This window comes from Asterias rubens, chromosome 11, assembly GCF_902459465.1.
Source record: "Asterias rubens chromosome 11, eAstRub1.3, whole genome shotgun sequence".
NCBI lineage: Eukaryota > Metazoa > Echinodermata > Asteroidea > Forcipulatida > Asteriidae > Asterias > Asterias rubens.
In genome coordinates, this window is record NC_047072.1 from 17,112,715 (window position 1) to 17,173,662 (window position 60,948).

The window sequence follows — 60,948 nt, forward strand, 5'->3', positions numbered from 1 at the left end:
TTTCATCAGATGAAAGGAAAGAGTTTTTACATATTAATGACGACAATGATGTATTTAAATGCACTGGACACCTTTGTCAAAGACCAGTATTCTCACTTGAAGTATCCCAACATAAGCATAAAACAACAAATCTGTGAAAATGTTAACTTAGTTTGTCATCTCAGTTGCAATAGTACAACAGTACCCCGTTGCTCGTTACCGAGTAAGTTAATATGTTATAGTAAGTTAATAATGGTTTATTATAAACATGACTGGCAGTTAAAAACTGAATTGCACATGTGAACAGGGATTAAAATTTTTTAAACATTAACTCATGAAAGTTAACATAAAACTAAAACAAAAATATAGAATACAAGAGTATATCTACCTTTTTTATACATGCCTCTGAAATAGGTCCGGTTTGGATCGAAAGCTAAGGCCACCTACCCTATTCATTATACCTTTTTTATATACATGCACAATTTACTCTTTACATTTACAAAGTGAAGCAATGTCTTTAAACATTCTATATATACATGTATAACAATAATAATTTATTGCATTTTTGTGCGCCATCTCAATCGGAGGAAGAATTACACAAAGTAATTATAATAATAATAGAGTCTTTAGGGTTGAATTTAAAATGGAAATGAACTTGACAAACCTCATCTTTGCTATTTCCTTCTCTGTTTCTCTTGTGACCTCTGTTCTCTTTCTTTCCAGTCTCCTCCAACGTCTTATCTCCCTTCTCAGCTGCTCCTCTTTCAGCATCACCTTCGTGTGCTCCATCAGGTTTCTTAGAGCTGTTCGTGCTCCGAGACGACTTCCTCTTGGCAACAGGATCTTCACCGACTTTTCTTGGACTCTTGGCTTTTTGGGTGGCGGCTCTGGTTTGCACAGCTGTTTTGGACTTTGGTTCGGTCTGCAGGGTCACCACAACGGTTTCAGTCGCCGTGTTGGCTTGCTTCCGAGGTGTTCTGGATTTCCGCTTGCTGCTTTTTGTATCCTTTTGGGATTCCTGAGTCGATGCTTCCAGTTCCGGCCGTTTGAGACGTCCGCTGTTTGGCGATAACCCGATCTCTTTCCGTAGCTCCATCACCCAGTCTCTGGAAGGACTTGTCGCAGGGGAGCTGTTGGAGGTCATACTACGCAGTCTCTGCTGTCTGTACGGGGACTGACGTAATGAAGGCGGACTGTTGGAGAGACAGACCAACATCTGTGCTGCAATATTCACCTCTGTCGACATGTCATCGGGCACCTCAACAGAGGCTGCTCCACGATGCGCGACAGCATCAGGCACTTGTTTATTATGCTCAACAACGGTTGATTTTGACAATCCTGAGGAAAAGGGCTTTTTCTTTTGCAATGAATCAGTGTAGGTGTTCTTTCCTCTGGACTTACTCTCCGACGTGCTGATATTTCCTCCAGCATTATCATTGACGTTTCCTTTATGAGGTTGTCTTGTTCTTGACTGGACTTCAGGTGTCCAGCCAACGTCCAGCGTGCGAGTCAACCCTTTGAACTGAATCTGTTTGCGAGGTTTTGAAGCAACTCCTGGCGGTGATTTTGTTGTTGGGACACTGGCTTCCGAAGCCATCATGCCAGCCTGTTGGACAAGCGACATCCCTGCAGGTCCAGGGTTCACAACCGCTGTGTTGCTAATACTGGAAAAGATGTTTCGATTCCCCTCTGCAGTTTGATTCGGTTGACCTGGAGCAGGTAAAATCGTTCTCTGCTTAGCTCTCTGACCTACTCCATTACCATCTGGAAGTCTGTTCTGCTTAGCATTCTGAGATGCGTCAACGCTATTTTCAGGGAAACAAGTTTTCTTTTGCTTAGCTATCTCATGAGAGGTTTGCGTCAACGTCAGTGGGGAATTACTTCTAGAGAACGATCTTTCTGGTGAGGTGGTGGCAAATAAAGAGCCGACATCGGAATCAACCATTGTGGCAAGTAGCTGTACGACCTCAGTCTGATCTTGGACATTCTGCGCCCCGTTTACTTGAGTCATCAAGGAGGGGGTTGGTGCTGTGGGCAGGTTTGTGTTACCAGTCGCTGGCGGTGCATTGAGATTTTCCATCCTGCCGTGAACCGGGCAAGATGGGTCGGCATTGCTTTGTTGGTGGGTGCTTCCTTGTCCTGAAGATTTATTCTGAGCTAAGCTACCAGGCAAAAGTTGTTGTCCACTCTGTATCGCCACGCTCGGGGAGCCTACAACTCTCCCATCCGGCGTCACTAACAGCGTACCTCCTTGGAACCCTACTGGGGAGTTGACAACAAGGTTCTGGGGGCTGGGCACTGCCTGTTGCATGATCTGATACTGTCCTGAGGCGTTAAGAAAGACCGGGAGAGTTACGACTTGGTCAGTGGACGGAATAATCGCTGATGGGTTGAGGTTTAGTTGGTGATGGGTACCAGTGGAAGCACTAGTGACTGGCGGTTGAATACTTAAGCTGGTAAATGGACCTGAGAGATTAGAAGAGCACTAGATAAGACTCAACAGAAAAAATGAACAGACTCGATACTTCACGGAGGCAATGAAGGCGATTACTTCCATGCCCCCTGGTCGCTGCCTGCATGCACTTGAAATGCTTCAGTAGTAATTTACAATTTCTCATAGGGTGACCTTTACCAAGGAGAACATGCCTTGGTGCCCTTGCCCTTTCAAAAACCAAGCATACAGGTCTGAAATAAAAAAGTAGCAATTTGACAATACTTAATTGAGAATGGTTTTACATACCCGTATTTGCTGTCGTTAACATTGTAGAACCGGCTACCACTTGTGGGTTCTGATTGGCTAGTGAATAGGTCACCTGACCAGTACCCTGATCAGAGATATAATGTGATTGGTTGGAGAGCGGCGTCGATTGCAGTGATTGGCCGGTTATGTTGGGAACATTATTGGGTTGGGTCATTGTGGCATTACTGGTCGTAGTTAAGTCGACCACTGTGGGTTCGTGGTGGGTTGGTGCATCTTCAAGGTTCTCCTGGAAAGACTGATCAACAGAGAGAAGGAAGTTCAGGTGAAATTTGGGCTATTGGTAGACTGCAATTTTTAAAATTTCTTTCAGAAACATTCTCCACTGCCGCTGTTCATGTCATTGTTACAAATGCTTCAATATAAATTATTTATATATTATATAAGTCTCAATTTTACCACTCACCCGGTTGTACTGTTCTCTGTCGATGTTGAAGAGTGAGAACAAAGACTCGAACGCTGGATCAGCACTGGTACTCTGCACGATCTCATGAACCGTGTCGTCGGTCATTTGAAGATTCAGCAGCTCCTCTATGGACGTTGAGGACGTACTGAGTGTGTGAGCGGAAGTGTTTGCCTCTCCGACTGGTTCAGACCGATTCTCCCTGTAAATAAAAACATTTTAAGTCTTGACTAAATGAACAAAAATAGTCCCGATTCAAAGAAAAAAGGTTAAGATTGCTTAAATTTTCTGGAAGTAAATTATGCAGATAATCAAAATAATGAGTGAACTCACACAGGTAGTTTCTTGTTGATGTTGCCGGCTAGTTTCTCCTGGAACTCTGTGTTGTTGATGAGGGACTCGAGAACCTGCGGAAGATCGGGAAACTCCTCCTCCATTTGGGAAGAAGAAACATTGTCAGTTGAACGAGGAGAAATACTGGCTGCTGTGGAAGCGGGTAATCTACGCGGAGGAACGCTGACGAAAAAAAAAATCAACAAAAAATTGAAAATGTTTAACTTGGTAATAGTAGCATATTTCACACTAATAGTCTCAATGCACTGTTCATTTATAGAGCTCTGGTCATTGGGCCAAAATAACATTCCTTTAATCTTTCTCAGCTCTCTGGGGAGTATGCAACCTGGGCAACCGTAGCACTCCAAAGGCTTTTTCATACATAATATATCAACCTCTACCCCTGGGTAGAGAGAAGCAATTACAGTAAAGCATCTTGCTCAAGGACACAAGTGCCACGACAGGGGCCCGAACCCACACTCAAATGACTTAACCACCAGAACTTGAATTCGACGCACTAATAACCACGCGGCCTTGACACCTTAAAATCAATGCCTCAAATCCCATATAATATGTACCTTTTTCTCTTTGGTGATTTGCCGATGGGAGTGTGCACCTGAGTGCCAGTTACGCTGTAGCCCTTGGTGGGGGTTCTGAACTCAGGAATGGCTGTCGTTTCTGTGTAGGAGTAGAAAAAAGTTGAGGTTTCCTTGTCATAAATTGCTTTCCTCAGAATCCTGTTTAAAATAATTAGGAATAAATTGAGTAATAAACCACAAAGGAAGCCGACTTGGCACATTGTAATTCAATTTTGGGGTGAAACAAATTGTCTCTAATCACCTGCCCCCCAAAAAGAGAAAATCATATACAATTTTCCCTTCGACTAATAAACAGGGGTGAAAGTCATTGCCAACAAAAAATGGCTGAAACCAGGGTCAAAATTTTAGAAAATATGTTGAAATGATGGCTTTTCCACTTTTTGCATTCCATTAGCAATCCCCTACTCAGACTCACCTAGATCCTGCCCTCTATGATCAGCGACCTCCATCTCGACCTCTGACCCCTGATTAGTTGACCCCATGACCCGGTGGTCATTTGCTGTATGACCCTGGCGACCCGCAATCATAATACTATTGGTGAGAGCGTCGAGGGGGCTGGTGGCTACAGATACGCTACCAGACACAGCGTTTGTGGCTGTTGTTGTTGTTGTTGTTTTTGACGGAAGCTGCGACGCCATCTTTCGCTGAAGCTCTTGTTGTTTTCTTAGAGCTGACATTCTGTAGCGTGTCAGGGCTGAACAGTAAAGAGAACGTCATAATTTGTTTTCATTTTTTATTTTTTATTTTGTTATACAAGTCGCCAGACACACAAGGCCTGAGAGCCACTTCAAGGTGTGGGCTACAAATCAACTATTTTTCCAGGGGTCGTTGCCAACTACTCCTGGGGGCTGAAATAGGGTTACCCCCTTTCAATCCATACGGATGTAGGCTTGGGTATCATCCATCAGAAGCCTGGCTGGTAGAGCAGAAAGCACTACCTCCCCAACTTTAAGAAGCGACCTGGTTTAGTGTCCTACTTAATACGACACAAGTGTCTTCACGATTTTTGTTCTTATCAATTCTGTAATGTTCCTTAGACTTGGACTTCTGACTGTGTGATTTTTATACTCACTTCTTTGGTCTACTTTCCGCGGTTCTGGGTGTGTTTGGGTGTGTAACAGTCCAGCATTACCCGTGTATTGGAACCTGTAAACAAATTCAACCACAGAATAATGATGTTCCTTTATTTTTTTACTCCAAATAAATGTAGATGCTACGTATTAAAAGCTCAAATTAGTTTTTCATAATATTTTGCAATTTTTTTTGAGTTTTCTCTTTTTTTCCATTCTTTTTTTCTTTTCATTTTGTGTTCAAATTGTGGTTACCACAATGGGTGCAAACATTTAAAAGTAAGTTCACATGAATGACAGTGGACTTACCTCAGTTGACCTATGACCTCACTATGCATTTTCCATAGTGAGGCAATGACCTGGTTGCAGTTCTTCCTGTCCTTAACTACACAGAGGGCAAGACAGGAATAAAAAGGAAAATAGTTTACAAAAAGAACATAACAGGCCATGTAAAAAATATGTGAGGGTAGGAGGAGTTTACACATGCAAATCAGAGAATTACAGATAAAGTTACAATAGTCCTGGTTTGTTTAAGACAAATACTTACTGGCATTGATGAGCTTGGAATATTCACTCAGTATTTCAGGTAAACCTTTCTCGAACGGGACCTATAAAACGATGACATTATAGAGAAGTCAATCGGTTATTTTACTTGTAAAAAAATTCTTGGTCAGTGTGATCTTTAAACTTAGAAAACCATATGGTCCGATTTTGTCATTTTCCGATCTTTCCTGTTTAAAGATATTGCATTGTAGAAAAGATCCAATCTTTTTCTTTCCATCCATTGTAAGCTTAAGGATCCTTTGATCTCATTACTAGTAAGATGGTAAAAGTAATTTAAAAGAAGTAATTTTTGCTTACTGATGGTTCGACATTTGGGTGTCTTCTCAGTTCCTCTAAGTGGGGACTCTCAGTGAAGAACTCTTTGTATGACCTCAGCAACCCTTCATCTTTTAGATAACCTACAGAATAATTTCAAATTAAAACCAAAAATCAAAAGATTTAACACTTTTTTTTTTTTCAGTACAGTAGTATAAGAAAGAATTCACCCCAAAATGTACCTCTATTTGGGTTCAACAAAGAAGAACTTTCTAGAGTGGCGTGTCGTGGCCAAGAGGATAAGAACCCCGACTCAAGCTCTGGTGTTTCTGATCAGCAGTGTGGGTTCGAGTCCAGGTCGTGACACTTATTGCTGCATCAAAAAGGAGAAGAGGTTCGCCCCACCTAGGAACCTAGTGTTCCTGGTTTGATTGGCTGCATACTGCGCCAAAGCACCATGTGAAGTTATACACTGTGCTACGTAAAGGAAAACATGTAGGTCTCAAACATGTACAGGCCTGTGCGCTTCATTTTTGTAAGGGCAAGGGCACCAAGGCATTTTCTTCTTGATATAAAAGGGGCACCCTATGACTTTATGAGGAAATTATACATTTCTAAAGGAGTATTTGAAGGGCACCAAGGCAATGACCGAGGGCATGGAGGCAATCGCCTTCATCGCTCCAGGAAGTACAGGCCTGCATGTACTTAAAAACAAAGCTCCGTAGTTTGAGGTCCTGTCCAACAATTATTCCTGTTTTATTTTTTATTTTTTTTATTTTTTTTGGGGGGGGGAGAGGGGGTTGCAGTGGTAGTAGGGTAGCTTTCTTACCTAGGACTAGTCGAGCTACATCTGAGGGAAGCATTATGATTGTTTTCTCCTTATGGGGACCTCACAGACAAACATCTATCCAGGTCAGTACTCTGCAAATCATAAACTGATCTTAGTCAAAATGTTAAATTGACAACAAAAAACATATTAAATCAAATTTTCTTCACCGCTTTCAATTTGATATTCAAACAAAATGTTCCCATCCCCATGGTGGTGGTTGTGTCGTGTGGAAGAGCAGTTTAACGCACTAAATTAAACTCTATATATATCGTAGGAGGTCCTGTTTTCGAGGTGTCCCTAAAATCGTGGAAAACCTTTTACGATGTAAACAGTCCCTAGATAAAAAATTTGTGGTTTTATTTGCCAAGCAAAGAGTCTCCTCTCCCTTGACCAAAACTTAGAAACATGCAAGGCTCCACTAGTTATTTGCACTTGTAAATGCAAAAAGTTTGGTATTTTAGGCATTTCTACAAGGTACAAAAACATGTCATAATGTTGAGGCTATATAAAAATGTTTGCCCACCCAAAAAGTTTCATCAAACACTATTTCAATTCACAATTCATGATGATCAAATCATGTGACTGAATATTTTGCTGAGCATTCTGAAAAAAAAAATACAGAGGCTTAAAGAAGCCATGTGCCTTATATCATTTTCTAATATTTTTCGAGATTTCTTTTTTTTAACCCTCATATCAATATTATTATTAATATTAAAATTTAAACATCAGCTTGTTGATTCAATTATCACTGTTTATTTAGGCCTATACGCTTTTTATTATAAGTTTTAAGAAAAAAAGGGAAAAAAACTGAATAAAAAATCAGATTTGAAAGCCAATAATTATTCACACTTTTTATTAAACTATATATTTTTGTTATTTTTTACAAATTACCATGGTAATTTTTTTAATTTCATTTCAAAATATTTTGAATAAAACGAAGACAACTTTGTTTGCCGTGAAAACAGGAAAAACTCAAAACAAATGGGGCCAGTCATGCCAGTTGAAGTCATCGAAGATCGGTGTGTAGTGTGAACATTTCAATGTCCATCAAGTTTTAATATATGTTTGCATACTTCATATTATCAAATGAAGATATTTAGGGCATCGGTTGATGTATGGCATCATTTTTTTTCCCAATTCAAAGAAAAAGGCATAATAGCGTGAAAACTGGTAAGGGGAGGATATATCTGATCAGCACAGCAGGGTTTGGGTTCGAGTCCAAGACCAGTTGTGTCCGATCTTCTCTTGATTTAAATAACATGAAATTGAATTTACTACATACAACAAGCAAGGGAAAAGTTTCCGTATGGCGCCACCACTTTTTCATTCGATATGAAATAATATAGTATCTAATTTACCCCAATGAGATATCCCTTTTTGTAAAAAAGAGTGAAAAAGTGGTGGAGCCATACGGAAAGCATGGTTATAAACTTCTGCTTTTTGTGTATAAATCACTCACCAACAATGCCCCTGCATATATTGATGATCTACTCAAACCATACAATCCTCCTCGCAAACTCCGGTCTTACAATTCTAGTCTCCTTATTGAGCCCATATATCCAATCATTCATGGGGAGACCGATCTTTCTCACATGCTGCCCCACGCCTATGGAACAAATTGCCAGCACTAGTAAAATCATCTGTTTCTTTAACACAATTTAAGAAAAACCTTAAGACACATCTTTTCAACCAAGTATTTGAGAAAATAGTTTGATTTCTACCCTTCGATGTTTTCTTTGATATTGCATTTGTATTGTATTTCTCCTCAACATGTTCTGGATTTCTTCTTAGCTTAGGCTTACGTTTCAATTTTGGTTATTGTACATGTAATTCTTTGTATTAAGCGCCATGAGCACTTTGATGGATTTGTGCGCTTTATAAGTTCTCATTATTATTATTATTTTTTATTATTAATATTATCCCAAACAAGACACTAAACCTTGCTCCGTCATTCGGATGGGACAGAACTTAAGCTGTAGGTCCAGTGTGTCGTTATTCCTAAAATCTATCAACCACACATAAAAGACTTGATAAAGTGGGGACAGAGGGTCCCCCATCCTAAAGTACACAGAAGTACCCCCATTTACACCCCCCCCCCCCCCCCCCCCCCCGCAAAAATCCAGAAAAGCTAAATTAAAAACTACCGGTTCTGTATCTGTATTAAAAATCAAGCAATTCAACTAAGACATTTGAAACAATTCCAACCATGTTTTACTTACACATTTGTCTTGGCGAATTTCACTTGTTGAAATTCATTGTTGACAGTGTATGTAAAGTTACAGACCCAGTTCAGTCCTCTCGACCTCTCACAAGTCTGCTGTCATGCTGCACTGTGTAATAACAACCTTGTCCCCGAGCTTTGAGTCGTTTTTTATTACCGTTGTATAGGCGGGTGAGATTGATTCGTTTGAGAACGACTTACTTTAGCGCACTGGAGAAACTAAACCGTATCTACTGAAAAGATGGCAAGCTCTTTTTCTTATAAAGTCCGCTCCGGACACTTTTGCATATGCATGCAATCGTGTCCGGGGCTATGCAAATCCGTCCGGTGGACATGTACATGACTGTACGTGTATGGGCGCGCGTAAGCGAGTGTGCATGCAATGAACTACGTATATGCATGGACTTCCTCAATGGTATATGAATATAGTCACGTATTAATTTATGATTGCAGCGGGCGAATAGCCAACGGCCGAACATTTCCCATGTCATTCATGACATGCACCTTGTAAAATATGGCGAACGTGTTCCGTCGACCAAGGGCGCCTTCAATTTACTGCAAGGACGGTTTTGCACGGGGGCGGACACAACTGCATAAGCAAATGTGTCCGGGCGGACACGATTGCATGCAAAGCCGTATTGCATAGAGGACATAATTGCATGCGACACCGGCCTCCTGTAAGCGAAATAAAAAGTCAAGCTATTGCTTGAATCTTGACCATTATTTTTCCCCTTTTCTAGTTTATGAAACTATCTGATTATACGACAGAGGGACTTTCAGACTTTCAGGATCATACTTTATTGGTCAGAAGTTGTTTGTAGTTACCTTGTTAGTCTTGGTGCAAGACGTTTCTCGTTTCCTTTTCACGCACACCGCGGCCAATTCACCGACAGCGCGCGCACCGACTCACCTGACTGATAGTCCACTCACCGCCCGGAGAAACGTCTTGCACCAAGACTATTACCTTGTGTGAAGCTTCCGAATGTGACCCAGAGGCCAAAGAGATATTGGTCATGAGATACTAGTACCAAAAGAGTAAGACTCTGACGAGGCATCATTTTTTTGCGGCCGACAGTTACAAGATGCACGCGCTGAAAATTCACTAAGAGCTGATCTCAATAATCTTATGATAGGGAGTGTCTAACGAATAAATCAAGACCAAAATATTCCATCCCTCTGCCCCCCCCCCCCCCCCCAGCGTCCAGTCTATACTTTGGTTAAAGCAAGGCGCTGGGGACGAGCGAACCCCCCCCCCCCCCCCCCCCGGTATAGTGTCCTCCATTCTCATTCTCGGCATGGTTTGAGCATAACTAAATTTATTATAAAAAAAAAACCTCAACATAACCGTAAAGCTTTTAATACAAAAGAGCATGCCGATGATGAATATTCATGCAGAGTACATATAATGCTTAAAAAGAAATATATTTTGTGTGTCACGATCTGAGAACTTTGCAATTCAACGTCTCCCCCTGTGTCGTCACCACATCAATCGGTCTCTATCTCAAAGGTGAGCAATTTCAGGCAAGATTAAATCTCATCATGCACCTGTTTCAACACTGGAGTGGACTATCGGCCTGGGCCCAATTTCATAAAGCTATTAAGCAGAACTTGGCACACAGGCATGGGTGCTAGTGCCCCCCCCCCCCCCACCCCACACATGTTGTTCGCCTACGCCTCCCTATCGATGACACACTATCGATGCTCGCGAGATGAGTCAGAAATTCTTGATTCATCATCCCCCGTCATCCCCCTTAAGTGGTTATTATTGTCGGCAAGGACGGTCGTGCACGTAATACTCTGCCTCACAATCACAGTCAATGTTCAGAAGTTTCTCGCAGAACCTAAGGAAAAGCGTTTATAGGTCCGCCGCACCATCCAAAGCAAGACTCCCAGTTTTAACCGGTGTTTTCTGCTCAGTGTGAATGACCTCCCCATCCCCACAGTGTGAATGCGTGAGAAAAACTGACAGGGTTACGACGTCAACCTCATTTCTATAACTACTCTTTAGTAAAACACATGCGTCGTCTGGATACAGAGAGCTCACACACACGTCTGAGTGGTTTTTAGCCGCTGTTTATCACATTTTGGTAAGTATCTACATTGTTTTTTTCTTTCAGTTATGCATCGAGTGCGTCATTAACGATGTGTTGCGTTGAACTAGTTGAGTCCGTGTTTACTTCTGTAAAATTTGGCGTTTGTTTATAATACTAAAAATTACTTCACACGTCAAATGAAAATCTGACTGCGGAAAAGTTTCCGTATGGCGCCACCACTTTTTCATTCGATATAAAATAATATAGGAACTTATTTACCTGATTGACTGCTCTTGCCAAATCAATGGTGTATTGATAGGGCGCCCTCTTTGTCTTATATAACGACTTTCAATGTCTGCGAATGCGTCACCTTCTGACCAATAATTATTAATTAATGATTACTTAACTTTGTATTGCCAGTCTTGAACTTCTGAAAACCAGAGAGCCCTTTGCCTGTTTAATGATTTACAATCGTTTTTTTTCTTGTCGTGAGACTTGACCACTCTCTTCCCATAATAACTAAACAAAATCAAAACACCCAGCAGTTTCACAAAACACAAGAAGTGACAAGATAGATCTGGATGGATCTTGTTCTTTTTATTTTCTCAACACTTTTTATTTATTTAGTCTTACATCCTGTAAAAATTGTAAATTTGGATTATATGATCTAGCTAGAGTCAAATAGAAAGAGTAGAGTAAGTGGTTCAAACTAGTTAGTATGCCTATCACTCAGGTAACACTGTCTGTCTGCTGCTCATTGCCGAGTGCCAGCAGGCCAGGCAGTTGTCAGGTTTTTTTTTACTGTTACTTAGTGTTAGTCCAAACTTCACCCGTCCTGGGATGTGATTGTGTATGCCATGATGAATTGAATGTATTTTGAAGCAGACAGAGTAAGACATGATTGTTAAAATCTAGCTGGGACCCAGTATCTCACTGGCTGGGGCTCTGCACTCATTTAAAAGAAGAATGATTTACTAATTTTTAATATGCAATTTTATATATATATATATTTCTTCTCAATAGCTGGTGTGGCCTCCAGGGTAGAGTGTGTATGGCACATTATAACCCTTGATTGGCTTTACACATACATGTAGCAGTTGACATTCTTTGTGCTTCGGGTAACAAGTACTACAAAATCCTCCTCATCACTTTCACAAAACTCAACAGATTGGTATAAGACATCGTGATGCCAGCCAATAAGCTCTCCAAAACTCCGTTTGGTATGTAGGCCTATGCTCCATCTCAAATTAAGAGTATCATTATAAACCACAAATTAAGAATGTGTAAATTTTTATATAGTTGGTACTGGTCCCAACTTGAGTGCAACTTGAGTGCCACGGCTGGGACGGCCAAACTAAAGCTGGGATTCAGAGAGCTTCCATTTTGCCAGGGGGGGGGGGGGGGTTCCACCAGAACCAGATTGTGTAGGGTGGTTGCAAAAGGCTGGGTGTCCCAGGGTACACGGATCGCTGAGAGGAGGGGGTTTGTCCAGGTGTTTCTTGCAGTTGCTGCTGAATGTATAGCTCAGTTTGGTAGAGTGCTGGCTTGTTTTTGGAGGTCTTTGGTTTGAGTCCACATCTTGCATATTTTTTTTGTTTAAAGGGAAGGTACACGTTTTGTAATTACTCAAAACAAATATTAGCTTAAAAACTGACTTGGTAACGAGCATTTGAGAGCTGTTGATAGTATAAAACATTGTGGGAAACGACTCCCTCTGAAGTAACGTAGTTTTTGAGAAAGAGGTAATTTCTCACTAAAATATTAAAAGACTTCTAGCAACAAGTCTTTTATTCCTAGCTGAAAGCACACAAATTCGTCCAACAAGGGTGTTTTTTCTTTCATCACTTTCTCGCAACTATGGTGACCAATTGAGCCCAAATTTTCACAGGCTTGTTATTTTATGCTTATGATGGGATAGACCAAGTGAGAACAGCGGTCTTTGACAATTACTAAACGTAAACAGTGCCTTTAACCCAAACTATTAAAAAGAAAATACAAATACAAAAAATTGTCAAAGATTGTTTAGAAACTGTTTGGTGCACTGTACCACTCTATTATTATTTGTTCGCCCTTTTTATTTTGTTTGTTTTTTCCCTTCATTAGTTTCCTTCTCTTGGGATGAGTATCTTAAAGGCAAGGATGCCAACCCAGCTCCCAAGTCATGCTTCAAACAGGTAAGTTATTGTATACTGTGAATTACCCTCTCTCTTCCACAAAGAAGGTAACTTTTACTAACATATTCCGTATGTCCTGAATTATCAGCCTGATTGGTTGAGAATTGTTTATTTTTATCCTTGGATGACATTCTATGTGAAAAAAAATGGAAATTGACGGCTCCGTTAGACACGCCTTGCACTGACGCCCGACGTATACCAGTGCTAGCTCAGGCTAGACTTTTACTTTACTTTTTTTGTTTTACTAACCACAGGCACCGGTCCCTCCACCGAACGAGTTCACACTCCACGCCAAACTGGAGGCCCTGGATCCCCGAAACTTCACCTCAACATGTATTGCAACCATCGTTGGTATACAAGGGCCGAGGTTAAGACTTCGGCTCGATGGAAGCGACGACAAAATGATTTTTGGAGTCTGGTAGATTCGGCTGACATAAAACCCATCGGCTGGTGTGAGAAACATGGCGGAATGTTGCAACCCCCATTAGGTAAAGGGTTTATTACAAGAATTTATTATTTAAGTTCAAACCTTTAAACTTCCGATGTATGGATTGTTGAATTCTGTTTCATTTTCCATCCAGGATTTCGTATGAATGCGTCGTCCTGGCCAATGTTCTTACTACGGACACTGAACAACGCTAAGCTTGCCCCGGCATCAGCATTCAAAGAGGTATGGTGAAACTTAGGCGCAAGTGTTTTTTGTGGGAAGTTTTCTCAGTCACTTTTCCCTTGTGGTTAATCACTTGATATTATAAATAGAATGTCGCAACCCTAGGCATGATACTTCATTAGGGCAATGAAGGCGATTGCCTCAGTGCTCCCTGGCGATTGCCTTGGTGCCCTTAATACACTCTAGTAGAAATGTACACTTTCCTCATTTTACCAAGAAGAAAAGGCCTTGGTGCCCTTGTCCTTTCAAAAATGAAGTATACAGGCTTTCTAACCTCTTTCCTACCTCACCAACAGGAGCCCCCAACACCACCAAAGAACCTCTTCAAAGTCGGCATGAAGCTCGAGGCGGTCGACCGGAAGAACTCCCATCTCATTTGTCCGGCCACCATCGGGGGCATCAAGGCCAATATGATATTCATATCCTTCGATGGATGGAGGGGAGCGTTTGATTACTGGTGCGATTCAGACTCCAGGGATATATTTCCTGTGGGGTGGGCGGCCAGCACTGGTCACTACCTACAGTCACCCGGCAACAATGGTTAGTTTTAAACAATAGATGTGTATCTTCAGTTTTTAACCGGAAATCTTTTTCAATTTTTATTTTTTTTTTTAATTTTTCCTATAATTTGTTACTAAGATCAAACTCCTAAAGAAATGAAAAGAAAACCTTATACAGAGTAGGGCTTTTAAAATAAATAAGGGAATCCATGTGTGGTGGAGAGGTTTTCAACTAGTGGTTTAATCCCAACGAGGCCTGGTTCTTGATAATTTTACCGAGACGGAAGTCGAGGTCAATTATAAAGAACCAGGCCTCGGCGGGTTTAAACCACTAGTTGAAAACCGATTCAACACACTTTCATTCCCATTCGTAAATACCTTTTCGGTCAAAAACATCATCACTTTTTGGTAAAAAATTAAAATAAATGCAAAAATTATAATTGTTAAATGATTTCTTTCAACACAACACCCCTCCAGCTATGAAATGGTAAAGCCCTCCGCCGCCCTCGGGTAAACAACTCCTTTTAAGGGAATATTGTGCGCGTCGCGCGTATCGTTTGATGTAGCACAACTGTTTCAGCCGTTGCTCTCGACCAATAGGAATGAAGAAACTGTCTTATAAGAACAGGTGCAAGGTCGCGTGTCACGCCCATGAATTAACACTTTTTGTCGGTCATAAACAAAGGTTTATACACCCCCACATGACACGCTCTCCACCAATAGGAATAGCGAAACTGTCTGAGGTATTTATGAATGTATTTTTGAGCAGGCTTTGCACTCTTTCAAAGAGAAGTTTACCCCACTCTGTGACTATCTTTTGGCCATGTATAATAATGTGTGAATCTGTGAATGAATGTATGTTGTCAATCTTACCAATGTGGTGCACACATTTGATTGAATCTAGGTGTCTCGTCCAAAGGGCGTAAGTGTAGCTGGGCGTCCACGATTGCCCTCGCCCCCATTGCCCGGCCAGCAGCTACAGTCTCCACACCACCACAGTCTCCTGTGACTGTGGACACTAGGCCAAAGTCACCGATATACGACAATGAGCCAGATACAAGTAGCCCAATGTCCACCAGCCAAGTCAGTAAGTTACCCCTCCTACTGTTTGACCATTTAATATCATCCACTGTTTCAACCAAATTTCACAAGTTTCTAAGATCTGAATAATAGTACTATTAGTAGTAATAATAGAACAAAAGAATCATAAATTTAGAGACAGGTTTTCAGTTCTGTTAAATTTAAGACCAGTGTATTTAGCACCTTATAAGGGTTTGCAAGGTATTATCCCCGGTAAAACCGTGCAAACCTGTTTCTTAGTTATAAGTGTAACTGGGTTCTTTTGCGTGCAATACACAGGACAAAGATAGATAGCTCAGTTGGAGCGCCGGCACTTTAATCCGGAGTTCGTTGGTTCGAGTCCCACTCTAGTGAATTTGTCTTTGTTCAACCCAAAATCAAAACTAAATTATGAAAAGAGAATCGACCATTCCAAAAGCCAATATGAAACCATCCTTTTATCTCCCACTTGATGTATCTTTCCGCAGCCGTCACACTTTTCATCAACAATACCTGCGTCTGTGGACCGTATCTCAGCCCTCACAAGGTGCTCCAGATGCCTGCCCTGATTGGCCCCGCCCCCATCAATAAGGTCATGACGGACACCTTCCAGATGTGTGTAAGCTCGGCCGTTCAGCAGAAGGCGGTCTTTGCATTCCTGAAGAGGGAGAAAGGGGCAAATGTCACTGTAACAGGCGAGTTCTACAGCTCTGTTCTTGATTAGTTTTTATCAACGTAATGCCTATTTATAGGCAAGCTTACCTGACCTCTTAAAGCTGTTAAAGCACAACAAATTATCAGTCCCAAAAACTTTTGCGAACCAAACTTAGGTTTCCAGCCAAAACACCATGTCATGTTGTATCCTGCTCATTTTGGCTCAGCAGAAATTTGATGAGCAATATTTTCTGCCGAGGCAGCTCTCTCATATAGGGCCGAGGGAGTTGAAATCAATTCTAGAAAATCTCTCTTAACTCCATTAGGGCGTCCGCCATCCTGTGGTGGTCCGAGAAACAAACTCTCTCCAAGCCTCCCTGTCCAGAGCTGTTATCGTTAGCTCATGTACGCTACTTATTTTCAGTGCACCAGTGTTGTCAGTCCATCTGGCTTTCAGTCTTCCTCTTTCAGCGCAACCAGTAACATGCCTTCCATGCACTACTCCTCAAGATAGAGTAGACACGCGACAAATACAATTGAATCTTCGGTCAAATTCCATGCTTCTCCTCATTGAACCCAAGTCTCGACAATCATGGGGTGACAGGTGTTTTTCTTTGGCTGCATCACGCATCTGGAACTCTCTACCACTTAATCTTAGATCTTGTCTTTGTACCACAAAATTCAAATTTCTTCTCAAAACTTATCTTATATCACAGTTTTCAAGGACTAATTTTATTGTGGCTGTTTTCTTTGTTTTGTTTTTGGTTTAACTGCGCCTTGAACACTCAGCAAGGTGGTATGTAAGCTTTACAAGTCTTATTATTATTATTTGACTTTGTTTACGTTTACTCAGCTCAATACAGCGGGTCCACACATTCCGTGCAGTTACACGCTCCAGAGACACCTGAGGCCTTCTGGACCATGATGGATAGGCTATGTGAAGACCTCTTGTGCTGTGGTAACTTCTTCACCAATAAACCACTTCAAGGTCCCTGCAATAACTGCGCCAAACAGGGTAAGCAGCGGTTAATAATAAAAAGTATTTATTAAGCGCCTTTTTGTCTGGTTATTGAGAAAATTGTTTCCAAATACATTTGGTGCTCCGTCTTTCATCAGGCTGGACAAATTTCCCAGTTGTGGCACTTGTTTCCTTGGGTGAGACACTTTACCATATTTCTTTGTTCTTTGGAACCATACAAGGAATGGTAGAGCCGTGGGGTAAATTTCACAAAGATAATCCTAACTTAAGACTAGTCCTTAAGACAAGTAACTTGTCCTAACTCGAGGTAAGACTAGTCTTTACCCTTTGTGAAATCCACCCCAGGAACACTTATCGTGGAAGATTAGGAGTTTACCCCGACATCCGTTGTTTTATTACCAGAAATAAATAAATAATAATAATATTAACTCTAATTTTTTTTGATTCTCTGTTCCAGAGGAGAGCAGTCACCGGGTGAGGCATCGTAGTCACAGCGGGAACACCAACCAGACAGGCCCAGGCAACCATCCCCCGAAGCCCTCGGCCACCACCAAGAGAAGCCATTCCACCGACTCAGCAGCATCAGACAGGATTGATCCTAAGCTACCCAGGAGAATACGCACAGAAGGTGGGTCAGGTCAAAGGTTAAGAGGTCAAACATAGACATTGGTTTGACAAAATAGAGTTGAGTTACCTGTTAGGGTACTTTTTGTACGAAACAAACCAAAATGTTCATAGATTGAAATTAAACTTTGTTTTATAGATAAAAGGGGTAAATGGGTACCTACCTGTGAGGGCAGAGATGGTTCTTGTGATTGATTTAGTTTAGTGCATGTTTGTTGCACAGGCTGTCATCCCCAGGGAGCTGAGGTGGTTCAAGGAATGAACTAAATCCCAGTGACAAGGGGTAGTAATGTTGGAAGCGTTTTGAGACGCCCTTCAGGTGTGTAAAGTGCTAGATAAAGACTGGTCATTATTATTATTAATATGAATAAGATCCACTATTTTATTATTTTTATTCACAACAGCCGCAAGTTCCACAACAAGCGTGGCAGAGGTCAGGGAGCCAAAAATTGAGGTCAAACCCCAGCTGAGCACCCCGACGGGGGACCCAACTAACTGGTCAGTAGAAGAAGTCGTCAAGTATGTGACTGATGCAGATGTTTCCATGGCAACTCATGTGGACACCTTCAAGAAACATGTAAGTCTTTTTTTGTCTCCTCTGATTTCCTTTTTGAAACGGCATACATTCTTGATCAGCTGAAATCAAACTGTGTGATTAGGTTCATCCAATGTTTGTATTTGTTCTAAGTTAACACTTCTAGCTTTAATAATAATATTATTAATAACACAGCATTTGTAAAGGCGCACTTTAACCTGAAAGAAAACCATTCAAAGGCGCCGGTCAAGATGGAAAAGAGGTATTTCTCAAGTGGTAGGGAAAGCAAGTGTGAACAGGTGTGTCTTCAGTTGCTGCTAAAAGAGGGAGATGTTGTGTATTTCCCTGAGGTTTTCAGGAAGATAATTCCAGAGCCTGGGTGCTATGCTTTCTTTACGACTTCTTGAATTGTTATATGATTATAATGTTGTTACCCTCCCCAGGGTTATGGGGTTTGTTCCAGTTTCGGAATAAAATAAAATACAATACAATTATTTAATAGATGTTAAATTTGCAAATTTAACATCTTGCTGGTCTAGTTTGTAAGACAATGCTCTGGAGTTGAAACGGTCACAAATGTAACATCTTGCTGGTCTAGTTTGTAAGACAATGCTCTAGAGTTGAAACGGTCACAAATGTAACATCTTGCTGGTCTAGTTTGTAAGACAATGCTCTGGAGTTGAAACGGTCACAAATGTAACATCTTGCTGGTCTAGTTTGTAAGACTATGCTCTAGAGTTGCAACGGTCACAAATGTAACATCTTGCTGGTCTAGTTTGTAAGACAATGCTCTAGAGTTGCAACGGTCACAAATGTAACATCTTGCTGGTCTAGTTTGTAAGACAATGCTCTAGAGTTGCAACGGTCACAAATGTAACATCTCGATGGTCTAGTTTGTAAGACACTGCTCTAGAACTTCAAAGGTCTTGGAATCAAATCCCATCTGAGTAATATTCAGCCACCTATCTCCCGGTCGTTGAGACATGATCATCACCTAAAATCTGGCATGCCCTCGTGTCTCCCTGGACTGCTACAATTATTCATTCTACCTCCATCAGGACCATCAGGATCTGGAATAGATTATCTCCTACTGTCGTCAGTGCACCCTCCATCTAAGCATTTAGGCTTGCAGCCCTTCCAGAGTTCCTGGTAATGGGCCTGCAAGTGTCCGACAGATTCCTCTAGTTTCTCCCTCCAATGCACAGTGTATATAATATTCAATTTGTCTTGTCCTACACTTTTACTGCACCACTGGTCACGGCGTCTTGCACCGCACATCATCCTAGTTTAGCTCTTACCAGCTGTAAAGGGATTACTCCATCAAGAAATATGCCTGTGATTTTGTTTTAACAGAACTCGGGGGAAAGGATAAAACCAAATATTATAATCTTCTTTATTCCCGATGTAAACTTAACATCTACTAAACGCAGTTATTTATTTTATTTTTTCAGGAAATTGACGGCAAGGCCTTCCTCCTCCTCAATAGCGAGATGATGATGAAGTACATGTCGCTTAAGCTCGGCCCCGCCCTGAAACTCTGCAACATGATCGAGAAACTAAAGAACAAGAAACACTGAGGGGAGTGACGACCAGCTCAGTAACAAGATGTGGACCACAGGATGAAAAGCAATATACCGGTGAGCAACAATTTTTTTAAATGTTTGTTTTTAAAACAACTCTTAAAAGTGAAGTACCAAGTTTTTTTAAGACGAGGTTTGGTAGATGCTGACGGATGATACGTTGCGACTTGAGCGCAAACGAAACTGGAATCCTACCGGACGAATGGAACTCTGAGTTCCACCGGATTTTGAAATTTGATCTGGTATTTTAACGCAGTTCCACCGAATGCGTTAAAATACCAGAACAAATTTCAAAATCCTACCCGCTCCATTTGTTACGATCGACAGATGCACTTCAATTACTCCTAAGGCTTATTAATTCCTTACTTATTCGTTGAGAAATGTATAAAATGTATAAAATTTATGATGTTTTAAAAATGAAAATGAAGACAAGCCACGTGTCACATTTTTTAGGACACATGACTGTGTCACTTGGTGACATTTTGCCATACGTGTTCATTATGTGATATCATGTTGCCATGTGTCACAACTTCTCAAGGTGTCATTTTGCCATACACACATGTGTCATGTGTCATTTTGCCGCACACAGTGGGAGGTCATTGCACATGCAAGGACTCGGGCGTCCTAGGGCCCAAATTCATGGCTCTGCTAACGCCAAATTCTGCACTGTAGGTCTCCATTCTCCGCTTGCCGTGGCGCTCACGGCAAGCGCTGAATATCTACCCTAGCCATGTAAGAGTAAAATACCTAGTAAGGTGGAGTACGCACGCGCACAAGCCAATATTTCCAGCTTACCCATGAAATACGCTTCACATAATGTAAGCACAGAATTCCGTGCTTCTGTATGCGCCGATTCTTTGCTTCTGATAAGCAGAGCCATGAAATTGGGCCCAGACCAGTGATTTTGTCAACCGCCTCACAGCAGTGACATAAATGTTGAAAAGCAATATTTTGGAAAAGAGATATTTACAAACTTGTGTATAATAATATTAATCATTTTGCTTGATTGATCAATTTCCCACCAGCTCGTGTATTTGTTCATAAAATGAATTGTAAAACAATTGTGAATTTCAGTCCCTATAAAGGCAGTATTTAATAGGTCGATTCCTCTGACAAGTTGGGCATGTTTAGTTTTGTAAAAACATAAAAAACCTGGAATATTTAATAGCCTACTGCATCATTCCGTTTGAGTCCCCCTAAGGCAGTGTTTAAATGATGGTAGGCCTCCACCGCCCCCCCCCCACACAGTAGTGCATGCTTGAGTGATACTTCACAAAGGCAACAAAAGGGGATTGCCTCCATGCCCCTGGTCATTGCCTCACTGCCCCTGGTCATTGCCTACCTGCCCCTGGTCATTGCCTCCATGCCCCTGGTCATTGTCTCCATGCCCCTGGTCATTGCCTCCATGCCCCTGGTCATTGCCTCACTGCCCCTGGTCATTGCCTACCTGCCCTTGGTCATTGCCTCCATGCCCCTGGTCATTGCCTCCATGCCCCTGGTCATTGCCTCCATGCCCTTGGTCATTGCCTCCATGCCCTTGGTCATTGCCTCCATGCCCCTGGTCATTGCCTCCATGCCCTTGGTCATTGCCTCCATGCCCCTGGTCATTGCCTCCATGCCCCTGGTCATTGCCTCCATGCCCTTGGTCATTGCCTCCATGCCCCTGGTCATTGCCTCGATGCCCTTGGTCATTGCCTCCATGCCCTTGGTCATTGCCTCCATGCCCTTGGTCATTGCCTCCATGCCCTTGGTCATTGCCTCCATGCCCCTGGTCATTGCCTCCATGCCCCTGGTCATTGCCTCCATGCCCCTTGGTCATTGCCTCGATGCCCCTGGTCATTGCCTCGATGCCCTTGGTCATTGCCTCCATGCCCCTGGTCACTGCTCCATGCCCCTGGTCATTGCCTCCATGCCCTTGGTCATTGCCTCCATGCCCTTGGTCATTGCCTCCATGCCCCTGGTCACTGCTCCATGCCCCTGGTCACTGCTCCATGCCCCTGGTCATTGCCTCCATGCCCCTGGTCATTGCCTCCATGCCCTTGGTCATTGCCTCCATGCCCCTTGGTCATTGCCTCCAGTAGAAATTTACAAATTCCTCATTCATGAGTGCCCAATGCCTTGTTGCCCTTGCCCTTCCAAAGCTGAAGCATATAGGCCTTTACTCAGTTTTCTGCAAGAAGAGGGACCATCATAGGGTTTACAGTATTACCCTGATGATTCTGGTCCTCATAGCAAGCACCCTTGTTTACAGTTTTCGCTTCTGAGCTACAGTGATTAAGTTCACTCATGAGGCATCTTTGCTTTAAAGAAGAACAAAAATTATCAATACGTAACGTAAGTGTATCGTTGATAAATGCACTTAATGTGTCATTCATCCATGTACATGTACATGTAAGACGTGGGATTTTCCAGGGCCTAGACTCACCTAAATGATCACATGTCATAGCTCTCCCACATACCAGAGGTTAATTGTAAATAGACACCATGTATTGTAGGATTGTAAGGTTACTTATTAATGTTATTTTTTTGTATTATGGAAAATTATAGCCGCAATATATTTTTGTATTCTTATTGCATGACATCGTGCTGGTTATTGTGCAGTTGTATAACAAACGTAGACAACGCTAGTTGTATTAGTAAAGCTTATATTTTCAAATTGTCCGAGCTATTTGCATGATTTTTACTAACAATTTAGGGGAAAATAGCAGAAACTAGAAACTAACTTTATAACAAGAATTGCTTCTGTATTGTAATAAACATACCCTGCAGCCAATTTCACGAAACGCTAGAATTAATCCTATCCCAAGTCAACCTAACTTAAGATTGGTTAATGCGTCCTAACATCTATGGATACGGAACTTAAAGCCAGTGGACACTATTTGTAATTACTCAAAATAATTAGTAGCATAACACCTTACTTGGTGACGAGTAATGGAGAGAGGTTGATGGTATAAAACATTGTGAGAAACGGCTCCCTCTGAAGTGACATAGTTTTCGAGAAAGAAGTAATTTTCCTTGAATTTGATTTCGAGACCTCAGAATTAGAACTTGAGGTCTCGAAATCAACCATCTAAACGCACACAACTTTGTGTGACAAGGGTGTTTGTTTCTTTCACTATTATCTCGCAAGTTCGATGACCGATTAAGCTCAAATTTTCACAGGATTGTTATTTTATGCATATGTTGAGATACACCAACTGTGAAGGCTAGTCTTTGACAATAACCAATGGTGTCCACTGCCTTTAAAGCCATTGGACCCTTTCGGTAAACAGTATTGCCCAAGGCCCACACTTCGAGTATCACAATTTCAATATCAAATAACAAACCTGTGAAAATTAAGGCTCATTCGGTCATCGGAGTGGGGAGAAAATAACGGGAAAACCCACCCTTGTATCCGCGCGTTTCGCCGTGTCATGACATGTGTTTAAAATAAATCTGTAATTCTCGTTAGCGAGAATTGATATTATTTTACCGTTTTCTCAAAAAGTAAAGCATTTCATGGAATAATATTTCAAGAGAAGTCTTTCACCACTGCCTTCTGTAAACCCTGTAAGTTATTTGTAAATCTGTGAACTTTTTTTTTTTTCTGTACTGAAAGGGTCCAATGGCTTTAACTTGTCCTACATGTGTAAGTCTTAAGATTAATCCTAAGCTAGGTAGAACTTGGTGAAATTAATGGCTGGCCACAATTTTATAGTGCTGCTCAAAGCACAAAAAGTAGCTAAGCACAACAAAATTATGCTTACCAGAATAAGGTTACCAGTTATAATACCACTTAACATGTACAATTTCTGCCTGGTATCCTGTTCATTTCTGCTAAGCAGACAATTTTTAAGCAATATTTTCTGCCTGAGCAGCTCTATGAAGTTGAGTCCGGGTTAATATTCCCAATAACAAAACTGAACCACCTATTTTTTTTAATGCGGTAGTGTCATGCTTTGTTATGTAAGACAGTGCCTAATTATTATGTAAATAGAATTCATTGTAATTCGCTTATTGTATTCAAATTTCAAAAGTATTGCTTTGAAGCCAAAACTGAAGTTTATTCAATGAAAATTCCATTATTGTCTCTCAATTGTTATGTTATTTGATGTTACACAACATGTAGCTTGAAATAAGTTATAATGCTAGATGTAGCATTCTGTATGAAGAGGGTCCAATTGTTGGCTTATTTGACCAATAAAATGGACTTAAATTTTAAATAGCTATTTTTTTATTGATTTTAGAAAGTTGTAAGCTTTCATTTAAGGTATTGCATGAAGAGGAAAAAACCAGCAATGATAAGATAACAAAAATTGAAATGCTTATTGTTGTAACGTTATATTACATCCAACCATCAGACATTATGTACAAACAATTTTGCATGTTATGTCCTTCGCGGCATTGTTGAAACCTTTTGTATGTTTGGACTTTGTTCTTAAAGGCAAAGTAAACCTTGGTTTATGGAACTGTTTGATTGTTTGAGCCCTTTACAAATGTAGATTGGACAACGGAAAATAACCTGTGAAAATGGCAGTTCAAAGGATGGTAGTGTTTTTGAAAATTTCTGCCAAAATCTGGAGCGCTTCTTTTGCAGGAAGGGTAATCCGTAATTGGAAGACACAATCTGAGAAATATTTCATGCAGAAACGCGACAATCTTGTGAATCCCTTTCCCTTTAAACCACTTTCCTTCAGAGGGAATCTATTCTCAAAATGTTATCATCAACAGAGGGGGTGCTTCTTTATGGTCGTTAACTTCTGGAGTATTACCAAAATGTTAGCTCCCTTTAATACATTAATATACAAATGAAATCAATGATGAGAGAATGACCTCTGTGACATTTAGTCCCGACATATGGAACAGGTTTTTGCATAATATTTTGTTCATAATAAGTCCGGCATTTTGCATTTTCAGCATTCATTCTCATTTGGAGAGAGTGGTAGCAAAATGTCAATATCTCAATCTTGAAAAAAAAAGTGATTAAAGGGGGAGTATATCTCCAGGAATTACTACAAACACTGATGTACCATCCCTTTATGTTGTGTTTCTTGAAAGCTAGAGGATTGATTTGAATGTATTTTTCCTAAAACTAATGATGTACCATCCCTTTAAGATGTTTCTTAAGAACAAGAGGAATGGAATGTGTTCTTTCAAACAATACTGATGCACCATCCATACTTGAAAACTAGAGGATTGGAATAAATGTACAAAAAAACTATGATGTACCAACCTATAAATATAATGCAGGAGAAGCTTTGGCAAACTTTGACCTTGAATAGCTCATGCATAAAATGAGTTATTGATCATCCATGACATTGGCGATGCTAGGCTACCATTGGTTCATGTTTTGCTTTACATTATTGGTAATTGGCTTTTAAAACCTTTATGATTCTGGTAAACAGACTTTAGAAATTGGCCTCAATGGTCAGTAGCGGAGTGCATTACTGCAAGAATAACACAAACAAAGTATGAAATATTGATTTAAGACAAGGACAAAATGATTAGGAAGAAATTTTTTGAAGATGTTCAAGAGAAGACAGAGGTTTGACCTCTGTTTGGTCGTTGACCTCATACACAGACAATGTTGTACCATCATAGGCCTGGGTACCATCATAGGCCTGGTATTGCATCTTAGAGAGGGAAGGGGTCGATTTCTCAAAGAATTAGGACTGTCCTAACTTAGGACTAGTCCTAAGAGATATTAACAAACGTATGGCTAGTCCTAAGTTAGGACGCTAGTCCTAAGTTAGGATGAGTAACTCATCTTAACTCGAGATAAGACTAGTCTTAACTCTTTGTGAAAGGCCATTTTTATTTTGCAAAAGGGCACTTCAATTGTGAAAACCTCGACCACCTTTAAATGCTACTTGTACTTTGTGTATATTACCTATGTTAAAACCAGATATGTACTGTTTTTAGCCACTTTATGTATTCTATACTAAAATACTAGAATATAATAGTTGTACATGTACCTATTATTCACCTTGGCTTTGTGTTGAATATCCACTAAATAATTTCTACTACCAGTAAAAGTAATGTTTAGTCTTATTGAAAACTGAAAACTACCGGTCCGTGGAATGGGGTTCATGGTTTAATGTAGTCAGTTATTGGTTTTGGTCTTCAAAGATATTGGCCATTCAATGCTTAAAGGCACCGGACACATTTGGTATAATTTCCAAAGACCAGTCTTCCCACTTGGTGTATCCCAACATATGCATCAAAATAACAAATATGGAAAATTTGGGCTCAATATGGTCATCGACATTGCAAGAAAATAATGAAAGAAAAATACGCTTAATAAATAAATTTAATTAAATAATTTGTGTGCTTTCATATTCCTGCTCATTTCTGCTTAGCAATTTCTGCTTAGGCAACCCTATGAAATCAGGCCATTGGTCTCCGTTTTGAATGTTTCAAAATTCCATAACATTTCAGTAATGTTGATCTTTATAGCACACTATAGTTTAAAAGTAACAAATATGATCATGTTTATTCAGTTGCGCTTATGAATATGCATATATGCTAATAATTGTCCCCCACTGAGGTGCTCCGATGTATAAAAGCCTTAAGTATCACTAGTGCCTGTAGAATTACTTCCATTAAAAAATCTTCCACATAAATCCACAAAATATGTAATATTGCCTTATAAATAAAAAATAATATTGTACATTCAATATGCTTGTTTACCTGTTTTTGATTAATGTCAATTATGAAATGAACTTCTAACAACCTACTCTGCTGAATTATGAGTTTTATTTTATTGTTTCAATGGTTTATTGTTTAATTGTATGGTACTTAAAGTTAAATCCTGAAAAGGCACCTTTTAAACAAAAATGGTTTGTCATCTATTGTTTTGAACATAGCAGAGTCTTGTTAGCCTTTGACAAAGATTTTGCGTGGTTTAAATGTGAAGTCACTAACAAACTTTTATCCAAAACATAGAACATTATCGAAGTGTTCTTTAACAATGTGGTTCTTCAAAGCTTTTACAAAAAAGTAAAATATTTTATAAAGACAAGAGTTTAAAAATTAATTTTATTTAGCCGTTTTTATTTTTTTAAGATCATAGAAATCCACCTGATCTTAAGGTGAGAGGGGTCTTATTAAAGAGGGTGGCACTTGTGCGTGTTGCACAGTGAGGAAGTGTAAACAACCTTTTTGTAAACCCTTACATTTTCGGAAATAACTGCCCCCAAGTTCACTGAGCTTTAAACAATGGTCTCAATTCATAGTACTGGCCAATTTCTGCTTTGCAAAAATAAGCAGGACACAGTCATAGAATGTATATTATTATGTGACATGGTTTACCTTATTTTGGTAAGCAAAACATTTTGTCTGCTAAGCTACTTTTTGCCACCTGTCAGCTTAAATGATCCTATTTGTAGGTTATGTTCTAAGTGAGTCATACATGCTTAGCAGTAGTTTGCCAGTAAACTAAGTATCCTTTAAGTTGATGTATGCCTTATCTTTTTCCTCACATTGCTTGTGAAATGAGCAGAAATGTAATAAAAACTTGTTGATATAACATAATATAGTTTTGGTTTCAGTGGTTTTTAAGTTCATCTAATTGTGTGAAAGTTACCCAGCCCCCCCCCCAACTCCGCCCACAATATATTGTATTTGATGAGATAAGCCTAGTTCTATGAAGCCTAACGTGCATCCATTTCGTATATCCTCGTGACCTGGGGGAGGGTGGGGGTTGTTGACGTTCCAACTTGACTTGAGGTATTTTTGATGATAGGCCCTGAAAAAAACGGTCATATTTGCCGAAAGGTTAAGGGAAAATTACACATGGTTTTATAGGGTGATTTTTATTTGGAGGGTGAATAAATCAACGGCCCCTGTATAACTTCACCAATATGTCAATGGATTATTGTCCCCTTTACCGTTAAAGTGAAACTTCCAAGTATTAATTTGCTCAGTATTTCTTATTCAAATACATAGGGCTGGGTATATCCCAGTTAGTAGAGCGCCGGTAGTACAGGTACGTGAGTCCGGAGGTCCCGCTCCCGTAAAGTAAATATTGCTTTGTTTAAAGCATTGAGCTATACAAAAAAGTTACCATTATTTACCTACAGTGACGTAACCAGACGTTTTTTACGTCACTGTAGGTCAATAGTAATTAAAATTGTTATGTTCAAATTGTTATTTATTTAGGGCCTACTTATTTTTTGTAATGGGGGGAGGGGGGATTTGTTTTAATCCCTTAAGTAAAAATGACCGACTTTGTCGATCTCCTTTGATGGGCGGAGAGAAGGTTACTGCCCCCTCCTTTTTCTGTTTCCGCCGTCGATCAAGGGCGGAGAAAGTCACTGCACAAACAAAATTAAGCTTGACAACAAAAGAACAATGAAAACATTGTGAGACAACAAAAGACCCCGCGCGCCGGCGACACGCATTGTGAAGTCACACATGCTTCGAACAGCTCATTGTATGGCACCCGCCTCTCACCTCACACAAAAGCCCACTATGCCTTTCCCACGTACAGACTATTTATGGTGGATAAATAAATAAACAGTTCAGTCTAAAAAGTGAGATTTCGAACACCTGTCTACCGGAGTGTGAATATTGCAAACATACATACTGGTTCATCGATGGGGGAGCCGGCTTTTTGGAATGAAATTTACGAGCACTGAACTAGAATTTGAAGGACTCTGGGGTTGATTTCGCAATGCAGCTACATTATGTGTCAAATATCCGCACGCGTGATGGCAATGGTATTGCATCACCGCAGTAGACTCACACTGCATGCATAATGTATAGGACGATCAGCTGTTCTTTTTACCGGTCTTGAATGACTAGCAAAGAACAACTGACTCCCCTAATTTGAGGAGAGTTCACCTGAACTGTGTCTAATTCCAAGGTTTTTTGTATTAAGGAGATTGTTCCTTACGTGACTGCACGCAATCGAAGACGAATTAATTGGCATGTGAGTATATTTCACCGGGTCGTATCCCGCTGTACCTACCGGACAAAATGCTGTATTTGACGGCGTATAGCCCATAGGGAGTTCGCTGTGACCGCTAATCGACGCCGTGAACTTTGCTCGCTGATAAACCAGGAACCCTGGTCCATGGATAATAAAACAACACACGGGACGTCACTTGGAGCTTTTAATCTCTCCAGTACCATGTTTATGGTTGATAACTCTGTTTCTAACGGTATTCCGTTTGCTGTAAAAGAGAGTGGACTATAGACTTGGCGTGCAGTGACTTGAGGCGACCTCTAGAGCAAACATCAGGCCGTCACGAAATCAGCTGATCTAGCTCGGTCATGCTTTAAATATTCTTCCATCAAATTGAACTCAAAGGTTCTGTCAATACAGGTTGTTGCTTGGATTTGTACATCCCTGTGCTTTGCGGACACACACGAAGTGTGTTTTCTTCATTGAGTAAAGTCACTAAAGAAAACAAGTTCGCTAGGTATTGTGGATTAAAACTACATCTGCATACAATTGAAGAAGCGCCACCAGAACGTCACTACGAGAACAGTTCATGGTCATGTAAAATCGATACATCATATTGTCTGCTGAGAAAGTTTGTGAGAGTAAATGGACGTTACTTCATCATCATTGAGTGTTCAATAACTTTGTTGTCTACTGAACAACACGTCACGGAAGTTTACGGGGAAACAAAGCTAGGGAACAATCATTGTCTGTTAGAAATCGATGTCCCAATGAACTGATGTCAAAGATAACAACAGATAGCACATAAAAGAAGGTACGGATTTAAGTGTCATGGTCATGAATGAATTGTGTTTTGCGATTCTGTTTTGACCAGAGGAGGAGCATGTTTTGACAACTGGTTTGCCTCATGTCGTGTGTATAAACGGCAGTTTGTAAACCGTTTTTTTTTTTTTAAAGTGACTGCAACTTTTTCTGAGGAGTTCCCAGTTCCTATGTGGTTTTGTGGAGTTCATCCTCGTCGTGGCCTAAATTTGGAAATTGTTCTCCCAGTTTTTCCCATGTTTTCTCTACACACGCAGGAATTACATCCACATGTAAAGACGCGTGCATAAGTGACCAGTCATAAATTCCAAATGCGAGTGGTGTGATAATTTGTTGCCTTATCAAGTGTCAAAATTACGCAATCGGACGGAGACCGCAGCGCTATCAAATTAAGGTCACGAAGAAAAATAGACTTCCACAATTCGACACCGGAGAGGAGTGTTATTGCCCATTGTTCTGTTTGTCGTGGTGGGGGAACTTTCTCTTCTTGTGGTCATTTCAGCGAAGTGGGCATCAAGGTTTGGAAGTTTGGATTGTTGCATCTTACTGCTCCATGGTTGCATGGATTGTGACACAGGCTTAAAGTTGGTCAACTTAGGCCACCCATGGTAGGAGCGTCATGCATGAGGCTATGTGAAAAAAGGACAGTCCTACTATTAGTTGATAGATTATGTTCAGTATTAATAGTGACCTCCAGATCATAGCCTGAGCTCTGGTTTATAAGTACAGCTGGATCGTCCGACAAGAATCAAAAGATACAGTTTTAAAATTTGAGCTTGCTCGCAAGTTCCAACTTTGAATTTGACGGGTACAGAGAAAACAACTTCCAACATGGGTCGGCAAAGGTCTAGGACAGACAGCGGCGAGATGGAAGTGGACATGGACAAACTGAGGAGGCGCCGTGCCAGTGCCTTCATCATCCCCAAAGATGGCGGCTGGGGATGGGTTGTCTGCCTAGCCTCGCTATGGACTAACGGCACCATCTTTGGTATTATTAACTCATTCGGTGTCATGTATGAGAAGATCTACGAAGAGGTCGAGGGAGCCAACAACTTCAAGTTGTGTAAGTTAAACTTTTATTTTCTTGTTTATTAATGATTCATCTATACAACAGCTCCATGGCCTAACCATGTAGGGTTCTTATCCCCCCATGGCTTAACGTAGGACTAATATCTATTTTAGTATCTCCTAATAGGACTAGACTATAGTCCTAAGTTTAGGAGTATAATAGTCCTATATCGACCCCTCTGGTCCCGCATGCTAGCCACTGCACAAGTTTATGATGGGCCCAACCCTCGACAACGCAGCCCCATTGGTTTTATATCTCGCTCGACTAAACGATTAAAACTTGAGCCGAGGTTAAAGTTTAAAATGATTTATGTAACCATGGCGGAAATCAGTCGTTAGTGATGTTCTAGCTTCAGTTCTGACAGTTTACACACGAAGAATTCCAGTCATAATATAGGGGGGCCCGCACAAGGGAAAGGGTTCGCCAGTTATTCTCTAGGGTCTTCGACAGTTTTTCTAGAACACCCATGGCGCCTTGTTGAACACCCAAGGTGGATAATGTGCGAATTATAAGTCTAAATTTTTATTAGGGGGTTTCCACCATTTTTTCCCCCAGAGGGTCTCTTGTGGAAAAGTTTCCTTTTTCAGGCACTTTTATGAATATGAAATTCTCCATAAGATAATATGGCGTTAGTGTAAACCAACACCCTTTTACTATGGAAATTTCCACTTCTAAAGGTCCATGTTTCAATTGGGCACATTGGGGGGGGGGGGGGTACGTGCCCCCCCGCGGCGCCCTCCCCCAAGATACGCCATCACTGATTTCGAGATAAGTTGACAGCATACTTATTTACTCTTTAGTATTCGTTTAGGTTTGGGCAAATTTGTCTGTATGGCCCTCCCCTACACCCAAACCAAACAGAGCACTTTAAGTATTAAAGGCACTGGACACCTTTGGTAATATTGTCAAATACCAATATTTTCACTTGGTGTATTCCAACATTTGCATAAAATGACGAACCAGAACATTTTGGCTCAATTGGTCGTCGAAGTTGCAACCTTGCTGCACAAATTGTGCATTTCATATGCCTACACAAAAAGGGCTTCAGGCATGGAAAGTCTTTTATGATTAATATTGTGTGATTAATATTATTACATCTTTGTCAACAACTACGTTACGAGGGAGCCGTTTCTCACAATGTTTTATAGTACTATCAAATAGCTCCCTCCTTTTCTCATTGCCAAGTAAGTTTATTTAATTAATGCTAACAATTAGTTTGATAAATACCAGAATTAGGCCCAAAAGAAGTTGTTATCCTTAATTCGTGGAGTGCCTAAACAGTCAACTGACAAGAAGGTTTTTTTCTCATACCATGCCCGGTGTGTGAACTTTCTTGGTCAATAAACGATTATTGCTGATGAGTGAGGTCACACGAAAAATGCCCAGGGTATCCGTGGAACGCGCGTGTGAAGCCGATATCAAATAAACCATCATAACCCCGCGTTCAAGATAGTGGTTAGAGCATGGATCAGTGGTTAGAGGCACTGTTCACTGTTGGCAAGTACTCAAAATATTTCTGGTAACATAAAAACTTACTTGCTTACGAGCAAATGGAGAGCTGTTGATAGTATCAAACATTGAGGTTTATATAACACATTGTGAGGAACGGCTGCCTCTGAAGTAATGCAGTTTAAAGGAGGTAATTTCTCACTCAACTATTAAAATACTTCAGGCCTTAAGTCCTTTTAAGGCATCTGAAGCACATCAGGGTGATTTTTTTTTCTTTCAATCTTGCAAGTTTGATGACCAATCGAGTTCAAATTTTCCCAGGTTTTATATTTTATGCATATGTGTGGGATACACCAAGATAGATAAATAGTGGGTCCTATTTGACATGTACAAATCGTCCTGTAAGCCACAGCGCGGTCCCGAATTCTCTGCTGCGTGGGGATCCAATGATAAGTCACTCTACCAATTTTATGATATCCTCACTAAAACAATGTATTCGTCTGCCCTTTACAGCGAGACCTTTGAACAGTAATCACTACACTGTACATGTGTATAGATAAACATTTAGATCGTTGGCGTCACTCTGACGTCATAACTGTCACGTGATCGAATGATAGCCCCATTTTATTTAGTGATGCCGAGTGGTATAGTAAAATCGTAGCCAACCTATAATGTGCACGAGCCTTGACCCCTTTTTGAAATCTGAGTGATGCTGTTAAAGTGAACAAATATTTATTTTGTCCAATTCGGGACTATCGCTGCACTGTAATGTGAAACCAATGTGCTCTGAGAGAATAAACAATGCATGTCAAAATTGTTTATCGTGTGAACAGTTGACATTTTCAGGCCAAAGAATAATCATCTTTCAGCCGCCAGAATCCTCCTCAAAGCTTAAAGGCACTGAACACCTTTGGTTATTGTCACTTTATAGTTTTTCACAACATAAAATGCATAATAACAGTCTGTGAAAATGTTGGGTTCAACTGGTCATCGAAGAAAATTACGAAAGAAAAAATAGTAACACTCTTGTTGCACAAGTTTCTCTGCGCTGCGTGCTTTGAGATGCTTGATAAAAAAGCTTCAAACCTGAATTATTTTAATATTAATCTTAAATGATAAATAACCTCTTTCTCATATTATTCTAAGTTACTTCAGAAGGAGCTGGTAACAATTATCAAAGGTGTCCAGCTTTTAAGAAAAGCCCTAAAATTGGCTCTCAAATTGTGTAGTATAGAATATCAGGGCCTATACCCGTAGTCTTCAAGGGGCCACAGAATCCCCTGCCACACCGGCAGTAAAATATCATACGAGGACATCATTTGATTGGCGCAACCAGCAAACAATACACTATTGTATGTCATGTAATAAAGTCACTAATCGTTTTATCATTGTATTATAATCCGTATTAGTATAGCACTTTACATAGAGATTACAGTGTCGTTATATGCAAATACCTGATACGCGTTTACGCCCCCTTCATCATAAGCCACGCCTACTTGGTACTTTTCCACTTGGCTCGAGAATTTCATAAACTCATTGCAAAGATTTTCTGAAACCTTGCGCCTTATTTTGGGTAAATGCCAATAGTGTCCAGCGCCTTTAAATGGTCCCTTTCTATTATACCGAGGTGCTTTCGAATTCACGTTATCGTGTATAGCATCATGACCTACAACATGTCCACTTTGTCCGGGTAAACTGTTGTTAAGAAACACACCAGAAAGTTATACAAATTTCGGTAAAATTAGTAGGCCTAGACCCCCCCCCCCCCCCCAAAGTTACGCCACTGTTCGAGGGCTTTCTGTAAACTAAAAAAAAAGCACGTAATCACACAATTTACAACAATTCCAGCACATCCTTAAAATAATCTTTTGTCTAGTTATAGAAACTCAAGTTAAAAGCAAACCCCCAGATTAAATTTAAGTGTTTATTCAACTTCAGCAAAAAAAACCCAACACACCAAACTTGTTATTAATGTCAATAAACTTCATTGAGTTTCGAGTATTTCACGGTTGTTTTTTACAAGTTGACGTCGTTTGTTTGAACTATTTGAAGAACCTTGTATAACCACGTCGAGAGATAACGGCCTCTCAGTGGCGTTTAAAGTCCGATTGGCTAAGTTGTTATGCAGGATTACACACCGATGTTTAAAAATACATTGTCCAATTTCAAAGAGTTTCTTGACCCACTGACCCAACAATTGTTATATATATTGTTGAAGGTATTTCTTCTTATCAAAAACAAGAAAGAAATCAGCCACGTGGTACATGTAAATTTCAATGGTAATCTTATTTGGTGAGAAAAGAATCGTTTGTGTGTTCAGTTATGAAGTTGGGCCGGGATACCAGCTGGTGAAACAAGTCTTTGTGCATACTGGTTAAAGCTATAATATCCTGAACATCTGACGTCACAATGTGAGGCTAATGAATTATACTTAACACAAGTCTTGAGCGTACGTCCAGAACCGTACAATATTACGTTTTGACCTCAATTGATTTCACACGAAGATTCGCAGTTAAATCCTAGTAGTACATCACGTATTATATTACATAAAATAAAACAACACGCTGCAGCTTGTTCAACTTTGGTCGAGGCTAAATCATTCCACATCAAAGGAGATAAAGCAACGATTGTTCTTTTCCTTGTTCTATTCTGCAGCATGGGCAGCCTCACTCTGTTCCGGTCTGACCTTCATGCTTTCACCCGTCTCCAGTATCCTTACGGACCGGATCGGCTGCCGAGCAGCCGGAGTTATCGGAGGAGCCCTGGCGTGTGGCGGTATGATCGCCAGCTCTTTCGTAACCCGGATTGAACTTCTCTACCTCACGTACGGCGTCATGGTGGGTTCCGGTTTCTCCATAGCGTACACCCCATCACTGGTCATCCTGGGTCACTACTTCCGGAAGAGGATAGGTCTGGCAAACGGACTCGTGACCTTTGGGAGTGGTGTCTTTACCATCGTACTTCCCATCGGGTTGAAGGCGATTCTAGAGAGCATCGGGTTGCCGAACACGTTACGGGTCCTAGCCGGGTTGGCCTTTATCATGACGCTGGGGGCGATAGCCTTCCGGCCCGTACCACTTCCGGCAAACTTTGACCTTAAGATATTGGAGAGCTTAGCAGAGTCGGCACCGCACGGGAAGCCCGCCCTCAAGAACCTGTTTGGGCTGATGGATCTGCTTGATTTGCACGTCTGGAAGAAGAGGAACTATAGGATATGGGCAATCGGAGTGCCAGTAGCGGTACTGGGATACTTTGTTCCTTTTGTTCATTTGGTAAGTAAACATAATTTTGTTTTGCAACACTGGATAGTGCCCCCAAATTACAGCTCACTGTATTGGCCAATGAGCAACCTTGTTTTGACCTCTAGCCAATAGGGAGCCCTTCTCAAATGACGTCATGTGCATAATATGTATACAGAACAATGCTTGACACAAGCCAATGAACTGTCGTGAATTAATCCTTGATATACTGTTTTTTCAAGAGCACCAAAGTGCTTTCTCCTGATAACGAGCAGAGTATACTGTTCGAAACGTCGAGACCAAACCGGCTCTTTTCAGAGCCAACACTCCATCAAAAGATATTGATTGTACCCACAAATTTACTATTATTTTATAGTTTAGCCTTGCACCTAAGTCGTTATTGTTTAATTCACCAGATAAAACATGTCAACCAACTCGAGCTCGGCGGCAACCCGGCCGTCTTGATCACGTGCATCGGGGCCACTTCCGGTCTTGCCCGCCTCGTCTTCGGTCGCCTAATCGACTCGCCAAAGGTCAACAGAATCTACCTTCAGCAAATCTCCTTCCTGGTCATCGGCGTGACCTCTACACTACTTCCGGTGGTCAGGAACTTCTATGCTCTTGCTCTGATGCTGTCGTTCATGGGGATATTCGACGGCTGTTTTGTGATGCTGATCGGACCGATTGCTCTTGACGTGGCTGGGCCTGAAGACGCCTCCAAGGCCCTTGGGTTTCTCTTTTTCATGATGTCGTTTCCGATGACGGCTGGACCACCAATAGCAGGTACAACGTTTGAAACAAGTTTGGGTCGTTTATAGATTGGTAAATTTTCCAATAATTAAAGACTGTAAAAACTTGCCCTCATGCATGTGTATTCTTTGGAGTTTTACGTTTCAACCGTTCAAAGGCGATCTTGTGGTTAGTGTTTGTTTGAATATCAGTTATTTTGTCGGTACATGTCTCAATTTTTGCACCGGAACACAATCAAGCGATCTGTCAGAAGAAGCACAAAATGGTGCGGTCATTTTTGTCTTGAACATTCTTCATGCCTATATACATGTAACAGGTACCTTGCTCGCTTGGCTAGTAAATACAATTGCGCTCTAAAAGGGCAACAGTTTGTGGAATGAAGTTTTTCATCACGCTACGCGAAAATACGATGCCAATTTACCGTAATAAAATGTTCATATTTTGTTGTTTATTATAGGATTCATCTATGATAAACTGCAAGACTACACGCTAGCGTTTCTCCTCGCTGGGGCGCCCCCAATCATCGGTGCCTGCATCCTCTTTTTCGTGCGATTGGAAAAGCCCGACGACGACACGCCGCTTGATGACGTCAGCGTGGAAGAAGACACAACCGAACAATCCCGAACCCTGCTGACCAACTCGGAGACCGATGATTCGCTTGAGTACTCGCCGTACGCACGGAGGAAAATCACGGTACTGGAGAGCGGCGCGAACGCGCTGCCAGCCAAGGGGGAGGAGGAAACTCTTCCACGGCCTATTCTCTCCGGAAAGAACGGTGACTTGCCGAGAAACGTTTCGTCCCCCGCACTGCTGCCCAGCGAGCGGTCTGGGCTCAACGGACTACCGGGGATGAACGGCAAGATGCCCCGCTTGGGCCGGCGGGTCACGTACGGTGAAGTTGTTTTCCATGGAGAAATTGAAAACTTGAGACCGTTACCGAATCCGACAAGACTGTTAGTATCGGAAAAGGTTTCAGTGGTTTAAGTAACAGTTAAACAGAAGTACCATAACACTATCGTGAACTTATAAAACCAGACACGCCATTCAGGTCCTGGCGGATTGATGGAGATGTCACCGCAAGGTTCCCATCCCACCGTTATCAGCGTCGAGGGTATGGTTCAAAGAGTGAAGCCCGAATGTGAATGCGATACTTGTTTGGACGTCGTAATAATTCGCACAAATTAATAAAAATCTTTGGACACTCATCTACTTATCGTTTTAAACGGGTTACATGTAAAAAGGTACTGCTCTGTGTTTCATTTCGTTTGACTTGTCCCTTGGTTAACTTCAATATTATAATACTTTCTTTTGAAGTACCCTTAGTCCTGCGTTGCAGATATTGGACCATTTCATCAGATGGATAAGATAATAGTTGTGTAAGCTATTTGAACAACTCAATTATATTTTAATGAAAATTATGTTCAAATTTAATTATTTATTATTTTCTTTTGTACATTTTACAAATTAATTTTGAAACATTTAAAATTCATTACTTGTTACGTTTTAGATTTTTGACAACATTTATCGATAGGGCATTTTTCGAAATCACAATCCCACATCTTCAGTTTTGGGCTCCGTTTCAGGTCCCGGCCAGTTATTTTTTACAAAAAACATGCGTTTGTTACGGCACTTTAGGCGAACGGAGTCTAATGCACTGGAGCCCCAGGCCGCATACGTGGTTTCGAAAAGGCCCCTTTTAATGTCTTCTACGGCGCCCAAGGCGTCCTCTTTGAGATGATGAAAACTGAAATTGACTTAAAGTGAGTAAAACAGAAAAGGTGATTAATGACTGGTTTGTAAAATATTTGATGAAGGTAGTTATGGACAGATTAAGAACCCGGCTTCCAGTAAAGAATGCTTATTTTGTTTACAACGATTTTCAAACAAAATCATTTGAGTTCGTATGGTACGAAAAATGTTCTGGGTCTTACTCCCAGACGTGCTACAATGTCTTTAATGTGTAGGGCCCTGACATAATGTTAGTCTGGTTTCAAAAAGTAAACAAACTGGCAGCAATTTTATTTTCTGCACTACCAAATTGCCGCTGTCGTAGTGCTTTTCAAGGGGAAATTTTTTCTTCGTAATTGACCAAAAAAAAATGGGAATCCTTAAAAATAAAATCAGGATGGCAGTTTTTAAGCACATTTCAAAAAATTGCAAACTGGCAGATATGGTTTTCTTTGAAAAAAATTGTCGTCATCGAAAAGAAATAATGTATTAAGATGGCATGGAATGTTATATACAAGGTGCACATTTTCCCCGAACTGCTGGCAGTGTCTAACGACCTGAGCCGTTGTCGTAAATCGTGATTTCGAAAAATAGGCAGGTGCACATTGCCCACGCTCTAAGCCCAGATTTATGTTGTAAAAGCAGGGCAATGCAAAATCTGTGCTTTAGTTTTTTGGGGGAAAGATTAACTGCCATACCTACCAATTGATTTTGGATAAAACATCAATGCCGAAGTATGGGTAGACTGTTATCCACATTGATAAGGGCAAGTGTTGGCTTAAGTACAATACACATTCGTGTTGCTTTTAACTGCGAATCTGGAACCATGCAAAGCCATTATGAAATGATGCGAGTTTAATGGTGACTGACGTGGGCTCAACAGCATAATCTTATCTCTGGCGTAATTTACGAGCCTCGAAGTTTGAAATAAGATTTTCAGGCAAAAGTATGTACGAAACAGGTCGATCTTAATGTGCTTGCCACCACCACTGCACATACACCTCATGCACATGACGTCATTTGGAGTAGGGCGCCCTATGGCAGGTATCAAAAGAAGGTAGCTCATTGGTTGAGCCTGTGCGTGCGAGCGTACACAGTCCATACAGCTGCATCGCGTTTTCCATTTGTTGTATCATAATTGTTGTTTTACGTTAAGATGGCAGCGGGGTGATGACGTCACTGCATTGGGTTCATTCTTGATGATGATGTACATCCGAATTCTTGAATAAAAATGTTTCGACGGTGATCAAGTCCGTATAATAAATAATTAGGAGTCTTTGTAACCCATGTGTCTGATAATCGTTACCGAAGTTGAACCACCCTGTATGAAATTTAACTATAAAAACTTTAAGTACAAAAAAATAAGTTGTCAGCACAAATTCCAAATTTTTACTTAACTTGGCATTGAAAATGAACAGAGAGTTATAAAAATTAATCTTTTTATGATGAGTATTATTATACGTAAATTTTGTGCGCAAGGAGAGAGTGTATGTGTTGCCTTAATGACAATCTCAGACAATCAAGCTTTTGCCAAATAACTTTGCTATGGTGCTATGCTATAACGTTTTTTGTTATATTTTTTTCTTTCCTTCAATAATTGTCTTCCTGAAAAATCTACGCCAAACTATTTGTCGGACTTTGTACTTAAATTAAAACAGGATTGCCTTTGCAACAATTAAGCGTAAGAGCAACATACCCAAAAGGTGCACAGCATCACCTCATGGGGATTGTCTGAAGTTTTACGATACGGTAAATCTAAAAACTGGGAGTTTACCCATTTCTCTGGTCCTTTTGGGGCATGTCCCATTTCTGGACCATGCTGAACCCGAAAACGTTTTTTTTTTAAGTTTTTTTTTAAAGTCTCTGGTAAAGGGCACGTCTATTGACGAAATTGTAAATTTGATATTGGAACGATTCCAGGGGCACCGAGGCAATTACCTCCATTGAAGTATCACTCTAAAGTATCCTATATTCGATTATGTAACTGGTATAATGTAATAGTTATATTAAAATGCACGTATCTTTCAAACTTTCAAATCCAACCCTTATTAGTATTAAAACCAACCGACTAAAGTCCACATTACTCAAGATGCATTAAGCACATCCTACGTTGCGGATCAGCAGTCAACGTTTAGGCTCCTATTTTAGTGCCCAATAATGTTTACAATTAATTTTTGCGATTGTTGTTAGTTGTGCATATTGAAATGAAACCCAAAGAAGGTAAAAATATAACTTATTTCCCTTTATACACCGAGACAGTTGTGTCGTGATTTTCGGATGTCTGGTTGTCAGTTTATTTTTGTCGCCCCCTAAAACCCCCCCCCCCCACCACCACCACCAAAGAGGGGGGGGGGGGGAAGTTCTCCTATAAATTATATTATAAATTTCGAAATGTAGGTGGTTGGGTCAATAGAAATATCTTACAAAAAAGTGAGACACAAACATTTTTAAAGGATTGGGGTGGGGGAGGGGGATATGTAAACAAAAATCCACCACGTCAGGGTAATATCTTGCCAGGTTGGGGGGGGGGGGGTGGCTAAAACAACATGTGGGGTCCAGGGGGTGGCTCAAGCCCCATGGGTGCCCCGTTACTGCACCCGACAGGGAGATACAACGGTCAATATCCTCTTTTCTGTTTTAACCTGACTGACCATTCAGGTAGCTAACTGTCAAACTTTGGCACGCTGGAAAATAATATGGATGACAACTGCAAGCTGGCAGAACATTGAAGTAAAATATCGGCTCATTTGAACAATTTATTTATTCTTCATTTCATAGAGGCAGAGTATAATAGTCTGGATAAATTTGGAGCGGATGGATCTGCATGATACACTGCCAGTGCAATAGTGTAAAACTGGCATCAACAAAAAAGAGGGCGACAGACTGTTTTACGACTTTAGGAATGTAATGAAAATGGCACGGACACGTCAAAAGGGGGCGTTGTTCATAAAGTGACGTCATCCTCATTAGCATAGCATAGTTGTGGAAACAGTCAACATGGACGTCAATCGTTAAAAAATAAAATTGTTTTTAACGAGTCGTAAATTATGGCAAGAGAGACTTGCACTTTGTGTCAACAAACTACGAGGAAAAGAGACATGAACAGGTCGTGATGCTCGACTGTACGACGGCAGTAAATCGGTGGATTCTTTAGTCTAGACGAACAAGATGCTGACTGGGGGAGCATATTCGTATCCTTTTTTTCCGTTTGGTTTCAACTTGCCGTGTGTGGTCAGAAGAAACCCTGCCGTACAGAGCGCCGCCAGTCTCCGTCCGTTTCACCACTGCCACTCACGACACTAGACTGCGGCCGCTGTTGTCCGGTAATGCGAATAAAATTTAAACTAACGTTTGTTAATCTTAGATTGATCATGGAGGAAACATGTTCCTCCATGGTCTGATCATGTTCTGATTTAGGAAGCTAAACTTTGTTTATTCTTTGGTGTGTTTACACTTTTTTAACAATATAATTATTACAATAATAATGTGCCAGCAAACAAATAATTAAATGAACTTTGTTTAAATTTTTAAACTTTTTAAATTAAAGTGTTGATGTTGAATGTGTTACTGGACCGGCAAAATTAATACTATTTTTCAATTTCATATCGATACTGAAAATCATATCGAATGAAAAAGTTGTGGTGCCATACGGAAACTTTTCCAAATGATTTAGTTAAATGAGATACTATTTTATTTCTTATCAAATGAAAAAGTGGTGGCAGGATACGGAAACTTTTCCAAAATACATATTTGATGTTTACAATACAACATCAATCAAACAAAGGGCACCCTATGATGAAATTGCAAAAATGTACTTGAGTATTTCAAGGGCACCAAGGCAATGACCAGGGGACACGGAGGCAATCGCCTTCGTTGCCGCCATGAAGTATCAGGCCTGTTCCATTATTAGACTTTCAGTACCGCTACCGGTATTGCAAGCTTTTTTCCCCATTGGGGTTTTCCTGCCACCACAGTTTGTTTCCTATTTGCATTTCTATTCATGGACGCTTGCGCTAAGTGTTATAAGTATGATGAAATATACATTATTAAAATTTAAAAAAACAAAAATAACAATAATTATAAGAAGACACAAATTGATATATTTTTTTAAATAAATAAATATAAGCACAGTTTTATGTAAATACTTAATATAATAAATAAATGTATATTATTCCAGCCACTTTTATCCCTAGATCATGAAAGTCCACACAGTTGGTCCTTTTTTATTCTTATGAGCATAAAAAAACAAAAAGCCGTAAAATATCCTTGCATGTACGTAGGTCTTTGTTAGTGAGATGAGACAAGTGTGTTACCATGGAAACCACCCAGGAATTGCTCTACAGAGCTATTATATCTAATTATAGCATTCAACTGTCAAGGTAACATTTATCAGTACACTTTCTCAGCCTGACTTAGTACTTGTTACCATGGCAACTGGTTTATCCTGTGTGCATGCACTCACTTTTTTGAAGAAAAACAGTTTCCCCAAAAAATTTGGAGGAAGATTTTGAGAAAGGGGAGTTCTCATCTACATGTAATGTAAATTAGAATTACTTCCACTTTTTCACATGAGAACTTTTTTTGTTGGACAAATTCTTGTTAGAAAAATCTATACACACAGAGACAATGGAACAATACATTTTGAAAAATATGTATTTTTGATTATTTTTCAGCCATAAGATAAGAGCATCTAAACATTTTGACAGAGCTCTCCTAACTTGCATTTTCTCAGGCGAGAATTACTTACTTTTAACGAAAGCTTTGCACAGTAGTTCCATGCCTTCTGTGTGCAAATACCAGTCAACATTTTAAAATTCTGCACTTGTATTATTTATTCAGTCGGTTTGTAGAATTTAATTAAATTTCTTGAGGCAAACAAAGAAATCATTCAGTCATAAAACCCACATTAGTCAATAGTCATCATTATTCATTTTAATGAGAGGAATCCATTGTACATTTATTTCATAATTATGATGGTGGCTTTGACAAGGCAATTAGTGGTTCGTTACCATGACGATGTTTTTTATCAGTGTCTAGGGTAGCCTTCACATTGTAATGATACGTAGACTTCATGTCATTCAGTCATCCATTAGGCAGCAATACACTCCGTCATTCCAGTTTTATGTTTCAAGGTCGCTTAGCAATTACAAAAAAACAACACTCAAAAACCCTAAAAAATCTGTAGTTAGATGCGGGCCCATTTTCATAGAACTAATTTACATGTTTAGGCCTACAAGCATAAAATGTTACCTCTCTAAGTAACATTTTACACTTTATTGTTGAAACAATTTCCTGCTTAGCAGAAATTTGCAGGATGCCAGTCACAAATTGTAAATGTGACATGTTTTCTTGGCTGGTAATCTTAATCTGGTAAGCATAAAAAATTGATAAATTTAATCAATTTAAGAGCACAATATAATGATGGTTTTTACAAGGCAGCATGCTTGGAAAGTACTCAATGACGAATTGTAATTTCTATTCAGTAAATTGTCCTCTCACTGCAGCAGCTGTCACAGTATGTACCTTTCATGTTTCAAAAGCGATATTGCTATTTATTTGTAACTTGCCTCCTGCTGCATGCTCTTGTAGTGCAATTGTTTATTTCGTGCTTCTATTTATGTTCTTTTAAAATATTAAATTAATAGTAGCACTTAACAGAGTCTATAGCAGAAGGTGTGTTATGCCCCCCTAGTGGAAAGTATTTTTGTATTTTAGTCTTTGAATATCTTGTATATTTTGTACTTAAATAAATATTTTTATATCCTAATGTTTTTCTGTAATTTTAAAAATAGTATATATATTTTCTTATGCTCTGTAATTTTAAACACAATTCAGCCTCTGGCTGCCAAGTTTGGATGTTTTAAATAAACCAATATTAATAATAATAATTTCTACCAGTTCTGAAATGTGAATACATGACTAAGAATTTTAAGCTGTTATTATTATTAATATTAATTCAAGTCTGAAATTTCAAGCATGATTATTGTTTTATGACAAAGAGCATTTGCTCATTAGAGTACAATGTCAGACAGACGAGATACTTTAGATTAATGTTAGCCTTCAGTGGCCAACAGCTCATTAAAATCCTAAGGGTTCTTCAGGTCATAATTAGAGGCTTTACAGCCGACAGGTCATCACTGCTGGATTAAGAATAATAATAATAATATAATAGTGGCTTCTTGTAGAGTACATGTACATGTATGCAGTCCTTAAAGGCAGCGGACACTATTGGTAATTACTCAAAATAATTATTAGCATAAAACCTTCCTCGGTGACGAGTAATGGGGAGAGGTTGATGGTATAAAACATTGTGAGAAACAGCTCCCTCTGAAGTGCCATAGTTTTCAAGAAAGAAGTAATTTTCCACGAATTTGATTTTGAGACCTCAGATTTAGAACTTGAGGTCTCGAAATCAACCATCTAAACGCACACAACTTTGTGTGACAAAGGTGTTTTTTCTCTCATTATTATCTTGCAACTTCGATGACCGATTGAGCTCAAATTTTCACAGGTTTGTTATTTTATGTATATGATGAGATACACCAAGTGAGAAGACTGGTCTTTGACAATAACCAATAGTGTCCGCTGTCTTTAAATACACTGGACACTATTGGTAATCTAAGACAAGTCTTCTCACTTGTGTATCTCAACATATGCATAAAATAACAAACTTGTGAAAATTTGAGCTCAATTGGTCATCGAAGTTGGGAGATAACAATGAAAGAAAAAACACCCTGGTCACACAAATTTGTGTGCTTTCAGATGCTTGATTTCGAGACCTCAAATTCTAAACTTGAGGTCACGAAATCAAATTCGTGGAAAATTACTTTGTTCTCGAAAACTACGTCACTTGAGAGGGAGCCGTTTTTCACAATGTTTTATAGGGCCTACTATCAACCTCTCCCCATTACTCATCACCAAGTAAGGTTTTATGCTAATAATTACTTTGAGTAATTACCAATAGTGTCCACTGCCTTTAATGCACATCGGTGTAACTATTAGGGTAAAAAACACAATACATACATGTTTATGTACACCGTATGGCCTTGGTTTAAAAATATAAATCCATTACAAACACGCTAGGATTAATGCAGTGAATGAGATTAAGTGGAGTTTGGTGGAGGCACAAGCTATTTGCAAAACTGACATTTTAAATTTATAGCCTAACCTCCCTTTTACAGAGCTACATGCATACTGTTTGTTTTTGTTTTCATCTTCTTAACTAATCACTCACTCTCGTGACCCTTCAACAAAAATAAAAAAAAGTTCCTTGACCAGACAATGATACCCAGTCAAAAGTTCAAGGACCTTGAGCAGGAGCGTCTGGATAAACTCAGTGGGTCTGGCACCATCAGTGAGGGACTGAGCCACGCCCAGCAACTTGCAGCCCGAGACAAAGTCCGTCAACTTTCATTGGAGACCAACAGACGACGAAGGTGAGAGTTTGGAATCTTTTAGCTGGGTCATTCCATGTCAAATCAACAAATGGCGAACATACAATGCAAATGGCGTCCACTTGAAGGGGGTGCAACCTTAATTCCGAAATGAATTGGCAAATTTGTTTTTGCATGTTCATTATACACGTAATGAGTGTACAAAATGAATTTCAGCCAAATCTAAAAGGTGTCTCGTCCCCGTTTTCTGAATATTGGTTGATTTTACATGGAAATACCCAGCTGTTAAACAAAATACAGTCAAGTTTTTTTTGTGCCAGGCCATGCAAGTGTAGTCCATTTCAGGGACTCCCCTAAGCCTAGGTCATACTTCCTGCGAATGTGAGTGCGATACAAAACTTATGTCACAAATTCGCAACAAATAGTTTGCGAAACGTTTGCAGCGAAAACAGCCCTGTGACATCAATATTTGCTTCTCATTCGCATTTGCAGGAAGTATGAACTTGGCTTTACTTGTTAAACCTACAAGGTAACAAAGAATACTGTCCCTAATTCTGCGAGCCCCTCTCTTTTGAATTTTTTTGACAGAGCTCAAGAGTTAAAGAGGCGCCTTGAGGCCCAGAAGGAGGCCAAGAGGCGTCAGGAGGTACTGGAAGAACGTCGGAAGAGGCAGCAAGAAGCAACGCAAAGATACCAGAGACTTCAGAAGGGATCATCGCCCAAGACAGAGAGAGCAAGTTCAGGTTTGTGTGTTCTGATGAAGTTGGAATAAAAATTTGTTTGATTGAAAAATAATGAAGGAGGCCACTGGAGTTGAGAGGCTTACAAAGAAATTTTACTAAATTTTGGGGGAGTGAATATTTCTGTTGCTGCAAAGATACCACAGGTTTCAGGATGAATCGCCCAAAACAGAAGAGCAAGTTCAGGTTTGTGTGTTCTGATGAAGTTAATAACTTTGGAGAAAAGGTTTTTAAGTTTGTTTGATTAAATAACGCTAAAGAGAAGGCGACGAGAACATAAAGTAATAATATAGCATCGTTTCAAAACAGCATAAAACCAACTATTATTACAAAAGCAACATCTGAAACTAAGCCAAACTACTGTTCTCGAAGAGATGGTGTACGAGGGCAAGTTTGAAACCACTAAGGGTAGATAGGCTACGAATTCTGAGTGGGAACTGAACTCCAAAGCATCCAAAGGTAAGGGCCAGCATGAGAAAATGATCTTAAGTATCCCCCCCAAGAACCTCAAGCTAGGGGGACAACTAATAATCAGGAATCTGATGAACGAAGATGTCTAGTGGGCTACTCTGATTTTAGGAATACTTGTGTTTTATGAATTTGTTTCCGCCGTATGTGATGATTTTTGTATTTGTTATAAATCTTTTCAGGCAAATCCTACAAAGATTCAAGGCTACAGGATGGTGTCAATGTAGCAAGGGGCAACAGCAGACCAGTCAGCCTTAACAATGGTAAGAATTAATAGACCCTTCCCATGAATTATGCTAATTACATTCACGTATGCGTACAGACTCTATTGGTTGGCAAATTCCATAGAGATATGGTGTGTACTAGGAAGACACACATGATGTTCCCTCATTTTGCCAACCAAAATTTTAGTGCGCACTCGCTATGTGTTAATTAAATATTTGATGGGAAGGGTCTATTTTATAGAGCTGCTTGATTACAGGCATTTGGGTACTTTTTGTACGACACAAGACACAAACATTTAGAAAATTTACATAAAAATTACACAATTTAAAGATAATAGTTGTAGAAAGTTTCCCTTAAAAAAAACTTCTTGCTGGGGTGCAGAAGCTTTTGAGAAATGAGTAAAAAATCTCTGTGAGCTGAAAGTTATTTCAGCATCGTGTAAAGGATTTATGCAACTCTCCTGAAAACATTGCTCTGCTTTTTCAGTTTCTCGTTGCTTTCATTTTGATCAACATCTCTATGATATTGAAATCAAGAGTGATTGTCCATTGTTTATTTATAATGTATAGTCCATTATTTATTTACAACTCTTGTGTACAATTAGTGCATTTTATTGACGGATCATTAATTTTTGTGTGTAGGTAACCACAGCAACCTGGCCCCAGCTTTGGAAGAGGCACTACGCATGGTTGGAGTTAACACAGCACCGGCAAGGGGAGGTGGCTACGCCGGAGAGACGGACTATACCACTAATTATAGAGGGGGATATAGTGACGCTTATAACCCAGTCGATTATGTCGGAGACATTCCGTTTCGGAGACAGGTTGACGGCAACGGGAACACAGTGGTTGAAAATAAAGGGCAGATTTACCATGGGTACGCGACACGGGCGACGGCGACTTCAAACAGCAACAGCAACCGAGATGCCGTGGGGACGTCTCCGTATCAACAGACATTGCATGAACAGCAGAGGCAGCTCATGGAACAGCAGCAGGCTGCGCTGCATGAGTTCAACCAGGCAGTGTTGAATGAAGCATTACCGACCCAGGGGGAGGAGATGGAGCGAAGCAGTAGTGTCTTAAGCTTGGACAGCCTTGAAGATGAACAGCAGAATGCTCAGAAGACGTTGGGATACGATGGTCGTAAGAAGCCTTCGGCTGGAGGGAGCTCTGCGTTGGTCCATGGTGGTGGGAAAGCAAGAACCAATGATGAGTTTAGTACCAAAACAGGTGTGAATTCATCTTCCGTCCAAACTAGAAGTGCCTATGGGAATAGTGATACTAAGCCGAGAGAGTTCAACTACACCGGTAGGAGTGCAATATCTGATAATCGTCTTTTCACATCCAACACTGGTCCAAACGGTCCCCAGAGTGGAGGATTCAACAATGGAGAGCTCCTCATCGAAGAGACCAGTGAGAGTGATTTCATCCGTGACCCAGTCGACAGCAAACCATCCCTCCTCCAACGTTCCATGCAGCACCCGCCTTACTCAGCGAGGGCCTCACAAGCGTGGGTTTCGCAAGCCCCGTCGGATGCCCCACAGTTTCACGATGCGAGTCACTCCCAAGGGATGTACGCAACCGGACCGGGCGGTGCGACGTCTGGTCAGAGACCCTTCTCAGCTCAGACGACAGCCACAGCCGTAACCAACTACCCAGCCAGGGTTCCAGAGTCCCCCATGAACTACAACCATCACACTGCACCGCAGAGATCCGAGTATATCTCAGGCAAGCCTAACATACCCGCAACGACCCCAAACAGAGCTTTCAGTACTGTGCTCGCAAACGCCAGGTACAATAGTGCTAACGGTGACACCGGATCCAAACACAATGATCCCGACCTTAACCAGATCAAAGCTAAATACAGCGACGCTTCATACTTACGAGAGCACTCATCACACAACGAGTCTCAGCCAACCGAAAAGAAGCCTCAAGCGAACAGTACTAAGGGACATGGTAAGACTGATACTTCAGCAAATGCAGAAAAAACTGTCAGAAGCATTTTGAAAAGGGGTCAGGGTTCTGGCCTGACGTCGCAGAAGGTCAAGCTTGGTGTCATGAAGGTGAAAGACAGTATTGAAATATCGCGGGCGACTCAGGTTGCCAAGAGTGATCGTAAGTCGGTTCGATGGACCGATGTAAAGTATGCTGATGAGGTCGAAGAGAGGTCTGAGGACCGTGGAACAGCGACGGAGAAAAGTGAAGCATCTAGAGTCGAGAAGCCGAAACCAACGTCATCGAGGCCTGCTGATGATTCGACGAAGGCGCATTCGAACGGGAAGCGCCATACTGCGAGTGCTGTTAGTGTTACACCGCCAAGAAAACCCACTCTACTGCCAAGGATGATGCCGCACAATCCCTCTAAACCGCCCCTCGGGAGAACGAACCCAGGCTCTCCGGGGAAACAGTCAGAGCCTGCAAACCCTCCACGAGGGACTGTTAGAGGCACCCAGGAAACCAACAAATACACCCCAGCTTACCCAGAGGATGGGAGGGTATACCAGAATGGGATTCGTCTCGACAAAACACCCACAGACGACGAGATCAACTGGTTATGGGATAAAGTCCGGACTTGCCTAAACACCCAAGATGATCAAGCGTCGGACACCTCATCAAGTAGGCAACCAGCTACTGTATCCAAGCAGTCTATTGATGGGAACCGCTTAACAGCCAACCTGAGGGTATCAACGCAGTCGGCCTCGCAGTCACCCGCGGAACAACCTTTGACCCACCAGCAGAAGTACAACACCTACCCACGCCTAAGGACAAACAGCGCCTCAAGCGCGGCCTCGCTGCGCAAGACCGCCCTCTTGCAGCAGCGGAGACAGCACAGCGCGGCGGTTGGGAATCTCCGGCCGGGTTACCAGGGAAGGAACCACCAGCAGTACACGGGGCCAGTACCAGGGTTTCAACCAAGTCCCCCGTCAAGTAGCAACCATCATGCTGGACCGACGGCAAGCAACCAGGGCCCCATGAGGGCTGGCGCTGGGCACACACAGGGACATGGACAGGAAGGTAACACATGGATGTAATTTCTCCCTTTTTAACCAAATTTTTATTTTATATTTTATTTGTTATAACTTCAAATTCATTGGAAAATGAAGATGAAATCATATTATGGAACACCCCAGATTGCAGAGTAGGGCCTAGGGCTTTCAAAACCCAAGATAAATGTATATTATATAGGCAGCCTTCGCACTCGCAAGCCTCTGCGCTCGCAAGCTTTCACGCTTCCCACTTGCGCTTGCAAACTTTCACATAAAGATCCTTTACTATAATTGCTTCTTTTTAACCAGGAGTATAAATGGGTAGCTGGGCGTTGTATACATACATAATACATGTATACTCCACATGAAACTGAGAAAGATTAATGAAATTATATTGGCCCAATGACCTGCCGTCGATTTCACAAAACTCCTCCTAACTTAAGACTAATCTTAGGACTCTGCACTGCAACCCTGCACTGTAGCATGCAGACCTTAAGATTAATCCTAAGTTAGGACGAGCTACTCGTCCTTACTCAAGATAAGACAAGTCCTAACTCTTTGTGAAATCGACCCCAGGGCCATTATGACACATTCATTAAAAATGTGCTTTTTAAGAACTTATTATTATTCACTTGCAATCATAATCATAGAAAAATAATAAATTTTATTGCTCTCTCTCTATGATATATTTTTAGTGAGTGATAGTCTGTTGGCTTTCCAGCAAGCAGAGCGCCTAGCTCAAGAGAATCTTTCCGAATCTGAAATGGCAGCCGCTCTAGATGAGCAGAAGAACCATGCATACATTCAGAAAGGTAAATACATGTAGCTTGGAACATTGGAAAATTTGTTCTTTTTTTCTTGTTTAATAAAACAATGCATTTGTAGCCCAGGGGCTAGCTACAAAGTTTTCAGTTAAAGATTCATAACATTGCAACCTACATAAAATAACTTACACCCGTTTTAGACAGGCACGCCAGAACCGCCCAAAACCAAATAGATTAGGAGCGGCTCTAGGTCGACCCAAATAAATTTTGGTTTCAGACAGGCGAACTTGGGTTCGGCTCATGTAAAGATTGACTTCTGAAACAAAGGTGATTTAGAGTTGTTCTAAGGGACTGCAACAATCGATCGTGTGACTTCTAGCGTGTCCAGTTGCTCCTAAATTGTTGCAGATGTCAAACTTTTCATGTACTTAATTCAGAAACTGGTTTGACGCAACTTTTGAGTGCCAGTCTGAAACGGGTGTTTGGTGTTAATACAAAAACGCACAGGCTTACACAAAAATCTTAGAGTGTAAGGAACAATCTCAAAGGGCCGTCATGGTCAACCAGGGGCAACCAGTCGCAATGGCCTTGGGATCAATCCAGGTTTGAACGTCCCTGTCTTTAGAATTCTGCCATTGAGACCTACTGCGTCTATTGTGTCGGTCTCCATAAAAATACCAATAATAATTTGGGGGGCTAGTCATCCTTACTCGCAGTTAAGAGCTGAATTGCAAAGGATTCAGCTACAACCTGTTCGAGAAGCAGGCATGCAAGGGCGCCTTTGGCTGCCAGCCACATCAACCCATTATGACAACAGAGCACAGCCAAGATCGAAAGTGTTTGATTTTTCCCGAGGGAGCAAAACCGGATGGTCTGGAAAACCCTCATGGAGAGCAGAGAACCAACGCACAACTCAACTCACATATGGCCCTGGCCGGGAATCCAACCAGGGTCACCTTGGTGAGAGGCGAGCGCTTTACGCACAAGCCAACCGTGTCACCCATAAGGTTGTGAATATTAAAACAATTATACAAATTAATTTGATGTCATTATTTTGTTCTCCTCTGTACAGTGCCAGTAACTGCTTTATCCATGGAAGAGCAAAGGATTCTGGAGTCTCTTGATAAACTCAACGCACAGCTGAGAAGTAAGACAAGTTTGAAACTTTGCATGATGGAGGAAACAATTCTAGTCTGTTAATGAATCATATTTATTCCAACTGGGATTTCTCAATTTTCGGTCCCTACTCGATAAGCGTGTGGATTTACCTTGAAAATAATTTTTGAAAAACTTAGAAGTTTGCATCGGGGATAAAGAATACAAATTTTGGTTTTGCCAATACAGTATACACCGATGCGTGTTAGCACTGTATACTCAGTACTTTCCCGAGCTCTGTGCAAAAAACTACAGACATATTACTCGGATGGGATTCGAACCCACGACCTTTGCAATTCTAGAGTAGTGTCTAGTTGGCAAGTCACTGCTGTAGAATTGCATGTGATTTTATTCCCCACTGAGCTAGGGAAAGTTGTATACAGTGGTATACTCAAAACTTTCCCGATCGGTGTATATGGTTGTACGGTGGGTAAAACCAAATCAAACGCAATTATTATATCTATTAAACATAATACTTATTTTGAAAATCTCTACAGCTGTATCATCCGAGACCAATGCCGGTATGCAGCCTTATATGATGATCCAGCCAAAACCACCGCCCCAGGTGAGCTTATAGGGTTTTGATAATAATAATAATAATAATAATAATAATAATAATAATAATAATAATAATAATAATAATAATAATAATAATAATAATAATAGACCGTTTTTTTATAGCGCTTTTCACGCCAGAGAGGTGTCTCAAAGCACTTCCGACATTATTACCCCAAGTCACTGGGCCTTAAATCATTCCTTAAACCATCTCAGCTCCCTGGGGAGTATACAGCCTGTGCGCAATATATGCGCTACTCGGTTAAACCAAGAACCATCTCTGTCCTCACAGGTACAAATTTACCCCTGGGTGGAGAGAATCAATTATAGTTAAGTGTCTTGCTCAGGGACACAAGTGTCACAACCGGGATTCGAACCCACACTCTGCTGAACAGAAACACCAGAGCTTGAGTTCGGTGTTCTTATCCACTCGGCCACGACACCCTACAATAGCCTGTGCGCAATAAATGCGCTACTTGGTTAAACCAAGAACCATCTCTGCCCTCACAGGTACCAATTTACCCCTGGGTGGAGAGAAGCAATTATAGTTAAGTGTCTTGCTCAGGGACACAAGTGTCACAACCTGGATTCGAACCCACACTCTGCTGAACAGAAGCATCAGATCTTGAGTTCGGTGTTCTTATCCACTTGCCACTCGGCCATCGTAGATGAAGTTTTTGGTCATGACATGAATCCCTACTCACTGTGAATGATGAATGATGAATGTAATATAGTTTACAAGGCTGAGGGCTACACTTAACCGATTTGGGCTGTCAATCCAAGTCAACTACATTGCCACCTACTCCTGGGGCTGAAGTACGGTTCCCCCCGGCCCTTCACAGTTTGTAAGGATGCGTAGGCATAGGTTTCATCCATTAGCTTATTAATTCACAAGCCTGAAAGTGACAAGTTCTAAATTTTAGAACTTTTACTTTGCTAGTATTTTTGCATGTTTCTTGCACACATATCTTTGCAACATTTAAGCCAGAAGTTTGAAGCATGGTGTACAAGTGTGTATTTTGAAAAGTTACAGTTCGTGCTTTTGTATAAGCCTTTTTGAGATAATATGGCTGACACAAAAAAACACTACATCCTTATAGATTTGGGTAAATTTTCCAGTGTTCACCTAAACCAAACAGTGCACTCCTATTGTCCACCATTCCTCAAAAGGCAAACGGTGTTGAAACTGTTATACAGGAGAAAGGGAGTGTTTTTACATGGGACATTCTGTATTCCCTTTCATTGTTCTAACTCCAAAAATGCACAGACACTGTTTCCAAAGTTAGCTCACATTTTAAGTTTAATTTGTGTTTGTTCCAACCAAAAAGAGTTCCAAAAGAAATGCCAGAACTTAAAACGAGGTGAGATGCAGTTGTTTGTATTAATTGTTAACCGGTAAACTAGAGTAGATGTCAGAATGTCAGTGGTAAATGGTTAATTAATATTTCTCAATAATTTCTGTATTTAGTCTTTCAATGTTTACCAATAATATCCAAGAAGTAAGTCTCTTTTGTGGGAGTGTTGGCTCCAAAAAGAGCTGCCGTCAAGTTCAACAAACTCGCGCTTAGGGACATGTTTGATTTCTATGTGTTATGCGCTATATAAGAATGGTTAATTATTATTATTAAACTCTTCCTAACTTATGATTAATCTTAGGACTTGGGCAAGTCCTAACCTTGCACTGTAGCATGCAGACCTTAAGATCAGTCCTAAGTTGGTGGAGATAGGATTAATCCTAGCGTTTCGTGAAATTGGCTGCAGGTGTGATCTCAACGTTTCAAACAATATGCTCTACTTGTCTTCGGGAGAAACTGTTTAAAACGTCGAGACCAAACCAGCTTATTTCAGAGCCAACACTCCCATGAAGTGAGATTTACCCACATCCTGATGACTTAGCCACTAGGGTCAAGTTTTATACTATAGAGCTGCTAAAAGGCTGGTTCATACTTCCTGCGAATGCGAATGCGAAGTGAATTTAACGTAAATTTGACGTCACAACCCTCCTTTCGCAGCGATATTGGAAAGTGAGTTGAACAATGTTGAACTGCTGCGAATTATTCGTTGCGAATTTGTGACGTCAACATTCGTATCGCATTCGCATTCGCAGGAAGTATGAACTGGGCTTAAGTACAAAAAATTATGACTAACCACCCAACAAATTTAAAGGCCCCCTACTTATTAGAATAAGGTTACCAACCAAAAACCCATTCCAGTATACATCATGTGACTGGCATCTGCTAATTATTGCTTAAGCAGGAAACTGTTAAGCAGTTTTTGTTGCTTAAGCAGCTTCATGAAATTGGCAAACCAGAACTTTGGTCTGGTGCATGAGATTTCCAGGCCTATATACGCTGTCATGAAACACAAAATGAAGGTGTATTATTGGGCAATGGTTAGAGACTGAATTGTTTACTCTTTTGTAACGAAACCTATTCAATGTCAGTTTGTGATGTGTTTGTAATACTCACATGTTTATTGACTAGGGGTTGAACAAAGAAACATTAACTAGAGTGGGACTCAAACCAAGGACCTCCAGATAACTCAATGAGTTGTGTTGGTTCGGATAAGAACCATTGGTTTGAAAGCTTGATGTTTCAATCAGTATGCTCTGACCATCTTCAAGACGATAAGAGTGTACTGATTTAAATTTTGCCATACCAGTGGTTCCTCTCCGAACCACCACTGCTCATAGGCAATGATAGAGAGTGTTAATTTACATGGTGTTTCCGCAAATTTCACTGGATTGTATTCAATCCCACCATAAAAAGTTTCAAATCCTTATGTCTTAGTGAGATAGTGTAGACTATGTGGCAATAGTTGTATACTGTATGTTCTATCTTGAATCAGTGTTTGTTGTATAAGTGTTGGGTCTTAAAAGTCTATTAACCAGTCTAAAGCGCTCACTGAGCTAGAAACTCCAAACAGGAATTTTTTTATTTTTTTTATTTCTCAATGTCAAGTTTAGACAGAAATATTTCAAGGGATGTTTTCTACTGTCTCTATAATCTTTAGACTGTGAGTTTTATGTAAATTTGTGATCTTAGACAAGTTGTTTTCTTACAAATTCTGTAATGTTCCTTAGCATTTTAAATATTTTTTGTATATACAGGGCTCAGGTTATCGGGGTCACCGTCCTCTAAGTTGTCGCCAGAGGGCAGTCTCAGACGGGAACGTTTCTCTTCGAACAAGAACACTTTCAGCAGATCGGAGCAATGCACGGATAAACTACCGCCATTGAGGAGAACAGGTCATCAACCAAATGGTTTTGTGTGAGATGGCAGAATCAAGAAAACTTTCGTTGGAATGGGGAATGTGTTACTGCGTTATGCTTGAAAAGGAACAACGTTCGGTTGATTTGGTGGTAGGAAAAAGGTTTTGCTGGACTTCCATGCTAGGAGTAACATAGAGGCCATGGCCTCTGTTGCCCCGTATCTTGGCCTTGGTGCCCCTTCTGAAGATTTGGTTGTTTTTGTGGTAGGCAAAAGGTTCTTGCTTGATGTTGTAGGCCTGAAATTACACTAAGGCCATTGCCTCTGTGCCCCTGGTCTTGGCCTTGGTGCCCCTTCTTACGTTTCTCATAGACATTAACTTATTCAATGGAAGTGCCCTTTGCAAAATGAAAATGGCCTTGCCCTTGCCTTCTTAAAGATGAATGTTGGAATAGGGAAGTTCTTTTGCAAGATGTTGTAAGAGGCCTTGGTAGGAGTTTTTTTTGCGTGTTATGTTGGTTTTGAGAAAACTAGCCGTGTAGTTGAAATGAAATTGTAGTCAATTTTAATTTTGGTTTACCCTTACACTGATTTGTGTTAGCACTATATACTCTGGTACAGTTCTGTGTTGGGAAAAATATCACAGGTATATTACTCAGGTGGGAGTCGAACCCACAACCTTTGCATTTCAAGAGCAGTGTCTCACCAACAACTAGACCACCGAGATTCTAGAGGCTGTAATGAATTTGTTAACTATTTTGTTTTGAAGATTTTTTCATTTATTTTGTAGCATGCTTGTTAACTGTAACTGATGCATTGTCCATAAACTCACTAGTAAAAAAACAAGAAATGTTAACAAAAAAAAGGTAAACACAATGATAGGGGTTTCACTATTTACTAATTACTTAACTGGGCCCAATTTTAAAGAGCTGCTAAGCACAACAATTTGCTTAGCATGAAATGTCTTCCTTGATAAATACAGGATTACCAACCTAATTTCCATTTGTTGCATATTGCTTGTTACTGGTATTCAGCTGTTGTTGCTTATCCAGAAAATCACATGGAAATTGGGTTGGTAATCATGTTTTTATCAAGGCAAAAGTTTCATGCTAAGCAAATTTTTGTGCTTCGTAGCTCATGAAATGGGGCCCTGTTTTTTGTCTATTACCAATGATGTCTGCATGAGTGTACTGTCTCAATTATTAATTAGCATCCATCCAATTTTCTTTTTTCTTGTGGAAATTATATCTTTGGACGTTTATTACTGTTCTCCTGTAATACCTATATTAATTTTGTAATTCTAATATCCATCCTCTTTAAGTAGCCGTCCGCTATAAACCATCCACTCTAGGGATTTAAATTGAAATACATGTATAGTGAGCTGAGAGTTTTACCAACAACATTCAATTTGTTTGTGCTGCTTTAACAAAGTATTTTAAATATTAAATTTAACTTTTGTTTGATGTTATTGTAAACAGTGTACAGTTACTGTACATTTATGTATATAATAATATAATGTATAGATTTCACTGGCATTCAAGTGCTAATAAATTATGTGTTAAATTAATCAAATACTTCGTGAAACTTCTTTGTTCTTCCTCTCATGGTGATTCAATTCAATATACATTTATTTCCACAAAACATTTCCAAAATATTATAGTAATACAAACAGGTATATATAAATGACAGAAAAAGAATAAACTGGCGGGAAAACGTGTGGAGGCAAGGCCCAGAATAAGCCCGGTAGCTTGTAGCGGCTTGCCTTTGATTGTGTGACAATTGAATTTTATGCAACATTAAAGGCAATGGACACTATCGGTAATTACTCACAAAAATGTTTAGCAAAAAACTTACCTGGTAACGAGCAATGGAGAGCTGTTGGTAGTATAAAACATTCTGAGAAACGGCTCCCTATGATGTAAAAGTAGGCTTCTAATCAAAAGTTTGTATTGCGAGTAGTTTTAAAGGATGTATGTACTTTTTGTAGGACAAAAAAACACAATGTCCACAGAGTTACACTAAATTTACACGGTTTGAAGATAATGATAGTAGAAAGCTTCCCTGAATATATTACGTGCTGAGGTGCTGTAGTTTTGGGGAAATGAGTAAAACAATGCCATGAAAAAGCAATGTACAAACGTATTTTCATGACATTGTTTTACTCATTTCTAAAAAACTACAGTATATATAATATTTGAAGGGGAGCTTTCCACTATCATTATCGTCAAACACTGTAAGTTTAATGTAAATCTATGGACAATTTGAAAAAGTACCCAAATCCTTTAAAAATATAAATGACATAGCTCCCTTACAAACATTGTAATATATCATCGCTTCCATACTTTAGGGGGCAAAAAAAAAACTTGGGAAAAAAAGGGGAACAAATCTTAAGCGACGCCACACAGAATAACTGCATTTTTCGCGTGTGAAAAAGATTATTTCTTTGGAATATTAGATAACCTGTTTTAACTGAAACATTTGATACGTTTACACACCACCTGTTCCATGTGAAATCAACCAATCAGCTAGCTGCTTCACTTGAAGGCACTGATAGCCTTATTAAGGTATGGTGGCAACACTCTGTTTGGTTTTGTTTGGGTGTGCAGACAAATGTACCCAACCCAAATGGCTTATAGATTGTGTCCCGCCCCCAAATCACAAGTTGTTTTACAGTTCACTTTATAAGTTCAGATGTTGTTACAATTCACCAAAAGTTCAGAAGTTGCAATTCACTAGTTACGTGTCCCGCATGCCGCAGGTGTGGTATGTTAATTTATGCAAATCAGCCCAACTGCACCCACAAACGCCCATTGTCTGGACACATATGTACGTCTGTCTGGACATTGAAAACAGCAACACATTCACTTTGCCATCTCACACATGGGTTATGTTTCCTGTGAACTCTGGTATTTGAACATGGAAATAATATGAGTGAAATTGACACTTTGCAGCTTGTAAAACTAGAAGCTTGTATTTATAATGACTGGGGAAACTTCAAAGACCACGGAGAAGCAAGTTGTATGGTCAACCATGGAGGGGAAGACTTCATTAACGGACCAAGCAATTCACCGGGAGTGAACGCACGTGTTGCCGGCGGAGATGGTCAAAGGGGAAAAGTTTCCGTATGGCGCCACCACTTTTTCATTCGAAATAAAATAACATAGTATCTAATTTACCTGATTGATATATCCCTTTTTGTAAAAAATGAGTGAAAAAGTGGTGGCGCCATACGGAAAGTTATCCAGGTTGGAATCCCCCTGCAACACTGTTGCGTCCCATCAACAACAGCTGGTTGGCAGGTTTAAAGACTAAGGTAGGTGATAAATGACTTTTGTCTCTTATTTTTGCCTTTTTCATTGCACAGTTGGTGCGGCCGTTAGTTGGCCGATTTTATTAATTTTAAGGCATTCGGGCTGCAAACCAAATCTTAAACCTTCTCAGGGCATCTCGCCCTGAATTTGCTCTCTGTGTCAACGCACAATAGCAAAACATCTACCGCCATTGTTGCTCTTGTCATTGAAATAATAATGTTTTTATCAAACTAGTCTGTATACGGAAAAGTTTTTTGTATTTGCCTCCATTAAATATAACAAGGGCGCCCTCACGCTCTTCCATTATGATGTTTACAAGTCGAATTATCCCACATCGGTGTGTATATAATGGGTGAAACACCTAAAATAAAAAAAGATAGGTTTCGCAAAAAAAAATATTAATTGCAAAACTCATAACGTATAAGCCAAAAGAAAATGTTCGCGTATACTAGTGTGTACAGTAAAATAGAAACAAAAAAATGTGAATTTTACAATGATAAGAACAAAGACCAAACTTGGGTTTTTATTTTTGTGACAAAGTCCTTGCCTTCCAAGCAAACACAATTACTTAGAGAAGATTTTTCCTTACTGCCTGAAATTTGCTGAAATTGTTGTTTATTAATCTCGGTAGAGATTTTGACATGACTAGAGCAAGCTAGTCGAACGGTAAGGACCAATAATTAAGAACTCACTCCGTGGTGGTGAAGTATAAGCGGTAGTAGTCCCCGGTCGATTTTTTACCTTCCGCCCAGGAAGTAGTTAAAAAGCAGGACCGTTCTTTTCGAAATGAGAAGTCCCCCGAATTCCGAAAATCTACTCCGCGGTGAGTAGAATTTTGACAGTTTTCTAAAAAACACAATCATTGTGTTACCTCAAAACCAAATGTATCTCAGTATACCTGCTTTATGACGTGATTTGTATAGACTGGTCTCCTGTTTTTATCCGCAAGTATAAAGACACTTGTTGTACATGCACAATGATTTCACTGGATACAATGATTTCATTGGATAGCATTCAGTGACGTAAGCTTTCCATCTGTGTTATGATTGGTCTGCTCTGAAGTGACGTGCTTGTCAGCTACAGCATCATCACGAACTTTTCGAAATGTTGTTTGTTTCACAATGTAATGAGTGTGTAGAACCGATCTTGGCCCAATTTCATAAAGCTGCTTAGCACAAAAAGCAAAGCTAAGCACAACAAAATTACGCTTACCAGAATGGTTTATACCAGCCAAACTATCTTGTCACATGAACAAACGTGACTGGTATTCTGCTCATATTTGCTAAACAAACATTGTAAGCAATATTTTGTGCTTAAAGGGTCTATGTAACTTTTGTAGGACAAAAAACACAATGTCCACAGATTTACACTAAACTTACACAGTTTGAAGATAATGATAGTAAAAGCTTCCGTGAAAATATTACGTGCTGAGGTGCTGTAGTTTTTGGGAAAAATGAGTAAAACAATGTCATGAAAATAATTTTCGTCTCATGAGACGAAAATTATTTTAATCATTTACAAACATATTTATGACATTGTTTTACTCATTTCGTAAAAACTACAGCACCTCAGTAGGCCTAAGTAATATTTGAAGGGAAGCTTTCCAGTATCATTATCTTCAAACCCTGTAAGTTTAATGTTAATCTATGGTTATTTTGAAAAAGTACCCAAATCCTTTAAGCAGCTCTATGACATTGGGCCCTGCCTCCACTGTAAACGGGGTTTGGCATAACGTAAACCAGACTCCAGCAGTTTTAACATGAAGTGGAATGTTGTAGGAGTTTTTGAATTTGGATGGCCCGACCGATATACAAAAAAAATAATATGTAATTTATTTCGGGTGGGCCAAACAAAAACCACGCCACCCCTATCTTTCTGGGGGACTTGATAACGAAATACCTGGCACCCATTATGATGGCTTCTCTGTGGGAAAAACCACTTGGCCCAACTTCATGTTAGACTATCAGATAACCCAAATTCTTGATACTCTGTATATTATCTCTATTGTAAGTGAAACCAACCAATCACATCTATGTTTCAAAGGGGGAACAAGAATGACCACACCCCAACACAATGTTGTCAGATAACCTAAATACTCCGTAATTAGCGTTGCATTTTTGCGGTCGTATTAACCGACTGTTGAACCCGCCTTGCCATTGGTTGATCACCGGCCAATGACCTAACAACCTATTTTATGTTACACCCATTCCCTTTGCTAGTTCTATGGTCTGCTTATACAGGGTGCGTTCGTTTAGCTTCCCTGGGTCGACCCCGATGTGTGGCGGTGTTTTTTCCCCAGGACGAACGTGGGTAATTATCTGCACACGTTCGTCCTGGAAAAAAAAACCGTCACACACCGGGGTCGACCCGGGGGAGCT

The 60,948-nt window shown here is 40.3% G+C and overlaps 4 protein-coding genes across 7 annotated transcripts in view; 3 read left to right on the top strand and 1 right to left on the bottom strand.

The window, feature by feature from the left end:
- LOC117297085 overlaps positions 1–9,115 on the bottom strand; it is a 10,707-nt gene extending 1,592 nt beyond the window's left edge. Inside the window, exons 1-12 of one of the 3 annotated variants that reach the window (XM_033780218.1) lie at positions 9,010–9,115; positions 6,791–6,882; positions 6,004–6,104; positions 5,690–5,750; positions 5,452–5,527; positions 5,145–5,218; positions 4,488–4,766; positions 4,052–4,151; positions 3,474–3,656; positions 3,144–3,342; positions 2,720–2,975; positions 644–2,445 (exon numbers count right to left, since the gene is read on the bottom strand). In XM_033780218.1, the coding sequence (XP_033636109.1) occupies positions 644–2,445; positions 2,720–2,975; positions 3,144–3,342; positions 3,474–3,656; positions 4,052–4,151; positions 4,488–4,766; positions 5,145–5,218; positions 5,452–5,527; positions 5,690–5,750; positions 6,004–6,104; positions 6,791–6,824 (3,165 nt within the window). In that variant the 5' untranslated portion in view covers positions 6,825–6,882; positions 9,010–9,115. Of the gene's footprint in view, positions 1–643; positions 2,446–2,719; positions 2,976–3,143; positions 3,343–3,473; positions 3,657–4,051; positions 4,152–4,487; positions 4,767–5,144; positions 5,219–5,451; positions 5,528–5,689; positions 5,751–6,003; positions 6,105–6,790; positions 6,897–8,249; positions 8,291–9,009 lie in introns of those variants that run through there. The other 2 variants (XM_033780219.1, XM_033780220.1) reach the window with 2 other exon arrangements.
- Positions 9,116–11,034: 1,919 nt separating this feature from the next.
- Positions 11,035–20,648, top strand: LOC117297087 (polycomb protein SCMH1-like). Its single transcript, XM_033780221.1, is given in 13 exon segments — positions 11,035–11,098; positions 12,068–12,264; positions 13,148–13,218; positions 13,473–13,614; positions 13,617–13,706; positions 13,800–13,888; positions 14,185–14,428; positions 15,293–15,475; positions 15,936–16,142; positions 16,955–17,116; positions 17,538–17,708; positions 18,109–18,281; positions 19,691–20,648. Coding segments are annotated over 12 exon segments (1,692 nt in total). The 5' UTR covers positions 11,035–11,098; positions 12,068–12,230; the 3' UTR covers positions 19,817–20,648.
- A 7,671-nt stretch (positions 20,649–28,319) lies between these two features.
- LOC117296557 (monocarboxylate transporter 10-like) lies at positions 28,320–39,013 on the top strand. The gene is made up of 4 exons (XM_033779543.1): positions 28,320–30,591; positions 34,702–35,318; positions 35,702–36,068; positions 36,493–39,013. The coding sequence occupies exons 1-4, from the start codon at positions 30,360–30,362 to the stop codon at positions 37,017–37,019; spliced, it is 1,743 nt and encodes a 580-aa protein (XP_033635434.1). The 5' UTR covers positions 28,320–30,359; the 3' UTR covers positions 37,020–39,013.
- A 1,741-nt stretch (positions 39,014–40,754) lies between these two features.
- Positions 40,755–56,233, top strand: LOC117296823 (serine-rich adhesin for platelets-like). 2 transcript variants are annotated; one of them, XM_033779892.1, is made up of 10 exons: positions 40,755–40,954; positions 45,056–45,199; positions 45,746–45,900; positions 46,548–46,628; positions 47,232–49,604; positions 50,272–50,388; positions 51,413–51,487; positions 51,993–52,060; positions 53,379–53,411; positions 55,160–55,245. In XM_033779892.1, exons 1-9 carry the CDS (start codon positions 40,932–40,934, stop codon positions 53,403–53,405), a joined length of 3,063 nt encoding a protein of 1,020 aa, XP_033635783.1. In that variant the 5' UTR covers positions 40,755–40,931; the 3' UTR covers positions 53,406–53,411; positions 55,160–55,245. The 2 variants fall into 2 exon arrangements, with proteins under 2 accessions (XP_033635783.1, XP_033635782.1); XM_033779891.1 differs by lacking the exon at positions 53,379–53,411 and having other exon boundaries at positions 55,160–56,233.
- The last annotated feature ends 4,715 nt before the right edge of the window (positions 56,234–60,948 follow it).

What these genes read in the sequence shown, in the direction of transcription:
- LOC117296823 (XM_033779891.1), top strand. Translation starts at nt 40,932, where the DNA reads ATGCTGACTGGGGGAGCATATTC. An exon ending in CCATGCATACATTCAGAAAG is followed by an intron (nt 50,389 to 51,412) that starts GTAAATACATGT and finishes TCCTCTGTACAG; the next exon opens with TGCCAGTAACTGCTTTATCC. An exon ending in ACTCAACGCACAGCTGAGAA is followed by an intron (nt 51,488 to 51,992) that starts GTAAGACAAGTT and finishes AAATCTCTACAG; the next exon opens with CTGTATCATCCGAGACCAAT.
- LOC117296557 (XM_033779543.1), top strand. Translation starts at nt 30,360, where the DNA reads ATGGGTCGGCAAAGGTCTAGGACAGACAGCGGCGAGATGGAAGTGGAC. An exon ending in TTGTTCCTTTTGTTCATTTG is followed by an intron (nt 35,319 to 35,701) that starts GTAAGTAAACAT and finishes TTAATTCACCAG; the next exon opens with ATAAAACATGTCAACCAACT. An exon ending in GGCTGGACCACCAATAGCAG is followed by an intron (nt 36,069 to 36,492) that starts GTACAACGTTTG and finishes TGTTTATTATAG; the next exon opens with GATTCATCTATGATAAACTG.